Source organism: Gallinula chloropus (genome assembly GCF_964237585.1).
Source record: "Gallinula chloropus genome assembly, chromosome: 10".
In the NCBI taxonomy this organism is placed as follows: Eukaryota; Metazoa; Chordata; class Aves; order Gruiformes; family Rallidae; genus Gallinula; species Gallinula chloropus.
This window is the reverse complement of record NC_140095.1, coordinates 13,532,082-13,596,054: the sequence shown is the minus strand read 5'-3', so window position 1 is coordinate 13,596,054 and position 63,973 is coordinate 13,532,082. Positions and strand designations below refer to the sequence as shown.

At 49.3% G+C, this 63,973-nt stretch overlaps 2 protein-coding genes across 2 annotated transcripts; one reads left to right on the top strand and one right to left on the bottom strand.

Annotated features, from left to right (window-relative positions):
- Positions 1-8,302: 8,302 nt before the first annotated feature.
- Positions 8,303-27,336, top strand: CSF1R (colony stimulating factor 1 receptor; the record flags this gene model as incomplete). The annotated part of the gene is made up of 21 exons (XM_084268631.1): positions 8,303-8,351; positions 13,157-13,402; positions 14,203-14,484; positions 14,858-14,994; positions 15,739-15,898; positions 16,757-16,946; positions 17,735-17,850; positions 18,112-18,232; positions 18,900-19,087; positions 19,673-19,785; positions 21,749-21,875; positions 22,363-22,467; positions 22,786-22,896; positions 23,138-23,300; positions 23,846-23,946; positions 24,085-24,203; positions 24,922-25,044; positions 25,166-25,277; positions 25,616-25,715; positions 26,257-26,362; positions 26,981-27,336. 21 exons carry the CDS (start codon positions 8,303-8,305, stop codon positions 27,110-27,112), a joined length of 2,901 nt encoding a protein of 966 aa, XP_084124757.1. The 3' UTR covers positions 27,113-27,336.
- A 1,753-nt stretch (positions 27,337-29,089) lies between these two features.
- HMGXB3 (HMG-box containing 3) lies at positions 29,090-48,136 on the bottom strand (the record flags this gene model as incomplete). The annotated part of the gene is made up of 18 exons (XM_084268519.1): positions 29,090-31,027; positions 31,574-31,783; positions 32,181-32,297; positions 32,703-32,836; positions 33,697-33,916; positions 34,513-34,697; positions 34,965-35,096; positions 35,693-35,820; positions 37,222-37,523; positions 39,182-39,331; positions 39,795-39,893; positions 40,426-40,523; positions 40,750-40,925; positions 41,284-41,696; positions 43,862-43,993; positions 45,710-45,808; positions 47,451-47,625; positions 47,991-48,136. The coding sequence occupies 18 exons, from the start codon at positions 48,134-48,136 to the stop codon at positions 30,557-30,559; spliced, it is 3,387 nt and encodes a 1,128-aa protein (XP_084124645.1). The 3' UTR covers positions 29,090-30,556.
- Between the last annotated feature and the right edge of the window lie 15,837 nt (positions 48,137-63,973).

Here is a 63,973-nt window from a genome sequence, read left to right as displayed (position 1 = left end):
TCAGGATGAGAGATCTCACTGGTCCCTCCTGAGTCATAGCAAGACTACGGGGAGCAGTAAGGATGCCAGAACACCCACCCAGGGACATCTCAAAGGAGAAAGAGAGGGAGAGAGGCTGGTGAGCTGTTTTGGTCACAGCTGAACTGTATCTCATACCCTGTCGCTTTCTGAGGGCCAGGCATAGCCTGCCAGGGCTGTGGATCAAGTGTCACGGGGAACCAAGCAGAGCAAGAGGAATTGGGGAGGATTCCTCTCCCTTGGAAAGTGTTTTGAAGAATGAAATGATCAGAGACCTTCCTTCTGCTTCTCCCCTCCCTCCCTGCTTCTCACAGGCAGGCCTGGGACTTCTTGTGCTCTCAGCTGGCACTTGAATGAGGAGACTCAAAGCAGGAGGAACATCAGGCTTTTGGAATCAGCCATCAACCCCAGCTCTGCAGAGATGAAACTCTAGATCTGACACCACAGAAACTAGCAGGTCTTTTCTGAAGGGAGAAGGTTCACCTTGCACAGAGCTCTGTTTGCTGCATGCCCCTCACTACCAGTAACCCCTTCGTTGTCCCACTCACGCACATCTCTCTCTGCATCCTACCCAACCTGCACAGGCATGGTTAAAAAGCCAGAAATCCAACCAGCATCTTGCTGGGCTTCTGCCACCTCAGAACCACTGAGAAATTTATTTTTTAAATTCTTTTTTTTTTTTTCAAAATACAAAACTTCTGCCAGAAATCCCCAGCAAAACAGCTTCTGTTTTAAGCTGTCTGTCGTTGCAGTGCTGCCATTTATGCAGCTAAAAGAGAAGAAGGTGTTTTGTGGGCTGATGTCCTTGGTAAAATGTGAACATAAGAAATAGCACTTTTCTTGGCAGCTGGTGGAGTATATTTTCAGCCCATGTGGTCAGATTCCCCACCATCCATAGGAAGGAAACACACTGTGAATGACAAACTGTTTTTCCATGCTCTGTTTCTCCTGCTTGTAATGAAGGAGACATCTTCTGTGGCCACAGTTCATTAAATAATCCTAACCACAGAGTTGTGAGATCCCTGGGGTCAGACCACTCTGGTTTTCTAACATGTAAGGTGCTTGGTAGGATCCACGTCGCTGCAACTTGAGCCCATAGGATGACACATCAGATCATCCTCTGGCCCCTGCCTGCAACAGCTCCATGCTGAATTTGTCCTTCTCTATCAAAGGTGGCCAGAAGTACCCCGTGCTCCAGGTGAGCTCAAATCAAGACCTTGCATAGGGCATTAATAGTTCTGGTCTGTACTGGATTTGACTTGCCTGGTGTAGCTTTGGATAACGTTGGCCTTTTCCTTGCCTGAACAAGCTGGTAGTTTGGAGTCATCCTCTGCCCATTCTGAGCACCTGCATCCTTCTCCTCTTCCAGCATCTCTAACCAAGACACTCCCTGCTCCAGACATTGGGTCATCAGCACATTTTGTTAACAAACTGTTATTTTTGGGCTGGACCAACTAATATAAACATTACATATTTCTAGCACCAAGAGCAACCCTAGAGAGCTACTCCTCCTACCTCCATCCAGCCCAAATGTTTCCCCATGGATTAACTCCTCCTCACCCTCCCTTTGGCCATTTGCTTATCTACTTCACAAATCCTGTACCAAACTCCATCTTGTATGGATTAATTACTGATTAATTTACTAACTTCCCACTATTGAGTCGTTTCCACAGTCCTGAAAAGAGGAGATTCATTTCTTCTCCCAGCTTAGGGAACTCAGGAATCCTGTCCTGGGCATTACCTACACTTGGATGCCAGTTGTGCTTTGTCCTGTTGGTAGGTGTATTGCAATTACTCTTTGCATCCCAAGCCTGTTCTGGCTGCTGGCAGGGTGCTAACCCCCCCCACCTCCATCTTCCTTCTTGAAGTAGGTACACCAGACTCTGCAAAATGGTACTGCTGTCCCCTCCAGAGAGATCTGGCCAAATATTTATGTTCCTGTCCTCACTCAACTGTTCCCATCATGATTTAGCAAGGGCAGGCACACCCTCAGCCAGGGACAGGCGGGCAGCTGGGCAAAGCCACTGTGTTTTGCTAAGCATCCCTGCATCTCTCCTCAAAGGGAGGGGGGGCTAAGCAGGGATGAAGCTTACAGCATCCCCCTAGACAAGCTTTCTTGGCACAGAGAGCCGGATCCAACCCCTGCTCCCTCTCTCTCTCTCTTTCTGTCATCCACATTCTGGTCCTGGTGTGACCTGGTGGGTGATGACCAGCAGAAATGGTTATGTGTTGTGGACCACCAGTCCTGTAGCCATGATTTCTCCATGAGACTCTGAAGAAAAACCAGTCCCTCTGGGTTTCTATTTCAGTATTTCTATTTGGGTGTGTTTTTGTGTTTAGAGGTGGACCCAAACTGAGCCCCACAAAAGGGCCACATACCACAGCTTGGGCCCACCTCTAGTGCAATATCTTTTTATTCATAGACTATATTTTACTCTACAGCTGTTAGGTCATTATCAGCACCAATATATGCATAATCCTACTGCCAGAGTCACTATTTCATACGTTAGTGTATCCCAGAAACTAATGCCACACTCCAGTGTCTCTGTCCACGTTCAAGATGCTTCTCAGACTGATGTGCACACAGGTTTTAATCCTTTTGTCTGTCTCAGTTTGAGCGTGTTACTAGTGAGTGTGTCACGTTTAGTGTGTGTTTGTGTTGTGTTCAGAAATCTAGAGCACAGTGGACTTTACTTGTAGCTAAATTGCCTCTGTTTACCTGCCAAGGGGACTGTGGTGGAGTCCCACGGGGATGGGAGGCTGAAGTGCTGTGCAGATGTGCAGGCAGGAGGAAGTCAACCAGAAGTGAGAAATGGCTCTTCCCCTTCTTCCCAGTCAGGGTTCTGGGCTGGGGGAGAGGCAGCACCACAGATACAGGGTGCTGGGCACTGGGTTAGGCTTTGGGAAGCTGTGTCTGTGTAAAGCTGGGCAGATCTGGAGAAGGGGATTTCACAGATGTCTCCTTCTGGGGGCTTTTTTTTTTTTCCAAAATGAGATGTCAGCTACCACACTAAGGACACAGACCCCAGCCCCAACACACGGGCCTGAGGAAGGGCACTGGCCGTGCTCAGTGCTTAGCTCAGGTCCCAGGATCAAGGTGACCAGGTCACAGTGTGAACCACGGGCTGTCCCACACAGACAGGAGAGGAGCAGCCTGCCAGCCAGCCCCAGGGAGCTCAGCTGCAGTCTGGCTGTGCTCCCACTTGGAGAACATGAAGGTTGCCCTTTGGCAGCCTTTTGGAAGCCTTTTCCCCAGGTGTTTTCAGAGCAGAGAGCAGCCTGGGCAGCTGCAGGTCCTCACTGGGCACCGGGCAGCTCCTGGGACAGGCACAGGTCCTTCCAGCAGGCCTGACTCCATGCTGATGGGCTGGGGCTGACTGTAACTGTGGAGACACCATGTTGTGTGCAGGATGTGCCCAGGGCAGGCCAGGTATTGTTATAAAAGGAGATCTCATCTGCCAGCACATGGGTAGCTGGGCTCCCAGCATAACGCCCATGGTTCACACAGAGCACTGAGGTCTCTGGGACTCGCCGAGATGGATCCAGTTGGCTTTGGCAAAGGCAGGGGAACAGCTCCAGTGTAGCTCCAGGAGCTCCAGATGACTCTTGCTGGGGTGGGATGAAAGCAGGGAAGCCAGCTTGTGCTGGGAGTCCTGCAGTGCCCCATCATTCCTGTCCTTTCATCCTTCATGGATTGCACCAGAACTGCAAAGCGTGCCCCAAGTGTGCCCTGTGCCCTCTCCCTCTCCTGCCATGCTAGCTTGCTGGCATCACCCTGTTACTCTGCAGCATCTCTGAACTGCAGCAGCCCCTGCCTCCATGCTGTCTGTCAGAAACCACCCTGAGGGCAAAGGAAAAAACAGAGCTCAGACTAAGGTACCAAAGAGTTAACATTTTCCTAGGTTTACAGATGTATTTGTAGGATTTCTACTATGTCACATCTATAGCCATGAGATATTATTTTTATGCTGTAAACTTTTACAAATATGTTTTTAAAGAAAGAGTTTAAAAATAAAGGTGTTTTTTTTCTTTTTGCAGAGTTCCATCTCTTCCTTTGTTTGCCTGCTTTTGGGTGCTCCCAGTCAGGTGGGGCTGGGAATAGAGCTTAACCATGGTCGTGGGTGAAGGCTAAGCACCTTAATACGCTGTGCATGACCCCAGTGCTTAGGGAAAGCCAAGCTGGGAGCCAGGCAGAGAGGAGGACAGCAAGGCAACAGCTGAGCCCAGAGACGTGGTAAGGAAGAGGGGCTATGAGCAGGGCAGGATCTGCCCCATCTCTCCAGTAACTGGCCAGCTTGAGGGTTGTCTTGCACTGGGAGGAGGCGAGTAGAGGGGATGACACTGGGAATGGTTCCCACGCGTATCCCCAGTGCCAGAGGTTTGGGCCAGCAGCCCCAAGCAAGGGTTTGATGTGATCCTTGGGGGCATCACTGGGTTTGTGCTCAGATCAGGGTAGGGATGTGGGAGCTGCCAGGCAGGATAGTGCTGGGCTGAGGAAGCTGGGGGGAAACAGATACTTTTCTAGCTTGGGGCAGTGGGAGAAAGTGGGGGTAGCAGTGGGGCAGGGGCCACACTGCAGTGCACGGGGCTCCCCATTTCTGTCTCTCTTCTCAGCTGGGTTCTCCTCCCGTCTCTCTGGGCTGAGGAATTCTCTGATTCACCTTAAAGACACAATCCAAAATACTGGCTCCCCACCACTACCACTCCCTCAGGTCCACATGGCCCCCTGCTTTCCTTTTGCTCCCCTCACCTCCCCCAGTCACCTCCCCAGCCCCATGGGACATAGGAACCCCCTGAGTCCAGCCCAAGGTGTTCTCCTCTCTCTGGCTCCAATGAAACCACTCCTGAAAATGACCTGTGCTGCTGAGCAGAGCTGTTTGCAGCCAGCTCTGAGCTGCTTGGGAAGCCCTGGGATGATGTGAAGAGGGGGGTTTGAACTGAAATTCAAATATATTGGTGTTTGACCCTATTTCCAGCCTGCATGATGCAGCCCTGGTGCAAATCCCCTCCAGCAGAAGCCGTGACTCCCTCAGCTCCTGAAAACCCCTTGTGTACCCCAAGGCCAGAGACACAGGCTGCAGCAGGAGACAGGTCCAAGTCCCAGCAAGGCTCCCCACTCCAGCACAGCCTGTCCTGGCCTTCTGTCTTTGCTCAGTTTGCCAGAGAGGAGGGTTGCAGGCTCCCTGACCAGCTCAGGCTGATTCTCCCCAGATATGCTGTGAGTCACCTGGCACAGCTCAGCCACAACAGTCAGACAGGGAGGGCATTTTTCTGAATCAGCAGGGGGAAAAAATCACCTCCTCTCCAGAGAGGCTGCAGAAAAGGCTTGGGGGGAAGCAGGGAGAGGGGGTTGGTAGACCTCAGCCCTGAATCCAACTGGCTCCCACTCCCCAATCCCTACTCAGCATGTTGGGGTGCACCAAGGAGGGGTGATGGGGCTGGGAATGAGTAGGCAGACATGGGGACTCCCAGCAGGACATTTTGCCACCCTGAAGCAAGTCTGCTCTCCAGTGATGAGATGGGCACCTCATGGAAGAGCTCAGGGAAGCAGAGAAACTCTGACTGTGGAGACAAACACGGCCTGATGCAAACAGGGGTTTTAGCTGTTTGGCTACCAGCAGCTCACCTGGGACATGGGTCTCACGTGTGCCCAGACTGCTGCAGGCAGGACAGGCAGACACAACACCATGGCCAGCTGTACTCAGCACAGGGGTCTTGTAGGGCTGGAACAGCCCATCCCCACTCCCAGCCTGGGAAGAAGCCTGAGCTCCCAATGCTCCCAACCAGGGCACACAGCAGCCTCCACTCTCCCCTCCACAATCAGCCAGCAGCCAGGCAGGCACTAAGCAAGTCTCATGCCATCTCCCAGCACATCCTCCTGGCCATCAGGACCTCCACAGACACCCCTGGTGTTTGAGTTACTCCAAGTAGGGCTGCAGCTCCTCTGAGAGCATCCCTGCCCCTTGCTCAGAGCTGCTTGGGCACTTGAGCCCCAGCAGCACTCCTGTGGCTGAGCTGCTGCTTCTAACCACAGGATTTGGGGTGCAGTCTGCGTGCAGGAAGAGATGACCAAAAGTGAGGGAGGAACCCCAGCAGGCAGCTTGTCCCACTCGCCTGAGCATCCCCAGGTGTGCCCAGTCCAGTTTGGGGATCTGTGTGCACAGGCTGTGATTTGTCATCTAGGGACCCCTGCCATCAGAGATGCTCTGCAGGGGCCACCTCAAAGACAAAGGAGGCTGAGAGATTGTTTCCCATCCCTGAAGGAAGCGTGTCTGGTTTAGTGCTTGTTCACACTGGTGAGTCAGGTTTCTCTGAGCTGGCATCTGTTCCTGGAAAAGAGAAGGAATTAAAAAAAAAAATCACACAAATAAAAAACACAACACCAAACTTAAAAAGAAGAAGGGGGGAAACAAACATCCTTTTAAAAAGCCCCTTTGGCTCGAAAGGGGGAAAGAATAATCAGGCAGACATCTCCTGCTGCCCAGCCACCTGACAGCCCCCCACTGCTGGGCTTGAGTCCCCCAGAGCACAGCACTGCCTCTTCCCCACATCCTGCCAGGAAAAACTGCTGAGAGGAAATCTTCTCCAGCCAAAAGCTGCCTTTCCTTCTCTCCGGGCTCCCTCACGCTCTCCAACTATCCCTCTAGCCAAAACCAAGAGACCTTTCCATGGTCCCATGACTCTTAGTCATCTTCAGCACAGTCAGCCGTGCTCTCATCTCTTGGCCACAAGATGTTGTCTTGCTGGTACCTCTCTAACCTTTGGAGAAGCCCATCCATCTCCAGTCTGCAGAGGTATGAAGGGCACCCCTCTGCCTGGCCCCTTTGCATTGCAGTTACAGCTTAAACAGGCCCTTCTGTGCAGGCATTTTGGAAAAGCTTCTTCTCTGTTTGTGCCAACGTTTCACAGCCTGTGTCCCTGTCACCTCCCCACTGATGGGGCTGCAGCTGAGTGCAGCTAAGGCAGAGCCCCAGGGCTCACCCCAGAGAGGACCTTCCTCCCCTGTGCTTCCCAGCACTGTCAGGTGGTGGCCATAATATCCCACCCTGGAGCTGCAGTGAACTGCCAGGAACTTCTGCTGCAGTGTGAGGTAACCCAGAGATAGAGCAGAGAGCAAGGGGCACCCTGTGTCTGACCTGGCCAGCTAACATTTTGCTGACTTGAGCGTCCCTACAAGAGCTGCTTTGCTTTGAGCTCCTGTTTTAGAGGCAACATGGTCCAGGGCAGGGTTAACTAAGTGCCTCATTACTGCTCCCAGGTGCCTACCAGGTTGTCAATTAGAAAACAGCTTCAAAAAGCCTCCCCAGCAGAGCAGGAAGATTGGGTGAGCGTCTGGGGAGGAGGGTTTATGAGTGAGGTCTGCAGCTGGCTGGTGGTAACAGGGTTGCTGTGAGCCTGAGGCTTGGACATACAGGGAGAGGAGGAGAACTGGAGGTTCCTGTGTGTCCCCCAGCCCTTCTGGAGGCATAGAAGGGTCTGCAGGCTGAACCTCAATGTGTCTCCTTGCTGGGGAGGGCAGTGAAGGTGAGCCTGCAGCTGGTTGCCCTTGATGTTGCCTCTGCACGATGCTGGGGTGGGGTGTGGGGGTGATCTTGTGTGGCTGCAGGACCCATCTCTGCACTGGGAGTCATGCTCTTGGTTAAGCCAATATTATCTGTCATCTTCATGAGCATTTTCCTCACCTGGGAGCTGCTAAGGGTTGAACTGTCTTTGTGGGCCTGCTGTGGAGAAGTCAGGCATATTCCAGTGTTGGCCCTCAGGACCTGAGGCCAGCAAGAGTCTGAGGTAAAATGAAGTCCTCCACCATGGAGGTGGCTCATAGCCTGGCTCTTGGTGTCCCCAGCAAGTATGCAGCACTCCCTGGGGGCTTGGGTGGCAGCAGCCAGGGCAGATTGGGGTTGTGCTGAACTTTGGCAGGGTGCAGTAGCCCCTGTTAGCCCTGGGGAGCGGTCAGGGGCTGAGCCCCTCTCTGAGGAGGGTCTGAGGCAGGGGGAGGAACCTGAGGGTGAGGTGGTGGGGGGGTGTGTGCAGCCCCACCTCTGCGAAGGGGTTTGTCACCGGTGACGTCTCAAAGCATCACTTGTTGGTGTTTTTCTTTTCCCCCTCCCATTTCAAAAACAAACAAAAAAAAGGGAATTTCTTAACTTGTGGTCAACTCAGAAAGGAGAAGCTCCTGCTGAGGGAGTGCTGGGGACCGTGCCCAAGAGGAGAGGTGCCTGCTGCCTGAGAGGATCCTCCAGCCGCGTCCCTGCCTCGCACTGGGGGCACCACGGCCCCTGGGGACATGGGTCCTGCTCTTCTGCTGCTGCTTGCTGCAGCTGGCATCTGGCACGGTAGGTCCCCTGCTCCCTCAAAGCCCTACAGTGTCTCTGTGTCACTCTGGGGTAGGTTTGGGATGCGGTGAAGGTTTCCTGGGGGTCTGGTGTGAGGGCCCCATCTTTCCTCTCATGAGGAGGGGGCAACGCTGAAGTTGGACTAAGGGGTGCTCAGGCCCTGGTGACAGAGGGTGGAAATCGTGTCTACCAAAAGCTTGCTGTTGGCTGGGGTGGTCCCTGCTTCTGGAGGCTGCTTCATGGGGCAGCCGCTGCTGCGGTGGGCAGGGAGAAGGCAAGAGAACATGTCTACTCCATGGTGTGGAAGGGAAGAGACACTGGCTTGGTTTTGAGTGCAGACTTGGCTTTAGCAGCTTCCTGAAGCCCATCCAGGGCTGCCTGTCACTACAGAGGGAAGTCAGTGGTGTGTTGCTAATCTGTGCTGGCTCTGGAGCAGCTGTGCTGGGGGCTTGCTCCCCACCTGCCTGCAGCACTGCCAGGGTAAGGCCAAGGGCTATGGAAAGGTGCACGGAGCATAGGAAGAACCTTGGCAGTGAGGAGAAGGAAAGGGGAATTTCCTGTTGTTTGGGTCTGAGCTGGGGTTGGGAAGGAGGAGAGGCTCAGCACAGAGTGTGTCCTGAAGAAAGCAGTCTTTGGAACAACTCTCTGCCCAAACAGGGCAAGAGCTGGAGGTGCTTGGCCTGTTGGGAGAGTTGGCTGTCCCAGCTGGTTATGCCTGAGGATTGCTGTTTGCTGGCGGTGCTGGGACACACACAAGGGCTGTAGAGGTGTTAGACCTGTGATGGGAACAAAACTTCAGCAGCCAAGGAGGGAAAAGTGAATACACCTGGGGTTTAAGGCTGTGGAGATGGTCAAGAGGTGATAACCCATCACCCTCAAGACAGAGTCCCTCAGCCTGTTCTGAGGCTTGCAGCCAGGCACAAATCAGTGGTGTTAACCTGTCTGGAGTGCTGACAGCCTCTCAGATCTTTTGTGACACTTCATTATCCTTTTGACCTTACTCACCACACAATGAGACTGTGGTGGGAAGGGGGCAATCTAGGAGGGGGAAGTCATCCAGCCTGCAGCAGGGTGGCTGTGAGCCCCTCATGAGGCACTGCTGTGTCCATACTTTCAGCCCAGGAAATCAGCATCCTTCTTGCTGTTGAGCTGCATGGTGTTCCACTTCATTGGGTGTTTGACATCCTGAGCAGGCTTTTTCCAGGCCTGCTGGGCTGAGAACTGGGCTGTGAAGGCTGCAGGGGTTTTAATTCCTTATGCTTTCTAAAGATAATAGAGACTAGGCAGGTGTGATGTAGATCTGTGGGAGAACATAATGATAGATGTCAGGATCTCCTCAAAGGTTCCTTGAGGCAGTAGCAATGGAAGCTACCAGCTGAGACATCTTCATCAGGCACAGCCTGCCATGTCAGGGTGTTAGACACACATTTGTCTGAGTGCTGTCACTGTTGGCCACCTGCAACATGCCAGAGTTGTCCAAAGCAATAGCCTCAAGCTGGAGCCTGAGCCCGACTTCCTCCTGCTTATTGGATTGCAAGTGCATCTTCTGAGTGTATGTAGTATGATGTGGGCTCAAATCCCAGCTCCAGATCAAGCAGGGGAAGGATTTGCAGGCTGATGAGCTTATATCTGTATTTTTGGCCATCTTGAGAGGTTTTCCTGGGGTTTCTTTCGTTTTCTTGTTGTGGATGAATCTAAACCTCTGAGGTAGAAGCCCCAGGCAGAGATGCAACAAGCACCCTTTTGATGTCCCTTGCCCCCAAGACACTGCAGGTGACTCTGGGGAAAGTGTCTTTGGACACCAAACCCTTTCCTCCTGTTGTTGAGGCGGGAGAAAAGGGAGCTTGGGCCTGGTATGGATCCTTCCCAGGGCCAGACCTGAGCCAGGACCAAGTCAAAGTCCAGATGACTGACCTCTGTGGCAAGGCTCATGAGCCCTTCTGATTTACCAGCCTTCACTTCTTCCCCACCGTTTCCAAACCCTCAGCAGAGGAAAAGTAGTGTTTAGGCTGGCATGGGAGAGACAGGGACAGAGCCTGCAGCTGTAACTGGAGGTCATGGTTACACAACCCAAGCGTGGCCAGCAGTTACCGACACCGCTGCGGAAGCTGCTGGGGAGCAGCAGAGACACATCCTTGGGCTTCGTGCAAGATTGCACACTGGTCAGCAGGGAGAAAGCCTCCCCCAGCAGCCCTGCTTCCCCATTCTGGAAAAGGACCCACTGGTCTGACTCAACCCCAGCAAACAGAGGGGACACTTGGGTGGCCTTCACCTGGCACTGTCCTGCATTGAGTATCTCTGCCCTGTCCATGCTCACTCCGCTTGTGTGGAGGTTGTGCCATTGACAGGAGTCTCCAGTGATGGCCTGAAGGCTTCTGGCTTCTTCCCTGGTATGAAGAGCACCTACCCTGAGCATTTTCTGGCTGTAGCTGGAAGTTGATGACCACAAGGATGCAGAGGGATGTGACTCCTGTGTTTCTTGTCCTCCTGCTGTGGCCAAACTAAGGATCAGTTACAACTGGCCCTGTCCCTGAGCCAGTTTGAATGCAGCTCTGGGTCAAAGAGCTTGGCTGCTCCATTAAAGGTGCTGAAGTCCTGGATATTGGGGCACAGATAAAGCAGAGAGCAGCTGAGGGGAAAGCATCTGGTGACAGAGTTAAAGTGACAGTAGCATGTCAAGCCCCACTAGAAAACAGAGCTTAGCAGAAAGGGAGGAACATTGTATCCCAGATATGTGGAAAATGTGGCTTTGTAAAGGATTCTGGGGAATGTTTTTCTCCATTCTGGGAATAAATGAGGCTTTTCCTGTTTCCACAGATAAAAGCATTGCACAAAAAAGAGAAGAAACCCAGCCCAAACAAAACAGGGAGATAAAATGTCAAATATTCCATGCTCCAAAGCTCCTTGTCTTCCCTATCTTCCCACAGGACCAGTGAGTTTGATCCAGGCCTTGTTTGGGTTTCCCCTGGGCATCTGCATCATTGTCATGCACCAGCAATGCTCTCCAGGGCCTTGAGTCTTTGCAGCCCGTTGCACAGAGGGAGGCATCAGCTCCAGACTGATTAAATGATGCTCTCTGAGCTCTGCTGGATGGGCTCTGGTGTTACAGATGGCAGCACAGGACGCTTTGGTACCTTGGGTATAGTCCTCCTCACCAAAGGAGCTGTGGGCAGGGGTGGATGAGGGTGGCTGGCCCTGTTACAGGGAGCGTGTCCAAGGCTGCGCCTGGCAACAGCTGTGCTTTAACCTGGTTTTGGTGTCTGTGACCCTAAGCAGCCTTCTCTTCTCTTCTCTTCTCTTCTCTTCTCTTCTCTTCTCTTCTCTCCTGCCCTCCATGCACCAAAAGCTGTGATATCTGGCCACCACTCCCCTTTTCCCTGAAGGATAAAGTGCAGCTGGACTAATGGCACTGATATAGGGTGCTTTCCCCTCTCCTGCTTCCTGGGTGAGTTAGGGGTTTTACGTTCACCTGGACAACAAATCTTTCAAATAAAGAGCTCCTAGAGCAGTCTGTTGCAGAGTTTGGAGCGTTGCAAGACCAAACCCAGTCCTTGTTTCTGCTGCCACCACCCAAGAGGACCACTGTCTGCAGTGATCTCTCTGAAGAGCAGCAAATTGATGAGTTGGGCAGCTACCTTTCTCCTTAGTGCTGTTTGAACCTGGGTGTGTGCCCCTTTAAGATGTGAGGGTGGGTTAGCAACCAGGAAGGAAAGCAGAAGTGGGAGAATAGCCCTGGATAGGGTCTGGAGGGGGGTGCAAAGCCCCCCGAGCACAGATAGCCATTGGCAATGTGTTTCCTGTCTTCCCCGAAGGCCTGGCGTGGGGGTGGCAGCGCTGCTGCTTCCCCAGCCCTGCGGCACTGATTCATTTCTCACTTCCCCCCACCCTAAATATAGGTGGTGACTCAAAGAACTCGCTGACGCAGCAAAATGGGGGGGGGAAAGAAAAAACCCCAAACCAAACATTTCCCCCTGACACTAAAGGCTGGAGTGGGACCCTGGTTCCCCTTTATTCAGCCAACAGAGAAGCCATCTTCAAAGCAGAGCTGGCACCCGAAGTCCAGCTGGGTTGCAGTGCCTGATGTGCTGGGTGTACAGCTGCAGCTATGGACTTTCATGAGCTGTTTAGCTTTTCTGTGCCTCAGTTTCCCGCCTCTAAATATGGATAATGAAGCTGAAGCATTTCATAGCGTTCTGATGGTATCTGCAAGGATAACACACTGGCTCTATGATAAGGCATAAGTAGGTGTCCTTCAAAATCCACTGCCCAGCAACCAAAAAGCCAGCCTTCCCAAAAGGCATCCTCTCACCTGCTGTTATGCAGATGCTTCTCCAGGTCTGTTCTAGCTCATCATACACATCTCCTGCAACAAAGAGAGCCCTATCCATTGGACTTGGATTAAACTTCACCAAATGGTGTTACAGGCTAACCAAGTTCAGTGTGGCTTTGCCACAAAAGGAGGAATATTGTGAGAAGAGGAAAAACCCAATGGGAATGATTTTCAAGCTAGCATCTGGCCTAATCAGCTCCAGATGACTGGGCTTGTTTCTGTCCCAGTACTCTAAGTGTTCACTTGTGTGTTTTTTCCTCTCTTCCCTGAAATTATTTCCTGGGTGCATCAGGCCATATTGGTCTGGTGGGATGGAGAATGGCTGGAGTGATGCAACACAAAAACCCCCAGTTTGAGTCCTGAGCCCATCCTCCTCCTCATGCTGAAGCTACTCCCTGCTCAGCAGTGTGAACTCCAACAGAGTATCATCAGGGACCGTTTTTGCCTCCTCACTCTTCTTCTTTTTCCTTTGTAGGCTTGGCATCCCCAGTGATCAGCCCTGAGCTCCCTGCTCTGGTCGTCAATGCGGGTAATCCAGTCGCCTTGTACTGCTCAGGAGAGTCTGAAGTTGAATGGAAAGGCCGAAAGGATGCGCTCAGCAACCACACCAGCAGCACACTCAGTATTCCCAAGGCCACTTACAGGGATACAGGCACCTACAAGTGTGCTTATGTCAACAGCAGTGACAAGGGCGTTGCAAGTATCCATCTGTTTGTACGAGGTAACCGTGCTTCCCTCTTCCCATGTGTGCTGGCAGAGAAGCTGCCTTTTGGGGAGCCTGGATGCTGCACAGGTCCTCTCTGTGGCTGTGTGTGTTTTGGAGGAGCGGTGCAGGCTCCTACTGGGGCAGTGGCTTGCCCACAACTATGTTAGCCCACATACAAGGGGGCCTGTGGCTGAAGTAGTGGGGTATAGTACAGAGCATCTCCATCTCAGGCATATCTGAATGGCCTGGACCTCTCCCTCCATCTCCTTTGGCTTCCCTCCCTGAACAAACCTGGGGGTGAAAGTCTGTCTGGTGTTGTAATGAGCAGAGAGATCTGGAAAGCAGCGATTTCCAGATACCAGTATTGCCGGTGCCCCAGATAAGGGAGAGACTCACACTAATCACATCCTCATACCACAACCTGAACCCCAAATATCCCTCTACCCAGACGTTATGCTGTGGCAGCTCCACCCCTTCCCTTGTACCGGAGGAACCGTCCTGCACAGGGGAGCTGATGGTCTCATAAATATAATTAGCAGCCTGGTGAGAAGTTTAATTAGAAGGAAGGATAATTCTCAGTCTCTCTTGCCTGTGCACGTTTGTGAGTTGATCGTTGAGCTCTCCTTAAGTGCCTTAGCTGGACTTGGGCTTCTGTGAGTTTGTGGAGGCTGAGTCAGGCGGGTGTTGAGCGGGGCTGCCCCAGCAGCGAACTCCCGCTGGGCAGCAATGCTGGAGGCTTGCCTTTGCTGGAATGTTTCTCTCAGCTTCAGTGTGTTTTCTGATCTTGTCTCTGGGCTACCTTGTCTCCTCTGCAGATCCCAGTAGTGTGTGGTACCTCCCATATTTCCGTATCTCCGTGACCAGAGGTGGTAATGCTGAGTTCCCCTGTCTCATCACGGCCCCCGAGTACGGATCCAGCGTGACCCTGATAAGGGATGATGCCTCTCATCTCTCACCCATGAACTATTCTTTCAGTCCTGAGAAAGGAATAACACTATACAATGTGCAGAGCAAGCAGAAGGGCTCTTACCGATGCCAAGCGGTGGTAAATGGAAAAGCAGAGAAGTCATCAAGAATGAGGCTGATTGTGGAAGAAGGTAAAAGGACTGGGGTTTCTGCTGTCCTCAGGGAGACAGAAGAGCCCAGCTGGCCACAGTAGATAGTTAAGGAAAAGCTCCTCTCCAGTGGTAGGAAAAACCTTCTGAACCTGCAGTCTTTAAAGGGTATTTACTGAAGGCAGAGTTCCATCAAGGTCTGGCAAATTGGCTCCTTCAGGTGGGTCTCTGTGGGTTCAGCAGTGCTCAAATCTATGCAGGCACTATCACAGAGAACACAAAACAGAAGAAGGCTGGGGGTAGAGAGACTAAGAGGCTGGAAAGGAAAAGGTATCTAGGTTCTGGGGAGTCTCCAAAGAACATGGGGTCATTGGGCCAGCTGACCATGAATTTTTCCCTGCTTGTGTTTGTGCAGCACTGGAGGAGCCTGTAAGAGTGATGATGGACCCTATAGACCATGTGCGAATCGTGGGTGAACCTTTCGAAGTCACCTGCATAGTAACTGCTCCTTCCCACAAGTATGACATCAGATGGGTGACAGCAGCAAAGAATGTAAGTTGTGCAGCTTCAGGAGGGCATAGGGCTTTCCTGGGGGCTGGGAAACAGGCTGGCAAGAACTGCCCAGACCCACGTCAGCTGCAGCAAAGCCTCCAGCTGCCCAGCCAAACGAGCTGTGGAAATGGGAATATAGCCACCCTTTCCTTGGGATGACACAGGGTTAAGAAACACCTGCCCGTTGTCAGGGTCTTGCTGCAGGAGAGAAGGAAAACATGTTGTTTCAGTTGAGTTTGTTGAGCAGGAGCCACAGTAAGGTACTAAGGCAACACTTCTCCACCCTGCCTTCTATAAAAGCAGCACTTTGGGGACATACAGTTTCCCCAAAGAATAGATATGGGTGAAGAAAGGGAATGCATTTTAAACTCTCTGTTGTGCTGACTTTTAACTGCTAGGTGGTTAAGTAAGATCTGCTATAAGTCCTTGCTATGTCTGATGCCTTTGTTGAGGAGTTGAAATAACACACAAGAGATGTTTGGGTCACACAGTGTAAGGCCAGCTTGCAGTCAGAAGGCTGACACTAGCTATAACACTAACTGCTGTGGAATCTCTGCCCTGAGTACTTGGGCTTATTATGCCTCTTGGTCGCTGTAGGGATAGATGGCTTTCAGTGACAGGGGCTCTACAACAAAGTTCAGTAGCTCAGAGCAGGAGGGGGTGGGTATGTTTGTCACAAACATCATCCAGATCCATCCTCTGCCCTTCCAAGAAGGTGCTTGATGTTCCTTCCTCATCTGACAGGTCAGTACACAGAAAAAGCCCAGCTTTGAAAATGAGAGCTACGTCATCAACGACATCCTGTCCGTTCCAGCAGTGACCATGGAAGACAGTGGGAAATACACTTGCATAGCTAACAATTCAGCAGGGCCCAGGAATGCCTCAACAACGCTTCAGGTAGTAGGTGAGTGCTTCCCCAAAGGACCAGGAAGGTGTGGGCTGAACCTCACCTGGCCTTGAGTATTCACAGCTTCTGCCTCCACCTTGTTTTCTCGCTGGAAGCTTCATTCTTGCTCGTGCCTGAAGGTTCACATGGGAACTATGGAGCTGGTAGGAAGGGAACTGGTGTTCCCTTTGTGTTCTTGAGGGCAGGAGGGCATTTTGTTTGTTTCTGGTTGAAAAATCTGAAAGGTCTTCTCAGTTTCTGTGTGTCTATAAGCAGCCTTAAAGCAAACAAAAAAATGGGGCAAAGTTATGCCAGGGAAGAAGACCAGGAAAGGCTGGGTAGAAGGAAGGGAGAGTCACATGAGCCAAGTATGGATCTTTGTCTCTTCCCATCACAGCTCCACATAAGGAGAGTCAGGTCTATCATATGCTTGTTTGTGTCTCAAGATGGAAAATTCATCCTCACAGGCTGGGTTTTGCTGATGACCCAAGGCAGCTGCATACCATGGCTCAGAATGAGGGCTTGGTCGGAGTTGTTTCCAAGCGAGAAGCCAGGAGCTTAGCTAAGAGGCCTGTCCTCTGTGGATGACCAGGAGATGCAGTTTTAGCCTCATCTGTTATTAGGATCCAGCATGTAAAACCTCTTTCCCCATAAGAGTTGACAAAGATTTTCTAGCTCTCCTCAGACAGAGCGTAGCCCAAGCTGCCATGACAATTAGAAGTACTCATTTGGCAACACAATGTGTGTAATGCCTCATTCCCTCCTGCAGCCTGCCAGCTGCCCTTTCCAATAATGTTCCATTTCTGAAGCTGGTATAAGCTTGTTTCAGGTCTCTGGAGGTGCCTGCTGATGGTCATGCTCTCCTCCATCCCACAGAGAGAGGTTATGTGATCCTGACCCCAGTGCAAGCCACCAGCCGGGAGGTTGCTTTGGGAGAGACACTGGAGCTGCAGGTCTACATCAAGGCTTACCCAAAACTTCTCCACTGGGGCTGGGAGCACACGAACCCCTTGAAGAACTCTGGGACTACCACATTAGAGAGCCAAATGATCTCTGGAAACAACTGGTATGTACTCTCTTTTCTACACTGGGCATAGCATGTTTCCAGCGATCCCTTCCTTGTGAGACAGGCAGTGCCCATGCTACTGGCTCACAGAAGAGGCTCTGTTTTTAAAGAGGGGAACTGTTTGCTATCCTGTCTTCTCTTTCCAGTATTAGTAGCAAACCACAATGAGCAGGTCTGATCAGGTCAAAGAGGACACCACCTCTGTCTGACTTGACAGCCTTCTCTTTGAAAACCTTGTGGAAGTCGCTACCACGCCTGTGGTCTGGCTCACAGAGTTCACGCTCTCCTTGCAGGAAGAAATTGCAAGGATGGATGTACAGTGCAGAAATCTGAATTCTCTTGCTGCTCTCAGACCTGCCCCATGCTCTGAGGTCTGGAGAGCGGGTGTACTGAGTATCACTGTGTGCCTCATGTCAAGAGAAGCCAGAACCTTTATGAGGTTGAGAGCTGATGGAGGGCACAGCCCTGCTCTTCCAAAGCCTACAGCCAACTGAGGCCAAGAGGAGACTGAAACAAATAATCATTCCATTTGATGGGGAGTTTTGGCAATTCCCCTTTCATTTTCTTAGAAACCCAAAATAATCCACAAGAGGAACTGTGCCATTCAGCAAGCATGGTTGTTTTCCTGCATCTGGAGCTGAGAAGTAGGCTGGGGGCAGAGGAGAGTGGGCATTAGGGCCCATGACTTGATGGGCTAAGAAATGGCAGGCATAACTAAAAAAAGATGATGTGAGTGAGTTTCCTTGGCATGTTTTCCTTCATGGTGCTTACTCTTTCTGTGTGAACAGGTATAACAACACGCTCTTCCTAAACCGCCTGCAGGAAGGAGAGGGAGGTCTCTACACATTTTATGCCCTCAACAATGAGACCAATGCATCGATAACCTTCAGTATCTCTCTGAAATGTAAGTGCTTGGCAGTGCCTGTTCTTGCTCTGGGGTTGCTGCCCAGCTGGCAGCAAGCAGGAGGAGGTACCAGGGTGCTTTCAGCCCAGTGCCCGTGGGACACACCCCCAGACTGCATCTAGGACTTAGCCTAAACCCATAGGTTTGGCCTATGGGGCTCCTGATGGTTTGCTGCTGCACATGTGGAAAGTAAATCAGAACACAGGGAATGTGCTCCTCCTCTGGTCGTAGCCTTGTCTGTTTATCTGCCTTCCCCAACAGCTCCTCCAAGGGTCTGTAAAATCAAGGTGCCAGCCAACGACTCCAGAATCCTTCAGTGCACAGCCATCGGCTACCCTGCCCCGCGCATCGAGTGGTACCAGTGCCCCGTTCACTCAGACAGGTGAGAAGTGCCTGGCTCTGCACTTGCCTCTGCTACACTGGCACTTGCTGAGCAGCACCACGTGGGCTTAGAGGCAGTAGGGCAGAGACCCTGCTCAGTGACAGCAACAGGGGTGTTGCCATGCTAATAAAAAAGAAAAGAGGCTATCTGGAGTTGTCTGAGGAGAGGGGGCAGGCACTGTTCCTCAAGTCCTGAGCTTGAAGAGTTCAGCCCCCTGTGATTCGTGTTCTCCCAGTGCTTTGCTGAGGAACGTGTGGGTCCCTTGGAGAAGTGCCTGGATGTGTGTTTCTGTAGTGAGAAATCCTGTCTGTTCCTAATTGTCTTTCTGGGAGCTGCACAGGTCTGAGGCTCTGCAGAGCACAGGGTTACTGAGCTACCGTGGGATGGGAGGCAGCTGCCTGGACAGGGGTGGTTGTGTGTCAGTACCAGCCCCACTCAAGGAGTGAACTGCTGCTGCAGCTGTAGCCACGTGAAGGCAGTTAAGGCTCTGTCTATAAAGGGCTTTGATGCCTGGGAAGGTGTCTTTGAGCCGGGCAGTGAGTAGCCTGTTTCACAGAGCTGCAGCCCTGATTCCCAGCGTCTCCTCTCTAGTCTGACACAGCCATTCCCTTACAAGCAGCCGTGCTGCAGAGGAACACTCACACTCCCCTGCTTGGTGTCTCTGCAGATATGAGGACTACAGGCTGCTACTGAACGACTCCAGTCCCCAGGTGGTGAACATCTTGCCTTTCCAAGAGGTGGAGGTGGAGAGTGTTGTCCCATTCCAGGAGCTGGGTGACAATTTCACCTTCTGCTGTGTGGCCATTAACAGAGAAGGGATCGCTTCTGACATGCTTCAATCGCTCACCATCACCAGTAAGTTACAAACTGGTAGCTTGGGGGAGAATCTGGGGACTTTTGGGGCTCATCTTCCTAGACAGAGATCCCTACTGTCTTGCAAGAAAGGGGGAATAGATTCCACAAGCTCTCTATCTTCACAGGAGGTGGGAGGCCTTAGCATCTGCCAGCCCTGGGAGCTGTGTGGGAGATGCTGGCTGGGCATGGCCTGGTGCCAGAGGCTGAGCCATGCCATGAACACCATATAAGAGCAGAGCTCCAGGGTGCAGTGCACCCAGCTGCTGCTCAGCCCACTGGAATCCAGGCACTGCAGCTTTTGATGGGCATGTTCTTGCTGCCTTGGTCCCCAGTTGGTCTGACCTGAACCTGGTGCTCTTTGTGTGGCGACTAGGGTGCAGGGGGAAAACCACTGCAGCCTTGAGCTTGGCATCCAGAACTTCCCTTGTTTCCCAGCTACTCTTTTTGGTGTGTTTGAGGCCAGTGCTGGGTTGTGTTGCATGCAGGGGAAGCCTAAGTGAATAGCTGGGCAAAATGCTCTGAAATGGGACATCAGGGATTGAAACAGGAGTGTGTTGCTCATCACAGGTTTTTTTGCTCCTCTAGGAAATGTCATGGTCCCCCCAAACAAGCTCTTCAGCCCCATCCTGTCCACCTGCATAGGCACATCAGTCCTGCTGCTCCTCCTACTGCTCTTCCTCCTCTACAAGTACAACCAGGTCAGACTCCCTGTTGTGTGGTGAGGGCTGCAGAGCCTGCCCAGCCTCAGAGACCTCACTGCCTCCACTTGCAGCCACATGTGGGGAGCATTCAGCTTGGGGGTACCCCCCTCCACTGCCTCCCAGCTTCCCCCAGGAGTTTCCTGCTGCAGGGCAAGGCTCAAGCACCTACCCCAGTGTGTTAACCCCTTTCCCACCCTGATCCCTCACATCTCCCAGCCCAGAGGTTACCATGGGTACTCCTCCATGCCAAAGGTGCTCACTCCATGCTGGCAGTTGCAGCTGGTTTTGCTCTGGCCACCATGAATCCACAGAGTGAATTGAGGGGGGTGGAAAAGTGGTTTGCAACTTGCATCTACTCTTCATTCTCTTCCCTGCTTTTTATATAAAGCTGTCTTTGTGGGGGAACAGGATGATGGTAGAAGGCGTTTGTCTCCAGGAAGACTTGGTCACTATTTTTATACAAGAACTTGCCCTGTTTTCTCTGCAAGACTCATGTGCAGCATTTGGATTCCTTCTCAGCTGCTTCCATAAATCGTACCAATCAATAGCCACCTCTGCTTCATCAGTGGGTGAAAACTGCTCTCCCTTTGGCATGCTTCCTTTGACAGCCTATCAAGGCTGCAAATTTTGCAGCAGAGTTCTGGTGCTGGTTGTCAGAAGATCCAGCAGAGCCCTCTCCCAAACAAGCACCTACAGCTTTGCAGGCAGAGCTGGCTTGGGCCAGTAATCGAGAGAGAAAGAGAGAGAGAGGGGTGGATGGATGTGTAAGCACAGCTATGAACATATATCTTTCTGGAAGGCCTTGGAAGCCCAAGAGAAGCAGAGTGTGTTTATAATCTTTATCTTATCTCTCTCAGCCATGGCCTTGAGTCATGGCTGCTGCTGCAGCACTGTGAGTGGAAAGCAGTGAGTGCATGGAGTGCTTGCCGCATTCTTTGAGGGATCTCCACCAGCCACTGCTGCTTGGAGCATCCCATCTGGGCCTTTTTGGGCAGCCTGCATTGGGCACAGATGTTCAACTCTCAGGCAAGGGAAAGAGGATCAGTGTGGAGGAGAAAGCAAGCAGATGTTTGGCATCAAAACTACATCAAAACAGACAAAATCTGTTTGCCTCAGGTTCCTTCCCTTGTGCCTGTGCTGCCCTAGCTTTGAGCATCCATGTGCTGCATCCTTCTCTGCAGCTCCCCAGGGGAAGCGATGAGAGGAAGCAGTTCAGCACAGACTGGGGTGTGAGGTGATTCAGCACAGCCATGGGCACTCTGCCCATGTCTCCTTGTGCCTGCCTTGATGGACCCGAGGCCACCTTCGCCAGACTGGCGTGCAGGTCCTTACCTGTTTCCTTGCACAGTACACCCATGCCAAGCTATTTCGCTGCCTTTCTCTGTGTTTGTGTCTCCAGCCTGGCTTCCTAGTTCTCAACAGGAATGAGAACACCCAGCACAAGCTGGCAACTGCCTCCTCTGCCCACGGGCTGCAGCACTGCTTCTCTTCTGCCTTGCCTGGTTACTTCTGCCATGAGACTCGTGGAAAAGAGAAGAAATTCTTACTTCTCTTTCTCCATTTCTTTTTTGTTTTCCTCCTGTAAGAGAAGCAGGGCTGGGCCAGCTCTGCTGTTCTGCTGTGCTCAGCAACCCAGGGTACCCAGGAAGGAGACAGAGGGGACATCTCTCTCCAGCACCATCTGGGCACGGCTCAGCCACTGGTCTGGTGGGATTTGCTGGCTCTGCCTTCCCAAGAGAGGGCGATGGGCTACTTGGAGTGAAAGGGGCAAGAGAACTTCCCTCAGTCGTGTGTGATGACCTGGAGGGGCTTTATAATGGCAAAGGGACCAGGTTCAGAGAACTCTTTGATGGGCTGAACCCCAAATCTTCCTTGCAGGGTGAGAGCTGGAGTGCATGCTGGGCCTGGGGAACCCTCAGGACTTGAGGAACGTTGAATAAATGGAGTCTCTTCCTTACAGAAACCCAAGTACCAGGTGCGGTGGAAGATCATTGAGGCCTGTGAAGGGAATAACTACATCTTTATCGATCCCACTCAGCTGCCATACAATGAAAAATGGGAATTCCCCAGGAATAACCTCCAGTTCGGTAAGAACCCTTCCTTGCTGCTTGCCTGGTGACATGCAGCTTACCACAGAGCCAAAATGCTTCAAGGGACAGAGCCAAAGCTACTGGGTGACATCCAAAGCTGTATGCAGGCATGACAGGAACATCCTTGACTGGGCCATGCTGCCCTCTCCTGCACAGGGTGGCAAACACTAGGGTACAACCTCCCTGCAGCCTCCATGGCTCCAAGGAAGGTCAAGAGGATCACGTTCCTCCTCTTACATCTGAGGGTCATTGCTAAAGCTGGTGAGTCTGTGTTTGGACACGGCCTCTTTCATACCATCTTTGCTCACAGCAGAGTTCCCCTCAGACGTGAAGCAGCTCTTGACTAAGGGATGTGTCATCTTGTCTGGGCTCAGCAGGAGTCCCCACCCACCAGACATCCTCCTCAAGGCAGCGTGCAGGGCAACTGTTGAATCTCTTTCTATAGAGCATTTCCTAAGCCAATTTTTTTTCCCCCTCTCTGCAGGAAAAACTCTTGGAGCAGGAGCCTTTGGCAAAGTGGTAGAAGCCACTGCTTTTGGCCTGGGCAAAGAAGATTCTGTCCTCAAAGTGGCTGTGAAGATGCTAAAGTGTAAGTCCAGAGCAACTTGCAAAGGCTGCAATCTCCCAAGCTCCTTTGGGCAGGATGTAGGGAGTGTTCCCCACATGTCCTGTTGCTCCCAGGCTGCAACATCTATGTTGTCCGATGTTTCTGTGATAAGTACTGGGTGCTGGCATCACCCCACTCTCACTTTTGTGGACATGTGTGGCCAGAGGCACAGATAGGACAGAGTTTCCTCTCTGAGTGTGCCTCCTTCTTTTGCTCCATCTCCTACACCTTTGTCCCGTTCTCCCCCATCATCTCTTCCTCATCCCTCCCTCACACAGCCCTTCTCCTCTTGTCTTGCAGCATCGGCAGACACGGATGAGCAGGAGGCTCTCATGTCTGAGCTGAAGATCATGAGTCACTTGGGACACCACGAGAACATTGTTAACCTGCTGGGAGCGTGTACCCATGGAGGTGGGATCCCCAAGGACCCTTCCCATGGGCTGCTCCCCTGTGCCTGTCACCTGTCTCATCACACAGCTGATGAGCTCACCCACCTCTTTTTGAACCCATAATGTTGCAAGACCCCGTGGGTTGGCCGTTTCCAGCCATGCTCATGTACAGCGGGGGTCCTGCTGCCCCTCATGGGAAGAGCAATCCTCAGGACAGGCCACAGGCTGTCACTCCTAACCACCCCTTTCTGCCCTTCTCCTAGGCCCAATCCTGGTCATCACCGAGTACTGCCGGTACGGGGACCTGCTCAATTTCCTGCGCAAGAAGGCTGAATCCATCATTATCCAGGATTCTGTCCTGGATGTGTCTTTTGACAGCGCTGCTGACTACAAAAACGTTGATGTAGAGAAGAAATACATCCGCAGGTAAAAGCAGAGCTGTGGTGAGGGGCTGAGCAGTGTGGGAAGCTGCTGGGACAAGTGTGCGGGGGACTGTACTGGGGAGAGATTAGGGCCAAAGGTCTGGGGACCTGCAGAATACCAGTATGGAAAAGCCCCTGAGGGTGCATATGTTTATACTTGGCTACAGTATGGGGTTTATCCAAAGTCTTTGAGGGCAGGCATGCATATTCCATGGCACATTCAGGTTTCAATCCAGGCTGCTTTCCCACAATATGGGATCAGAATTTTTTTGCCTTCCTGCACCGTTGGGTTTTGTAGAAGAGGCAGAGCCTTCCCCTCAGCCCAGGGCAGCCCCTTGGCAAAAGGGGAGCTGTACTTGGAGCCCCATACCCCAGGTCCCTTTCCCAAATCCACCTCAGCGTTGGCTTTCCCTTTGCCCTTAAGCCTTGAGCTAAGCCACTTTCTGCTGGCAGGGCTGTGGTTTCTTCCCTGGGTGGATGTGGAGAAGGGCAGGAGGTGCTGCTGGGGGGTTCCTAACAGCCCATCTCCGTCTCTTGCTTCTGATGCAGCGACAGTGGCTTCTCAAGCCACGGTTTGGAAACGTATGTTGAAATGAGGCCTGTGTCGTCATCATCATCTTCAGCATCATCAGATTCTGCACGAGGCAGGGGTGAGTTAAGGGCTAAGTTCTGGGAGGGTTAGGATGTCATTATTCTGGAGTTCCTGACTGGTTTAGCCCCAGGGACCAGCACAGCTTGCCTCATTTGCCAGGTTTTAGAGTTGCTACAATCTTCACTTTGAATTTCAGGGAAAAGCTCAGAGGAAGATGATGAAACCAGGGAGGACCTTCGTCCCCTCAATCTCTCTGACCTGCTACAGTTCTCCAGCCAGGTGGCCCAGGGCATGGCATTCCTCGCGTCAAAGAACGTGAGTGCCAAGAGCACAACCGCTCCCAACTGGCAAATGCCAGCCAGCCATCCTGTCTGATGAGGCTTTGGGATGGTTTTGGACTGGGAGAGCCAAGTTCAGGCAAGCTGCTACTGGAAATGGGCCTCTGCTCCACTTGTTGGGCTCTGGCATGCTGGGCCAGGGTGACTAGTGTTCCCTTGAGAGCCTTTGTTTCCCATGGGCAGGCCTCCATGACGGGGAACCCAAAGCTGTGCATCGTGCCAGCCTCCACACTTTCTCCCCAGCTTTTACAGGAGTTGGGGAACGCTGATGTGAAGTTTTCTTGCCTTGGCAGCTTCCCCAGTGCCAGGGAACTGAAAGTGGCCGTTGAGCTGTTGGCCAGAGCTGGCTCGTTTAGTGTGTCAGAGAGCAACCCTATGACTTTCAGAGATGAGGGCACAGCGACAACAGTCCCTGGCTCTGAGCCTCCTCCCACGAGGAAGATGACAGCCCCATGAGTGATTAAAGGACACGGCCTGAAGTGTCACAGTGCCTTAGCAGTGCAGATGAAGTGCTTGACAGCGAGCCCGTGCTCCTCATCCATCACACAGCCCTGCTTAAGGGGCTCTTCAGGCAGCACGTGTTCCCCTTGCCCCCTCTAAGTGTTGTTTTGGTGTCAGTCCCGGGCTGTAGGGAATTAGCTGGGGCTGCTGGGGGACACTGGCTGTGTCTCAGCTGTGCTCTCTCTTCTCCCCAGTGCATCCACCGTGACTTAGCAGCCAGGAATGTGCTGGTATCAGACGGACGGGTTGCCAAGATCTGTGACTTCGGCCTGGCCCGTGATATCATGAATGACTCCAACTATGTTGTGAAAGGCAACGTGAGTGATTAAAAAGGGGGCAAGAGATGGTACAAGGGAGGGGGTGAGGCTGGAGCATGAAGGACAGTGTGCAGTGCGAGCTGCCAGCTTATCCCAGTCTGAAGACTCTTTGCTCTTCCAGGCCAGACTGCCTGTGAAGTGGATGGCCCCAGAGAGCATCTTCGACTGCATTTACACAGTGCAGAGTGATGTGTGGTCCTATGGCATCCTTCTCTGGGAAATCTTCTCCCTTGGTAAGAAAAAAGCCAGCTTGTGAACCTCTCTTGTTTTCCCTGGTTTACCCCTGCCCTCACATCTCTGCAGTAAAGCTGCCAAGGGGGAGAAGAAAGCTTGACAGAAATGGAAGTTTCTATCAGGGCTATAAAACCTGGTTATGCTTCCAGAGAGACCATTAAAAACAACAGATCCTGGATGACTTGTTCTAACCCAGAACTCCCCCAGAATGAGTAGTGCTGGCTCAGGCAATGCTCCAGGCTGCCTCTTCTCACCCCACAAAGCTGGAGTGCTAAAACCAGTGCTCTGAGAGCTGCCTCTGCTCCCACAGCCACCTCTGCTCCTGTTTTTGTCACAGGCAAAAGTCCCTACCCTGGCATGGTGGTGAACAGCAAGTTCTACAGCATGGTGAAGCAGGGATACCAGATGGCCAGGCCTGACTTCGCCCCCTTGAAAATGTGAGTGGATGAGCTGAGATGGCCCCAAGGGCAGATGGGGTGGGGGACAGGGAGATGGCAGAGGGACCTTGCTCACAGTTCTGCCTGCTGCTCCCCGGGGTGCCTGCCCCAGAGGTTAAGGGTGGATCCTGCCAGGCTGCTTTCGGAGGAGAGCAAGTCCTGGGGCTCTGACCCCAGCCAGGAAGAGAGGAGAGCTCATGTTCTGTGTCTACATTCCTCAACGTGATGGGTGGTTTTTTGTCAGCTCCTTTTGACTCTGGGACTATGAGAAGACAAGCCTGAGTAGGAGGGGAATGAATTTAAGCTTGAAGTACTGCAGGCATAAACCAACTTGATGATTTTGCTGTCCATTTCTGTGCTCATGTGTTCCTGGAGCACTGCACGTGCCCTGACAGTGGGGTTTAGAGACAGGAGGATGAGGGACTGCTCATTACTGTGTGCCTGGAACATGGCACGCTGAGGGGAAGAGCCTGGGGGTGCAGACCCTCAGCAGCTCTACAGCAGCACAGTCCCATGGCCCTGTCCCTCCCTGGCTCTGCAGGTACAACATCATGCAGGCGTGCTGGAGCCTGGAGCCCACGCAGAGACCTACCTTTGACCAGATCGGCTGCTTCATCCAGAAAGAGCTGGAGGTGCACAAGGAGCAGGTGAGGGCCTTGGGGAGGAGGAGATGTACTTTCTCCCTGCAAAAGTAGCTCTTGGACAACTTCCCTGGTGAAGTGTCTTACCTTCAGCTGATGGGAGCAGCTTGGTGTTCTGAGGGCAGCAACATGACTACTCGGGCAGCAGTCCTGCCCCATTCCCCAGACATGGTGGGTGTGCAGGGGGACAGAAGGTGTGCTGCCTCATCACCAGCTGTCATAGAATCACAGACTGGTCTGGGTTAGAAGGGACCCCAAGGATTACAGAGCTCCAACCCCCTGCCACAGGCAGGCCCACCAACCTCAGGCCTGGATCTACACAAGGTTGCCCAGGGCTGCATCCAACCTGGCCTTGAACACCTCCAGGGATGGGGCACCCACCACCTCTCTGGGCAGCCTGTTCCAGCCCCTCACCACACTCTCTGTAAAATCTTCCCTCTAATATCTAATTTAAACCTGTCCTGCAGCTCCATGAAAGCAGAGTCACATCCTGCCAGCTAGTCCCTGCCCCGTGGGCATAGCAAAGGGTGGGACCGAGTTAGCAGCTCATCATTGGCATGGAAAGAGATGGTGTACACCCCCTCAAGGGACTGAAACACACCTGGGGTCGTTTTTGTTTTCAAGGACTACACCAACCTCCCCTCCAATGCTGAGGAAGACAGCGGCTGCGACACCTCCGGCTGCTGTGAGGAGACCTGTGAGCAAGAGGAGAGCGGCCAGCCCCTTCTCAAGAGCAACAACTATCAGTTCTGTTAGCTGGTACCACCGCCCCAGGGTAGATCCCTGTCCTCCTGGCTCTGCAGAGTGCACAGACAGATGCCTTCTGCTTTGGCTCTCCTCTCTGCGCTTTCTCAAGCGTGAGTGTTACCCACTCCCTCGCTGAAAGGGTAGTGCTGGAGTGATTCAAATCCACCCTCACCCTGGGGTCCCCAAGTCCCATCTCAAGCGTAGCATAGAGTTGTTAGGATAGCAGAGAGGTTCCTGGCATCTGCCTCTCCCCTGGAGAGGCTGGGGGGTGTCTGGGTTTGTAGGGTTTTTCCAAAATAAAAGTTGCAGCCAAGTAGGACACTTCCAAAAGTCACTCGTGTGACAGCCCTCGTGTTTTGTGAGTTCTGAAGCTGGGACTGTTCCACAAGCCAGCAGCAGCCCCCTTTCGTGGTGGTCCTGTTCTCTTCCCTCTGCCAGTCTGACCCTGATGTTGCAGAGTGAGTGTTTAGATACAGGTAAAGCCTCTACTCAGCATTAAATGTGCATTAACCTTTACCTTTCCTCATGCAATCTACCGTAGCTGATGCTTCTGCAGGGATTGAGTGAAGTGAGCCAAGGAGCCAAGCCCAGGGCTATGGGAATTGTGCCCCAGTAGAAGGATGAAGGGAGGGCAGCTCTTTCTCAGGTACAATATAGAAGCCACTGGTTGTTCTTCCACATGAGCACCGAACACAACCCCAACCCAGGAAAAGAATGGCAGCTTAAACAGATCTGGAACTGATCAGTGCAAGACCTGTCCTACAAAACTGCTGAATTACTAAACATGTAGCAATCACTGCCTCTTGTACATATCTTCCCCAGTGTATTTGCATAGTACTGCTGAGGCAATTCTTTTTTTTATAAGCTAGGGCCTAATGCCCTTAAACTTATTTCTCATCCAGCTCTAGTCCAGGGTTACTCATGCCACAGCTGCCCAGTCCTGTGTGGCTAGTGGGAGTAGCTAATAAATCTTCATAGCTTCACCTGGCAGCGTGGGTAAAGCATCACTTCACCAGGTACAAGCACTGACAAGGCTCAGGCAGCCCACAGCGAGACCCAAGCGCAGTGTGGCAGGTGGCCCTGGTCATACTGTGAGCAGTGACGTGGTGGGCCACTTCTGATTATACTAAACCCAGTTTTACACTAACACCAAGTGATTCATTTCTCCTTACTAAATAAAAAGCTAATGTACTTCTATCTGTTAGCATTATAAAGGGTTTAACGAGGCTCTTCCAGGGTGTCAGGACTGTTCTCAGCATGGGTGATGATGCACTGACCCATCTTCTCACACCCTGCAACTCTGTTCCAGTTCCTCAGACACACTTCTCATTACCAGTTCTCAAACCATTCCATCTTGTATAATGAAGGAAAAAAGTCTTATTAAAAGCAATTATTTTAGAGCACTCTGAGTGGCCTGTCTGTAATTGGGAAGAATAAAGTCCCCATGCCTGGAAATAACGGGGGAGTAATTTCATCAATGACAGCAGCACTCACTGTTTGAGATGGGACCGTGGTGGCAGCTGCTGTCAGGCCTTAGTGAGTAGACTCCAGCTTCTTCCAGCAAAACCTCCTGGAGCAATGGCTTGTCTGGAGCTCCTGCTGCAGCTCAGGCCCTGGACCACAGCCTAATGAGCAGTTCCTGGTGTCTGCTGCAAGCTCTTGTCTACATGAGTCACCCCTGGTGCTGCCCTGCCCAGGGAGCTGCAGAACAAGAGCAGGCAGACCAGGGGAGGCCACCAACTCTTTCTTGCCACATGTAAGAACTCCACCTTGGCTGTATCTAGCAAGAGAGTTTTGTTCAATGCTCTAGTGAGGTAGCCCAAGCAACTTCTTGGGCTGTTCCTCTCTTGCAGGCCTTTCCCCAACACCACAGCAGTGCAGAGTGGGATCACAACGTGCATCCACAGGGGGTTTGTGCCCGTTCCCACTGCAGGTCTCTAGGTCTTCTGCCCACAAAAGAAAACCCAAGTCACTTAGCCAGTTTCACCCCCAAAATTGGAGATAATTTAATAAATTTTATGACTGACTGAAAAAAGTCACTAATGTCTCTTATAATAAGTTAATGTTCTGAACAGAAAAACCCCAAGCCATAATTACTGTGTTTGCTCAGACTCAATACATTTACTTTAACAGTATGGTACTCAGTAGGTTCCCCTTCACAGAAGGGAGTTTTCAACCACACCACAAGCCTCTGAATCGTCCCCACCGCTCACTCAGACAAAACAAACTCACTGGGTGGCAACTCAGCAGTCCAGCATCCCCCTCCTCTCCTCTGCAGGTCACAACAAACATCATCCATCCACCTGCACTGTCATGGCCATAGCAGCAAAAGGGAGCTGGCAGCAAACACACACAGAGCACAACCACAACCCAGGGTGCTCTTGCCAGACATGCTGTAGGTCTCAGCCTGACTCCTCTCAAGGAGCTGATAAAGCACCCTGAGCAGCATGATGGGCAAAGGAAACACCTGACAGAGGGCTGAGGTTGCACATGTGGATGCAGATCTCTCAGTGCCTACCCCCAGGGAGGAATCAAACCCTGCTCGCTCTGGTGATGGTGCATTCATTGTCTCTCCTCAATCCCAGGGTCTTTGTGATTCTCTTCTAAACAGTGTCCAAGAAGACAGCACCGGAATTTTGAGTGTCCTTCACTCCCTTTCTGCAGCTACCACCCTCCACAGTGCTCACACTGCCCCCTGTCCCCTGGGGCTCACCCGGTCACTTCTTACCTTAACACCCAGAATGCTTTTCCCTCACTGTATGTTTCAGTTTCTGAATTATTAGTGCTTATGTGAAGGGACAATTCTAGAAACTCTGTGCAGCCAAAGCACCCACAATCCCAGAGCCAGAAGCTCAGCCTCCAGAGGCTCCCCAGACGCAGCACAGTAAAGCTGCATGGCTCCTCCTCAACTGAAGACTCCCTGCATAGCCAATGCACACAAAAGCTCTACAAGATTTCCAAGCAGGAGTCAGTGTCTTAAACTAATCTGCTCAGAACATTTTGGGGGAAGCCACCTTAGCTGTCTGCCTTTCCTGCCCGCTCCCACAGCCCCAGCCCTGCCACCAATATGCACAAAGCAGTCAACAAGCAAGATTCAGAGTTAACACATCTGTGCACACTCCCTGCTCCCAGGCAAGCGTCTCCCTTCTCCCCTCGCCAGCCGCAGGGTGGGCAGCGCTTCACACCGCTCAGCGGCAGGTCCATCGCACACCTCGGGAGGCAGTTGTGGCCTTCAGCAAGGGGGGTGACAGAGCCACGCTCACAGCAGCTGTGGTGGCACTCTGGAAGCACACAGCTCTTTGGTCATTAACAGCAGTCAGAGCCACCAGAATCACACCTCCAATCTGTAAAAATAAAACCCTCAAGCCAGACAGCTGCCCAAACCTTACAGAAGCTGGACCAGCCCACCCATCCACGAGACCAGAGAGAGAAACCAAGGAGCCGTTTTGTTACTCAGCAGCCTCTCTCATCCTCCTGCTTCCCCTCTTCATCCTCTTCTGTTTCTGTTTTAATCTGGGCCACGCCGAGCCGGTAGAGAGCATCGCGAATGACCACCTCCCCAGGCTGGCAGCTCTGCACGATCTCCTGGATCTGCCTGTTCACGATTTCCCTGCTGGTGAGGAAGTCCATGAGGCGGTTGTAGAGGTAATAGTGTGTGGCATTCTCGAAGGTGATGGGCCTCTGGCGGACGCTGCTGGTTCTGCTGTCGCTGATGGCAGCGATGATGGCGCTGTAGGGCTCCAGCTCTCGGCACAGGGAGATGCAGTGGTGCCGAGCGGTTGGATCTTGCTGGGTGTTCTGCTCCGAACCCATGTGAACAATTCGGCGTGCAGAGGACTTGGTGATGGGGTGCTGAACGGAGTGCTCAGCCACAGTCATGTCTACACTGTAGTGCTGGTCAAGCAGCTCAGGGCAGGACACATACTGGGAGAGAGAGAGACACACCAGGTAGAACAAGAAGCAACTTGCACACAACCAAGAACAAGATGCAACTACCACTGCTGAAAAGGACAGAGGGAGAGCTACCTGATTCAGGTTTCCCCAAATGCCACAGAGGTGGTTCTGTCAGTCTCTTCCCCCTCACATGCCCTCAGAGCTAATCCCAAGGGAGCAGCAATCCCCCTTCCCCTCCCATTTCCCAAGCATTATCAGTAGTTTGAGAGAGTGAGTCATGTCAACACAAGCTACACGCTCCACAGTTCATGAGTGGAACTGTTACTGTGCTCTTCCAGCACAGCTCTTTTTATTAAGGAGCATCAACCTAACACAATGCAACACTCAACACTTCCTGCTACGCTCAGAAGCGATGCACTGGCAAAGCTGTGGGTGGGGGATGATTATCAGGACGTTACCTTGAGGCACAATGCTGGTTACGTCCATTTTTTTAATTATTGCTTTTGTTAATCTTAAATCTTACTTGAAGCTTTGCCATATTGGACTGACAATAGCACAAAAGTGAACTTAACTAACCGTTGGAGGATCCATGGGGTCAGAGAAGCAGCCCTGGTTTTTCCCCCACATCTGGGAAGTCAGCCCAGGACAGCAGATGTCTGCACACAGTGCCACTGAAGAGGCTGTGTCAACAACGTACACTGGAGGCCAGTGACGTGAGGAAACCAACAAGTCCACATGATCCCGGGCATTTTCTCTTCTTACTATGTACTTAGAGCCACACACAACCTGGAAAGAAAAGGTTCATCACCAAACAGCATGATAAAACCAAAAACTTATGGAAAAAAACAATAAAAAAAATAATTCAGCTTCAATTATTCCAGGCAACAGAGTAACCAGACAGTTACTTCTGCTAAAGATACTCTGCTTCCTCCTCATACACATTCACTTTATCCTCTTCAGGAAGAGGTGACAACTCCATCAGCAACATCAAAACCAGGCTTCAGATCACTAGTTGATCCTGAAGTCTCCTGCAGGACTACACGTACTCCAAGCCCCCAGAGCAGAGTGTTTCATGCCCAAGGCTCAGAGATGCCCACTCTGTTGCTTTTATTTAATGAGGAGGGTCCACACAGGTTAAGTGAGACAAAGCAAGAAAAAGCCTTGTGAATCCAGCCTTCCTTACCTGATGTGGACACACTTTGTAGATTTTCCCTCCTGTGTGATGAGCAGAGGACTGTGTGATGCTTGTCCCGTTCTGTACAAACTCATAGAGGGCCAGAAGGGAGTAGCAGAGCTGGTCCTAGAAAAGACATGCCCCAGAGACAGTCTGTATGCAGCTCAAATGAACAGATTCCCCCAAAGAGGGAGAAGGCTGGAGACAAGGTCTCCCAAATCCTAATTTGCACTTCATCCAGTAACTCCTTAATCCCACACTCAGCACCGTGAGGCTGACAAGCAATTAATCGATGCTGAGCCTGTGACAAGGTAATTACAGCCTTCCTTTCTTCTAGCCCACAAAGGTTCAATTTATTTCTCCCTGTGTAAGTTACCCTGCAATCTGCAGGCGCTCACTTCTAACCCTCCCCTGCCCTCAGTGAGGTTGGATGAGAAGTTAATTATCTAGGATGGCAAGTGTGAACGAGGGAAAGACAGTGAAGAACAGCTCCACTCCTGCAGGCTTCTGTGTGGGCAAACAAGCCATTACCTTCGTATCTGAAGCCTCCCAGGGGATGCCACACTGTGTCAGAAAGCTGTGCAGCTCTTCCTCAGTGTAAGAGCTTATCAGCTCAAGCCTGAAGTTTTCTTCCTGAAGGAGCCTCACCAAGGCACTCCCATTACCTGCAAAGGCAGGGAACAAGTCTCAGCACTCATTCTCAGCAAGGAAAGTCACCAAAATAGCTTCTTCTGAAGACTAAAGAGGCAAAGGCTGCGTGACAACTGCCAGTGAGAGAGCACTGTGCATAGTCCTGTTCCCGAAGCGCGTCACAGCCCACGCTTCTCTCAAACTACTCACTAGTGAGGTCACAGGCCGAGCCCAGCAGAGCCGCAGACTCCGTGGGCACTTGCCCATCCTGTCATCTGTAACCTGTAGATGATTGGCTGCACTGATGTGAGGGTACGTGCGTGCCAGGAGTGCAGAGAAACACGACTCCAGCCTCTGGAGCTCCACTTCCACAAAAGCCCAAGTAGCCCTTCTGCAGCTCAACACAACCAGCTGCAGCCTTGTCTGCAAAGGCAACCCATATACCCTGCAAAGCCAGTTTTCCTTCTTATACCCAATACCCAAACCATTAAGGGAACTGGGTACTAACTAAATTTAGCTCTCGTATATCTGAGCTTATGCAGCCCGTGGTTTCTTGTTATGTGCAGTCAATGCCCTGGATATACCGAGTGTTGACAACACTGAGCGGGACTAACACATCCATCTCCCAACCTGAGATTGTGATGCTGAGATACCAGGCCCTCCCTGCAGCTTTCACAGTCCAAGTATCAATTCAACACAAAGCAAATACTGACATTCAAGTTGCAACTTTGTCCTGAGAACAGCTGAACTCAGCCCAGCATTCTTGCCTTCTCTCAGCAGGTGTAATGCTTAAATTGTCATGCAATCATCAACTCCCAACATTAAACATCACCAGAAGACCGAAGTCACTGTCACAACAAAGCAATCCCTCAAAAACCACAACCTCAGCAGTTACCTGGCACTGGCTGTGCCTCCAGGTTCTTGTCCTTCTCTGTGTTGATCACCATCGCTCCTCTCATCAGCGGAGGGAAGAAAGGGGCAACAATAGAGGCGTCAAACTTTGTGATGGGGATGCTAGAAGGAAAAGCCACCTGCTCAATCACCTCTGTCTCCATCGTGGACCAGAAGTCTTCTACATTCACTTCACTTGATGACAAGAACTCTGGCCAAGTGAACTAGAAAAAGCAAGAAATACCCCAGTCAAATACCAATAACCACAGCTCATCATGCAGTTCTGTGCCAGCCTGAGTCCAAGCATGGGGATTGCCCAGGAGCGTGCTCATCCCCAAATACAAGAGGATTTCAGACCTGTAGAATTCCCCACAATCACCTTCTGTTGGATGAGAGTCAAACCCATTTATTTGGCATAAAAGACATGCCACATACTACTAGTGGGGTTTTTTTCCTCCCCATTAGAGAAGCCAGCACCTGAGGGAAACTGCTGATGGGGGAAGGGGAGGAAACCACCTTCGTGTCAAAGGAAGAAGGCCAAGTTCAGTAACTTCCATCCAAGATGCCTACTGCCAAAGGTTGCTGGACAAAAGCTGTGGTCCAGGGACAGAAGATCTTGTTTTCCCCAAACCATACATCAACACCTCTAAGAGGAAGTGCAGGCATCACCACTCCAGCCACATCCTCTTGCCAGGCATCAGCAGAAAACTGCTCACAAAGGTCTCGTGTAATTACTGTGCATTACAAAGACCAGAGTCAGCAAAAGTCATTATAGTCTGCTTTGAACACAAACAGGATATGAAGTTTGTGAAAAGCCTACCTCTATATTTTTCAGTGCCAGGACATTTTCCACATTCCTCTGGGCTATCTCCACCTTGGGGGTTATGCCACAGATCCCACAGATCATGTCGTTGTAATCCCGGACCGTTAGGCATTCAAATGCCCAGTAGCCATTGCACAGCAGTTCCTGGAGCTGAACCTGCTCATCGGGGCTCAGGCTTTTTTCTGAAACAAGAACATGCCACTGTTATAGCTTTCACTTCCTAAAGTCAGTGGAGAGGTGGCAGAACTCTCCTATGCAGAATGAAAACAAACCAGTCCTCCAGAGAACTGCTGCAAAGAACTGGTCATAGAGGCACTGCTGGATTTAGGAAGTGATTTAACAGAAACATACCATACCAGAAGAGGCGAGTTTTGCTTTTTTGTACCCAAACAATCACCAGCAGGTCACAGTTTCGTGTGTTATGATAAAAAACAGGAAAGAAAACCCACCAGTTTGCTCCTGAACAGAGTCGAGAATGTTGCTAACAGCCACTCTGGGATCCTCTCCAAGTTTAATGTGGTTTCGGATTGCAAACAGAAGATCCAAGCTCACCAGCAACTTGTTGCCCACATTGAAAAGGCCTGTGGTTAAAACAAGATGGTTATTGTCTCTAGGGTTCCAGATCTTCCTTACAAGGAAATATCTCCTCTACTGATAGGTAAAATATGAGCATGGTTTGGAGGATAATGGAAACAGGTGGATAGTGCTTCTGGGATTGCTCCCCTGCACGTTAGCAAGATTAGTTTCTTTCATAGATGTGCCTTTAAATTTAGAAAGCTACAAGGAACAGCAACCAATCCATCTCCCCAGCTCCATGCTGCCTTGCAGGAGGCCCACAGTGACTGCCACTCGAGTCTTGCCTGTCACAGGTTACGACCTCAGGGGGTGCCTGCCAAATTCAACACTTACCACTTACAGAGAGGAGAACCAACACCAGTGAAACAAGGCAGAGCTTTCCTCATGAAAGCATTCACGTGTGTTTGTCTCACTAATACAGATTTACTTGCAAAAGGAACATAAGAATAGCACAAGTAAAAACCAATTCAAGTTTAATACACTGGGGCAGGGAACAGGCTTTTCTGTGTACATCCAGCGAGTGCCCTGACACAGCCCCAAGGCTTACGAAGGGTTTAGAGAGTAGCCATGCTGTAAGCTGATGTGTTTACATTCTTCCTACCTGTGTAAATATCAGTGAAGCTGTGAAGGGCCAGACACTGCAGGTTCAAGCACACTTTGACCTGAGCTGTTACCACCTGCAGTCTATTAGCTGTCAGCAGCCAGCACTCTTGAGGACCAGCGAGGGAACTGCAACAGACAATAAATGATGACTTAGTGAGTCAAATCAACAGGTTTTTCAGTCCAGTCCTGCAGTAACTTACAATGTTCTAGCTGAGATCAGTTTATTAGAATGTCAGCCTAAGCCAGTTCACATCATGTCACACCAGAAAAAGTTACATTTTAAAACAGATTCCCCCAGCAGAGCCAAGTCACTGCTCGCATTCCTGAAACAGCACTACAGCACCTCTCCAGCTCCACACATCAGGCATGTAGAACTGGAGAGTTGGAAAAAAATCTACATTGCCAGCTGTGAGAGAGGTGTCAGCTCTGCTGCTGCAGGGCAACAAGTGGTGACTAGTAACACTTTGTACGTGACAGCCTGTCCCTGCACACACAGATTCAGAACAGCCTGCTCCTCCAGAGCACAGCTGCTGAGGAGGAAGTTCAGACAGGAAAATGCCAGTTGTGCCCCTGTGGCAGAAATACAGCTGTCCACCTGAGAAAATAAGAATCAAAGTCAAAGCTAGCTCCCTCCCACTGGTGGGGGTTTAATTAGAGAGGCCCATGCTTGCACCACTGCCTTCAGCACAGCACTGAAGCAAAGATTTACAACGTGCAGTATCTCAAGGTGAGGGACAGGACAGAAGATAACACTGTTATGCAAAAATTCCTGAGTATAAAATGTATCTCTGCTGGAAAAGTCCACGTTAGTACTAGCCTGAGCAAAGCAAACATCCTTAATTGGTATCCAGAAATTTTTTTTGGTTGATGAAAGAAATGCAACAGTAAACTACGTGACATTTTGCTGTGGGAAACATTTCAGCTCAGGGTTTTGGCAAAGAGAGGATGTCTGCAGACTCAGGGAGGAGATATCCTACTGGCTTTTACACAAATCTAGTTAAGGTAATCTAGCCTATAGACTGGTAATTTCTGAACGTCCTTCAGGTTTCAATTTGTTTATTTGCCCAAAACAGGATTCACTTGAGCCCACATTAAGCCATGACAAGAATGAAAACATTATAAGCAAAAAGCTCCACACAGGAAATAGTCACATTAGGGAGAGAAAAGGAAAATCACATAATGCACATCTATAATCCACAATTTTGCCTCTGTCAGCCTCAAAACATCAGACTGGAAAACAAAGGAGGGCTGTCCAACGAAAAGATCCTGTTTCAAGAAAAATAATACACTTAGATGTCACTCTTTGACCAAGATCTCCTGATGCACAGAAACGGTCACCGTGACAGACTACGCTGCATAGGAGAAACAGAAACAGCTAAACCCTCTCCATACACATGTAGCTTACTCAGCATCACTCAAACCAACTTCAGCACCAGGGGCCTAAAGCAAATGTGATTTCAGGCACGTTGGTAACACAGAATATCAGCACGAGTTTGAAAGAGTCACAAGTCTAAAACAGAATCTTACTTCTGTCCCCCTTTGAACAATGGGCTGTTACAGAGGAGGCACTGCGCAGATGGAGACTCATAGTAGTTTGACCAGGAGGTCTGCTCTATGGTGACTGTCTCCTCACTCACGTTGGACAGGATGAGCCGCGAGCTGTTGAGCTCGTGGATGAGCGTGAAGACCTCGGCCAGTTCCGACTCGTTCTCTGGGATCTGCAGCACCTTGCGCAGCAGCTGCAGGGTGGATTGGCGCTGGATCTCTTTCTGGGACGGGCTTAGGGGCTCGCTGGTGTTCAGCACGTCAGGCTGACCTGGACTGACCTCCTAGAATGCAAGGCAAACACATATTCAGCTAAGGATGAAATATTAAGAAGCCCAAAGAAGTCATAAAACCCGGCAGAAACACAGTAACCTTTGTACCCAGTAGACAACCTCTACTCCACCACTCAATCACTGACCCAGAGAGTAGCTTCAAGCTACTTCACCAAAAACACTTTATTAAGCCTTTCAGGACCTCCTGTAATATCACTAGACCACCACAGATTTTGCCACTAAACTGAAGCATACTGCAGAGCTGGAGGATCAAGAGGGTGAAAACAACCACTGACAGGTTTATAAACACTTCAGTAATGCTGGGAATCACCACTGCCTCTCTCCACATGTTACCAAGCACTTTCTCCTGTATAACACGTTCAGCCACAGCAGTCCACACACCTCTCCAGAAGTTAGAGAAGACAAGTGCTGAATGAGCACTAGGGGCTGCAGTGTAGGAATACTCTAATCAATTACAACTGATGAACTACAGTCCTTAGACACCCCCACCACACATATGCTATCAAGATAAAATGCACAGAGGAATCAAACTCTAGAAGAGCAAGAACACAGAAGCTAATCTGTTTAATCACTTAAACTCTTCTGCCAACGTTTCAACCTGGTTTTCCATCTAGTCTAGCAATGAAATAAATGATCAGCCCAAAGCCCAGAGAAAACAAAGAATTGTGTGGCAGGAATGTTATTTAGAACCAGAAAAAAAAAAAGGAAAAATAAGTAAATGAGGAAGAGACAAGCTGCACGCCTCTCAAAAGGCAAGCTGAGCTAAGCTCAGTGCTGTTCCTTACACAGCTGCTTATGTGTGAGTTTCACATAGGCCACTTCAGTTTGTTTGTTAGTTTGAAAAAGCACTACACAAAGTCTGCTTTGAAGAACATGAAAAAACAAGTGGAAGAGTCCTTTTACCACACAGGCTAAAACACAGTCTATATGCTGAGTGGACGTTTTAGCTAAGAACAGAACAGCTTCTTTTTTTAAAAAAAAAAAAAAAATTGAAGAAAATAATTCTGCATGAAAAAAGCTAACCTTAGAAACTTCTAATGCAAAAACCCCCCAAACCCAAACCAAACTCACCCCAGAATTCATTATTTATACCCATGTAGAACAGCAGACAACTGCAAAACTTCTTTCTACAGCAGAAAAAATACCCTACATCTAGAAATAAATTCAGGCTGGAAGTAAAGCTGCACTACAAAACCCTAAAAATAGGAAGCTCTAGTAGAAGATGTACTAACTCAGTCGACATTAGCCACAAACTGGTCACAAAGCAGAGCATATCTGGGAGTTTCTTGGTGAAGTCTGAAGTTCAACAAAGCTGACACAACAAATGTGGCTTCAGGGGTGATTTCCCCAGCATGCACAAACACACCATAAGCTTTTTAAGCTACAGAGACATCCAGTGGTAGCACTGAGTGCATCCAGTCTCATTCTCAGCCTGCCTGAAGCACCACTGTTGCAGGAGTTGGGCAGTACAAGCGTCATCACAAGTACCGTCAACAGGATGTTATTCTGTTAGAAAAGCTTATCAGAAGGAGGAAAAAAATAAAGAGAAAACAGAAAAGAACACATTCCCATGGGCATTTGCAAACTGAAGTACTCCCCTGCCCACCCCACGAGAGCCATTCCATAAGACAAACCCTTCTGAACCTTACCAGGGGTTTAGCTGTTTTCTCAGCTCTGTCTTTGGCGAGATTGTACCCGCAGCTGGGACAGACCCGGGGTTTGTGCCTGTTGGTATACACGTAGCTACAAGAGGGGTTCTTGCATTTCCCTCTGCCACGTGATGTTGCCAGTCCCAAATCCTGAATGACACAAAAGAAAGCTGTTTGCTGACCTTGACTTTTAGATGCCTAAGAGATTCTAGAACAGTCTGCTTGAGCATCACATGCTTTTCCCCCACTTTATAACAGCTGGTTTCAAGGTCAAACAGCAGGCAGAGTATTTTAACTGGTGCTCAAACTTATTTTGGAGCCAGTTCCAGGCACCACAAACACTCACACATTAAAATCATTCAGAAACCACTGATCCTCCTTGCTGAACTCGAGGAGGGGATGGGGATTACGCTCAGGCATGAAAAAAAATCCAGTTCTTGACAAGGCCCCAAACATGACTGCAAGAGGGTACAGTCACCCTGGATTACATCAACAGATGACAAAGTAGATTGTCTCACATTAAATAAGAGACATTTCTGCAAGTCAGTAAAACCAAAGCCATGGTCTCATCCCAGAGATGATGCCCAAATCAGACCATGTGAAAAATACTCACCAAAGTTACGGTGCAGCTGTACTTGTAGGAGGGGAATATGTCTGGTTTGACCTCCACAACTTTAACCTGAGATGCCCGGCTGGTCAAAGCACTTTGGAGCTGGAGATTGAAAGCAGGAAAAAGAACACCCATGAGACACCTACTACTGAATACATACATCCTATAAGCAATACCTATTAGCCTTTTTTCCCCCCGAGAAATCAATTACTGTTTATCTAATATCGAAGGACTACCAACACACTGTTTTGCATACTAAGGCATTAGAATTCAAACAGAAGCATTTCAGCATCTTGGTGTACTCAATGTATTTCACAGGTGAAAGCCTCTGCACTCAGTGCCACATGTCAGGTTGTCAGAACACTAGCAGATCCCCAAAACATCTTCAGAAAGCAGCTGTGGGGGTTCTCAAAGCAGCCAACAGAAGGATTGTTCAACAGCATCTATCAGCGCAGTTCCTACACTAGCATTTGTGCTGCTTCCAAACACCTCACAAAAACTGTCAGTCCCAGTTCTTGTCATCATAAGTCTGCTACAATGTTCTATTTCTCAAAACTCAGGTCATGTCCCTCACCTGGGGGAAAAAAAAATCCAATGGAAAACAATAGACATCTGAAGAACAACCCATAGGTACCTTTCGCTCCTCAGCACTTGGTGGCTGCAGAATCGACTGACCCAGTTGTTTCAGTGTACTGGGCTTCAAGCCTGATGTTCTCACAGGGGAATGCTTGTCTTGAAAGAGAAAAGGATGCAGCAGGTTAGATAGGAGAAAACAGGTCCTGTTTCATTCTGACATCTCTTGTAAACGCTACCAGAGTCATGTGAAGTTTCTTCTCTGAACTCAAAATGACCCAAGCAGGTGTTTCCCTTCAGAAACATCTTATTATTCAACAGAGACAACTTCAACGTGGTGAGGAGAGAACCACTCCCAAAGCATACCAGAGAACACTGCTTTTACCAGTATTCACAAAGGCCTGTCTGTTGCTAGGCTGCTCAGTGCTGGCTTCCCTCCCCACGCTGGCGGGTGCAGGCAGAATGGCTCGCATGGGTCTTGCTGCAGCCAGCAAGGAGGGCTTGGGTCTTGGTTTACTCTTTCCTTCTTGTACTTTGTGTGTAGCAGCTGGAGCATCAATTCTGAAAGACAAGAGCTACAGTTGGAAAAGAAATCCTCCCTTGACCTCAGTTTTCTTCTCTTCCTTGAACTGTGCTTTATCAGCACAGTGATCACAGCTACTGCAGTAGAAAGGGAAACGGTGCTAAGGATATCTTGGCTCTGTGATTGCAATTTAATTGTCACTTAGAAAAAAAAACCCAAAAACTAGCGCTGATGGACAAAAATCTGAAAGGAACAATCTTGAACTGGCAGAAAACAGACAGCAAACAGAACAGGTCTTACAGGAAGCACTGCCAACAGCCTTCAATTTCTTGGATTAGTCCCACCAGCACGCAACAGGCATCATATGCTCCCCTAACATATGGAAAAATGACTCACCCCATTGGTTTTTTTGCAGATGCATTTGGACTTGGCACCTCAGAAGACGGTGGCATCCCCAGCCCTACGTTATCTTTTTCTGCCGGCTTCAAAGAAGAGTCTCCTTGCCGTTGGCTCTCTTGACCCAGCATCACCCCAACAGCACTCCCTCTGTCTTCAGCAGGCACATTGTTTGCAAGAATGTGAGCCTCAGAGATGATCACTTCCTCCCACTCAGTCTCCTGCATTTGCCCTCCAACAGGCACAGCGTTCAGCAGCTGGCTGACAGCTTCAGAGCTCTCCAAGGCTGACCTGGAGGTGCTCTCGCTGACAGCTGCTGGTTCGGTGCACACTGACTGCTGACCTCTTTTAGCTGCTGGAGTTTTAAGAGAGGTGCCTGAATTTGGCTCAGATTTGCTTTTTGGTTGCTTTTCCTGGAGACAAAGAGACAGCCTCATTTCAGAACTTTAGGCTTTCACAGATAAGTAAGTTCCCTTCATACATGCCACATTTGCCATGATCTATTTAATGCTGCATCATAACAACCACATCCCGAGTGCTGAAGCAGTGAACTGTACAAGAGCAGAAAGACATCATCTCCTACGGCAGCAAAGTCCCTGTTCACATTTTATTTAGCCTCCTGGCCCTTCAGGTATTATTTTTAGACACTGTTTACTTTGAAGAATCAAGTCTTTCTTCAACTCTCTCAAATACCACCATTAGCATCAACATGACAAACTCACCCACCACCCTCTGTAACAAGGACCCACCTCCCACACTCCCCTCTCACAGCTCCAGCTCTCTGACGCTGTCAGTTCTTCCACACTACTGAGGAACCAAAGGGATACTGAACTTGTCTCATTTGGATACCCACGTTCAGAAAAGCACGTGCTTGAGAGAGTCAGGAAAGAGAGAATTATCCAGGAAGCTTTTTTGACTTTAAAATAAAAGTTACCTGCAAGACTCAGGCTACAGAAGCCATGTACTGGGGTCCACAAAGATATGACTGAACACTGAATTGGTAATATGCAAAGAGATATGGAATCAAGAGTTTCTGGCATGATAAACACAGTAATTCTAGGCTCTCTAGAGTTCTACTCAGGACCATCTAGGTTTTTAAAATCAGGCATCTTCTAACCTAGTCCATTTTCTACCTAAGGAACAGGAAGTATGTATATAGTTTCAGTTCTACTGATGTTATTAGTGGTTAAAAAAAATGCTGCTGCCTGTTCTTCCCAAGGCATGACACCATAAAAACTAGTGAACTGTTTATGTAAATGTGTTAGCAGAAAAGCAAAATAATACTGAAAGCCAGAAAGAAAATTCCCTCTAAAACCTTTTAATTCTGACCAACATAGGATTTAACAGGAGTAGGCATGTCATATTCAGGCAGAAACATGTTGTCTCAACCACTCAGCTGCTTCAGCAGGTTTACAGAACAAAAGCTAAGAAGCCATCATCACTATTTAGATCCTACCACAGAAAAGCCCAGCCACCAGCTCAAACACTACAGAGTTTGGAATCTGCCCAAAAGAAGTTCTTGCCTTTAAACTCTCAGTGGCTCTAGACACAAAACAAAGCAGGTTCAGAATAAATCCATATAAAGTCACTGAATGTCAATGCAAATGATCACACTGAGAATATCCTCTAACTTGAGCCAAAGGAGCCTCGTTTCAGACAGAAATTTAATGAACATGCATCTGTTCAGAGCTACTAATTACCATGCTGTTGCCAAGGTTTAACAAGCAAGTGGGTTTTGTTCTATGCAGCTAGTAAAGATGCCAATAACTTAAGCAGAGTATCACATGGAAAAACTCTCCCACTCCAACAAACCTCACAACTTCACTAACATCTGGGAACCTCCCTCCAACCAAAGGTTGGAACATCATGAATGGTCAGACTCATGACCACAAGTCAAAGATAACCAACTGCACCTCAGCGTCCACTAGGTCAACTCTATCAGCTGGCTCCCAAAAGATCACATACCAACTACAGTTGAGAATTGTGCCATTTCTCTGTTGAAAAAATGATGTTGAAAGACCACAGAAAACCTCATTTGTAAAGCTTCATACAGATAAACCAGGGAGGGGGTTGAGTCACCTTCCCTGGATGTGTTTAAAAAAGGGCAGATCAGGTACTCAGGGATATGGTTTAGCATAGGACAAGAATGGTTGGACTTGATGATCTCAAAGGTCTTTTCCAACCATGTGATTCTGTGAAACGACCACAAAACAAACGATTTAACCCAATACCTGATGCTATAACCCAGCTCCCAATCCCTGCCTATAATGCAGGAAGAGGGCCAGAAGAATGAGTGCCCCTGCAATGACAGTGTTCCCAAACACAGCCCCATCTCTTCCCACACCATTACAAGCAGCATCTTTACCCAAGGCATGGTGATTCTGGGTCTGTTTCACCTTGGCTAAGTGTCCTCTGCAACAGTGACCTGCTCCAGCACAAGCACTGGACCAGAAGTGAAGGGATCAATTCTGGCATATCTGACCTCCTGTGCTAGATCTACATGTCCAGAAACATCACAGGCATTCACAAAATCAGTGCTCTCAGTGTGAAAAAATCAAGGAAAGAAAGGCAAATTTACCTTTGGGACCCATTTCCCTCCCAAGAAGTTCCCACACGTTGGGCATTTGGGTGGCTTATGCCTGGTGACATAAGTGAAGGAGCAGCCAGGATTGGTGCAGTTTCCATGGCCCCTGCGGGTATAGGTGGTTGTCTGAAACGAGAGTTGGCAAGAGTTTCTCTGCAGGGCTGAGAACACACAAAGCTGAGCTCATCATAAGCACTTCCCAAACATTATCCAGCAAATCCCCAGCCCTTTGCTATTATTCCTGTTACTGATGAACCACCACACAGTTGGATCAGAGTGAGTCAGCAGCGTAACTACTCTGAGCCGAAATGCTCATTCTATACAAATGCCTTTACTATTACCAGAATTTAGGTCAAATTGCAGAGTAGAGATTAACAACACATATAACCTGCTGGAGAAGCTCATCTTGCATTTACAATGGTGTAACAGTTCTCTTATGAATATGAAAAAGTCATTACAAGATGGTATGAAACAGATTCAAAGAGCAGTTCACAGCGAGGTAAGATGTGAGAACAGGGCAACAAGACTTGAAGACGAGCACTCAGGATACAGAGGCAGTTTTCAGCAGTAATTTGTTGTTGTATTCAGTGGTCAAATGCTCCCTGGTGCTTCACTGTAACTTGCTATAAAACTACTGTAACACCAGCAGCACCACCAGGCGCTATTTATAAAGACAACTAAAGCAGCACCTGGCATCTCTGCCAGGACAACTGCATCAACACACTGAGTTTTGGTCAGCACAGCGCTTGTCGACATTCTGTACTCAAGACTCCTGAGGGAGCTGCTGTGCTGTAAGTCCCCAACTATGGGTTTTTTTCTAAAAATGCAAGTGTTGCTATCAATGAGACAATTTAAGCTAGGTGCTTCTCCTCAGGAACAAAAACCTGAGGTATTTCCATTCTCCCTGAGACATCTGGAAGCGTCTCACGCCAGCACCACTAAAACTACCTGCAGTGTTCCACCAGCTGGAAGCACAGAGGACCTGGAAAACAGGATTTGATGCAAGCTTACACAACAAAAGGAGCTGCAGTGCTGACTGTATGATGAAATCCTACAATGACTACAGAAATGCAGTGGCTGGAGTGGGTAGATTAGAGAAATAAATACTGGTCTTCCTCATGCAGTGGGCTAGACAACTCTTTACAAGGATTCTCAAAACCTTAGGTCACTGCTCCTCTGCTGTCAGATGGCCGAAGTGACAGCCAGCCACAAGACTGGGGAGCTCACACATTCCTGTCACAAGAGCAGATCCTCACCCTTAACAGCAGGGACACTGGCATTTCATGAAGACAAATATACATCAAAGTAGAGGACTTTGGCAGATCACTGGCACAGGTTTCCCAGAGAGGTGGTGGAGGCCCCATCCTCAGAGACATTCAAGGTCAGGCTTGATGGGGCTCTGAGCGAACTGATGCAGTGAAGATGTCCCTGCTCACTGCAGGGGGTTGGACTAGGTGACCTTTCAAGGTCGCTTACAACCTAACACATTCTACCATTCTATGATTCTAGGATGTAGAAACAGCTACAAACAGCAGCACAGAAACTGCTGTTGGCCAGATGTGTTGTGATAACATTATCTACTACATCTGTTTCCAAGATGTCCTTGACGAAGAAAGGGGCAGAAACAGACCCATGTAAGACACCTGAAGAAGTCAAAGACCCCCATCAGCATACACAAGGCATAAAACCAGGGACAAGAAATCTATCAACTGTCATGATGACTCCAGATTAGATTATCTTTAAGAACTGGACCATGATCCCTTCTTACTCTATCATCTTTAAGACAAATCTCTAGTAATATGCCCATACCTTAAAATATCACAAATGCTCTCAATTTCTTACCAGTTTAATTGATGTTGGGTTCTCCACAACAGAATGAGCTGGCAAAGGTAACATAATGAACTGTGTAGCAGGTGTGGAGGAGCTACTCTCTTCAGTATCCTAAAATGAAGCCAAAGGGAAAATACTTGCAGAAAACAAGAGACATGGTGACCCGTGTCCCACCCTCCCAAGAACACTACCACTGAACATGTCTTGAGGACTGGTGAGATCAGAAAGCAGGAGAGAAGAGCAATCATTCCAAAAACAAGTCTTACCACATCTACTCTGTCAGTTACCAAACCCTTCACAGCTCGAAATGGGAAACAGCAGATCCCATTCTTCACAGAATAAGGTTTTTTATAACCAATTCCTAACACTCAAACTTAAAAGCTCCCTTCCACCTCTCTGCAACCAAGAAAACAGCTATAAGGTGCATAGATACATTTATTCTCCCCAAAGTCTTGTAGTCCAACTGTGGAACTCAGCCCATGCATTGTTCTAAGAAATAAGTTACAAAACCTCAAGCAATTAAGAGCTGAGTGATACCAGCACACGGCAGAGTCAATCTGCAAGCTGAGACACTGTCATCACTGAGCCACAAAAGTCACTGTTTCCCTCACCGCTGAGCGTAAGCACGGTGTGCAATACAGACTGTCATGCAGCCATCAAGGACCTTAAGTGAAACGTGTGAAACAGCACTGGGACATCTCAGGTGGGACGCTGACAGGAGTGTCACTAGAGTAACTCACCCTCCCCGTCACCACGGTCACCACAGACACACCATCTGCAACCTGAGGACGGGCCACGGCGATGCTGCCGTTGGCGATGTCTGCGGAGCTGCTCACCAAAGTCTCTTCAATAACCACCCGCGCGGTCTGATACGGTTGCCCTTCTACTTCCAAAGAAGCCTCATCCAAGAGGATATCCCCAGCCACCTTCTCTGTCACAGGCCCAACGTAGTGCGAGAGGACCTCCGATGCAACCACTTCCTCCACAGCATCAGGCTGCCCGAAGGCAGCCGTCTCTTCTGCCAGCCCTTCGATGGCGATGCACTGCTCAGAAACGCCAGCGTGGCCCGAGTCCACTGCAAGGATGTTCTGCACAGCGTCACGGGAGACATTTGTGACATTCGTGGGAGCTGTTAGCCCTTCGGGTGCTGCCTGTCCCTGTGTCACACACAGTTCCAGCGACTGCCTGCCCCTGTCCTCCTGAAGAGTGGTTTTGGGAATAATTATATAATCCGAGCGAGGAAGAATCTTACGGAAACCTGGAATGTCTGGAACTACTGCAGCTCGAGTGGAGACCTTGGAGTTCTGTTGGCAAAGATAAAACGAAGTATGGAATAAACAAATGTGAGAAGAGGAAAAGATTCAGCTCTCAATCCTGTTATTTTAGTGCCTAAAGTTCAAATGGTTTCCTGAAGTAGCTCGCGGGGAATTTCTCCACATGCCAGAGCCTGCTGAATCCCTCTCAGCCCTGGTTTTGTCATCCACTACCATCAATCACACTGAGGAAGCCATACAAAAATAGCTACCATCCCTGTCAGCGGGTACTAGACTTATCTGTCTTGAATTTCAAAATATTATCCCTTGACTGAAGAGAAGGCAGAGGCAGCAGCCTCACACATCGCTCCTCTACAGGCTACCCTAAGCAGAGATATGAACTGGAACCTGTAGTTAAGTGATTCCCACACACAACGTGCTTTGTGAGCAGTTAAGTGCCTCTTTTCACCTGTTAGAGAACCACTGGAAAGAAGACTTACCGGGTCCAGTCCCTCTTTTTCTAGCTTGGCTTTCTCCAAGTAATAGCTTTTTTCAGCCACACTGAGCAACCTCCAGCTCTCACTGATCTTTTTGTTGATTTCAGATTGAGGGAGGTGGGGGAGCTCTTGCTGTACTTTCAAGTAAATATCGTAATAGTAGAGGAGGTAAGCAGATCTGAAACACAACCAGAGACTGAAATGTTAACACCATTCTACATATATCCCTTCTGAACATGGAACCCACAAGGTTTACATTTGTCTCAAGGTCAAATTACAAACCCGTGATATTCTACTCTATTTGTAAACTGATTTTTTTTAAACAAATGAAAGCCAAGATTCTGAGGAGAACTTCTGCAGTAAAAAGGTTTGCCTGAGACAAATTATTCTGGGGGACACAAACTTTATATTGAGCAATAGTAGCATCCATAAAGGATGTCAGAGAGGGTCCAAAGCATCAGGCTAAATTTTTTCTATATGAAGTTTTTTTGAAATGTTTCAAGTTCACCCTTATCAGAAACAGGGAAAACCACCCCAACTTACCTAGGCTTTTTGGCTTTTTCTCCGTGATCACCAGTGCTTTTATATTTCTTTTTCTTCTTCGATGGCACTGGTGATGCATAAGTGTAAGTGCTCTCTATTTCCTCCATTACCACAGTTACTTCAGTGCCATCATATGGAGCCTCCATTGCTAAAACACATGCTTTGTGTTACACACTTGCAAAGCTATACAACGTTTCTCCCAGCAAAGACCACTCTTAATCACCTTTGTAAACTGACACCACCACTGATAGGTAAGTTTGACCTGTTAATTAACAAGGTAACCAGGCGTTGATTATTCATCTATTTTTAGAAGCTAATCCCTTTACTGCCATCAGCTCGGGATCATCAGACATTGCACTTAAAAGCTGCAGTACCCCACGAGCCTCTCAGATAAGTCTGTCAATCCAGAACCAGCCTCACACCCTGCACGGAGGTGTCTGGCTACAAGCTACCACAGCACACACAGGAAAAGGGAGGCCAGAGGCTGAATAAGCACAGAAGCCCCATAAACCTCTTACCCACCAGATCATCTCTGGGGCTCCTCAATTAACACCGATAACGGCTCCGGCCTCCACGGCACTGGGAGGCTGAGAAGCCGGGAGGAGCCCCAGGAGATAAGGGGCAGCCCTGCCCGGGCTCTGCGCAGCCCCGTGCCCCGCACCTCGGCCCCACGCAGCCGCTAATCCCGGGCAAGCCAAGGCCCGCTAACCCGAGGACCCGTCCCCTCCACTGCGCTTCGGCCCTGGCGCACCCTCCCCGCTCCCCAACCCCCGGGAAGGCCCCGGCGCCTCGGCCACTCACTGGGCAGCACCAGAGACGAGCGGTCGGGCAGGCAGCGAGCTGCGGTCACGTCCCAGCCGGGGCGCAGCGGCGCGGAGCAGGCAGCGGTAGAGCCACGGGCCAGCCGCATAGAGAAGAGCGGGCGGACGGGCTAAGCGGGGCCGGGCGCCCCGGCATGCTGGGCCGGCTGCCAGGCCGGGCCCGGGCCGCGGGTCGGAGCGGGACAGCCACAGACCCTTCGCCTCGGCGGCCGCCCGCCACTACCGGAACTGCTCGCGGCAACGGCATCCGGGTCGCGGCGTGACGGGTGGGGAGGGCGGGGCCGCGCGGGACACGGCGAGGGGGGGGGCAGTGATCCCGCCTGCGCGTGGCGGCCCCTCGCGTTGTGGCGGGAAGGAGCGCGCGGAACGGGCCCGGGGGGGAGGCGGCGGCGGCGGCGCGCGCGGGCCCCGTTCCCGCCCGGTCTCCTCAGGCGGGAGCGCGGCGCAGCCAGAGCGCGGTTAGCAACGGGCTCGGGGCGCTGGGCCTTCTCCCTGCGGCCTCTCAGCCCGATTCTCCGCAGCCCTTCTCCCTGCGGGTCTCCTCGGAGCAGCAGGGACAGGCCTAGCCCTTTCCCCTCCTTACACAGAGAGGCGCCAGGGCGAAGCTGCTCTCTGGTTCCCTAACATAAGCCCACCGATGCTGCCGGTCCCGCTTTCCCACTGCTGGTGATGGGGGGGGGGGGGGGGGGGGCGAAGCGGCAGCCTAGAACTAAGACCCAGCTGAAAACCTGAGCCAGGTCGGTGCCACCTGTGAAAGGGTGGTCGCTCCACAGCCAGCTGGTCCAAGGGCACCTCGCTGTGAGAGCTGCCAGAGATATTCCTGTCAGGAAATGTCCTGGGTGCAACAGCAACTGATGAGTTTTCATGGGCTCTGCGGGTGCCAGACATTCTTTATCAACATTTCTCCCAGAGCTTTGAAGAATAAAAGTTTCAGTACACAACATACAGATTGTTCCGTTGGTTTTCATTCACACTAAAAATCAGCATTTTGCTCCCCAGGGAATAAGCGGCCCCAGAGGGCCCCTCACCCTCTTTGAAATGTTTGGAAAGGGGGCTATCGTGCAGCTATTGCTTTAACACGTTTTTCCTATTACATATTTTGGCTTTTAATTTTTTTTTTTCCTATTTGCGTCTATTTCTGTGTTTTACATCATGACTTCTAACTTTAGAGAAATGTAAACCACATCCATCTCGTGTCTCCTCAGATCTCGGAGGAGCAGAATGAGGGCTCCTCTTCTCTCGTAAGTCATTTATGAAGCCAGTGATGTGACAGCCAGCATTAAATCTGCAACCAGTTAGTTATTCTCCTGAAGTCCCACAGCCGTTTATGTGCTCTGCTAGTGTTTATGTGCAATAATTGGTGACAAACTGGTCTGTGTCAAACACTGCCCTGCTTCACCCAACGCTGGTGCTTCGACGAAGCACCATCAGATCAATATACAACCACTACAGGTTTGTTGGAATTATTACCTAGCTAAATTATTACCACCTAGCCAAATTATCATTACCTAGCAAAATCTTTGGGGAAAGAGAGAGAAAAAATAAATGTCTGATTGGCTTTTAAAAGAGACCTGGAACAAAAAGAAAGTAACTTGACGGAAAGCAGCTGTGTTCATCATTCATGGAGGAGTTTCTCATGGCATTAGAAATTCAAACTCTTGACTCTTCCATGAACATTCTGACTCTTCCATGGACATACGGCTTCATCTCAGAAAAGTGATTTTAACAGCATGTAAGTTATTTTACCTATGCTCTAATAGTATTTTATGTAGCAGTACCTAATGTAATCTACAGAGGAGTACCTGCTGTGTCAGGAGGGGAAAGGCACTCTCCCCCAAGACACTTTATGCATCATTACCCCAAGAAATGAAAGGTAAGGATGGAGATTACACAGGGATCTCCCTCCTCTGTTCCCTGATAAAAGTACAAGGCCCCCTTTGAAAGAGTTCAAAGACACCCTGAACTACAGCAGGTTCCAGCGTTTGCTTTTGACAACTTCACTGCTTAAATAGATGAGAAATCATAGCAGATTATTATTAGCTTCATCCATCTCCATCTGCAAAGCTTTCCATGGCTCGGTCCCTTCTCCTATTCAGCCAACATAACGTTCTCATGCAAGTAATGCGAGGCTGAGGCGCCTTTTCTGACTGCAATTTGACACTATGTCAGCCCTTACACAGCCCCACTTTCCAAGTGATACCAGCCCCTGAAAGAAAAGCTCTCTGAGAGCGGGACAGTGTGGCAGCGAGGAGGAAAACACTGCCAAGAACTTTGGGGGGTCCATTTCACAGTGGAGGTGTGGAACTTCAAACCCCAATGGGACCTCATCAATGTGCACAGGGAGGCATGGAGTGGATTCCGGAGCAGTCAGGGATATTAGCTATAATCACCAGGGACACTTTTAATTAGTCCTTTTAAGTCATTTTAAACCTCCTGGAGATTTGCTAGGGCACTGGCTTCCTCTGAGAGCAAACACCCGCTGGAGTAGTTCCTCTGTGGCTCTTCACACAGCTGCTATAGCTCCCATCTCACTCCGCCATTCGTGGTCTTTCTGCTGATAAAAACTGCAACAGCATGATCGAGCAGCACTCAGAGGTTTGGAGACAAAGAAGGAGCATCTGTCTGTCTGTAGAACCCTGTAGAAGGGTAAAGGAGCCCCTTTTCCCTCAGAAATATTGCAGTAAAGAGGTTACTATTTTTAAAATGGCACCAGTGGAAAAGCAAAAAGGGATTTGTTATATTTCTGATGAATTCCAGTATGTTTAGAAGCTGTTTGCAAGAACAAACATCAGGGATCTCAGAAATGTTAACATTGTCAATGTGTCTAATTATACACACAGGTTTCTGGGGAGGAGGGGGGTTACAAAACAATAAAGCTTTGGCTCTGAAACGTGCCTGTCTTCACTGAACAGGTAACTTGACACAAAATTATCAGCCAAGAAAATGGACCAAAAGTGGTATATTTGGTAGCAAAAGAGATCCTGTTTTATCCAAAACCAAGCAGCCGTTAAATGGAGAGTTACTGCACCAACCTCTCATTTAATCTTCCAGAATCATAAAAATTTTAGATTCTCTGTGAGGCTGCTATAGCCACACATAGTTACTTGGGGTTTCTGTGTTTATAAAACAGAACTGGCCTCTCTTCTTTGAAACTGCTTTGGTTTCTGAGTCGCCATCCAACTGATCTATTCAACAGCAGCCAAACTAGCCCGTATTTTACAGTAAGTGAAATACATTTCTTTCAGAAAGGTTACATAAAACATTTTCAAGACATATATTCCATTTTTCCTAAACAATAAAATAGGAGCAATGAGTCATATTGCTTCTCTATTCTAGCTATTTCAGTAAAATTGCTAAAAAGGCTTGGAGGTGACCTTCATATTTTAAACTAAAATTTGATCTCCACACGGTTTTCTACTAAATGAGGTATAAAGATTTGATATGTTAGGTGATGAAAATAATGAAAGCCATGAGAAGCAGCACAGTTAAAAAGACTGTCTAGAGAGTTTATGAAGGAGAAGGGAAACCTAGTGATACGCTTGTGTAAAATAATGAACAGTGCAGAAAAGTCTAGGCAAGCATTCCCAGCCCTTCTTTATTACAGATAAAGGAACAGGGACAGCTTTTGAAATTGAAAATTCTAATTTCATTCAGATTTGGGAAGTTAATTTGAAGCATAACTATTCAAAGCTCACGGGAAGAAACACCTCCGGCTTTCCTGGCAGCACCAGTACATCAGCACGTACCCCAAACTCACTAAAACTTCATATGGATAATGCACCCATCTGGAAAACTGCATCAGGATAAACAAATAGGAGCTAAATGATTCCTGGTTTAAAGAATGAACTGAACAGTGTCTAAAGGACTAGGAAACATTAGCTTGTATCTCTGTAAGAGGTTATTAGGGTTGAGTACAGTCCTGGTGGCTCTTAAAGGCAGTGTCTTGACTAGGTCTGACACTGTATAGGGTCCTGAATATATTTTATTTAAATAAACATTTCTGCCCTACTCATTTCTTCCCCGAGGAGCATCGGGAATAATGTGTCGTTGTCTCAGCTTTAGCTGGAGTTCTCCCCAAAGAGCCAGCAAAATGGCCTTGCCTCAAGAAACAGCTTGAGTTCTCCCAGTATCCGTAAACTGGGATCGCAGTTTGTTTGTGAAAGGCCTGAGTGGAGCCCTGAGATGCCACATGCTCTGTCATGACAGCGCCCAGGCCCTGACACAGCCACAGAAGAATCATCCACACAGAAACCAGACATCCCCAAGGGCACGGTGGCTCCATGGTCCCTTCCAGAGCAGGCCGTGCTGCCAGCCAGCACAGGGGCAGGCCGTGCCAGCACTGGGGCAGGCCAAACCGCTCTGGCAAGAGCAGCGCCTGCCTGCGAGGAGGGAATGATTATCTTCGTGCTAGTAAACGAAAGAACAAGACAGAGCCAGCACAGGGCTGCACACTGGGCCTGACAGCTCAGCCCCAGAAGGCATCTGAGCTCGGTCCTTCCTGCCGTTTGCAGCTGCGGAAGTGTTATTATTTCCCAGTGTTCGTGCTGTGCTGCTCGCTCTGGCAGGACGTGTTGCTTTATTCCATTACAGTTTTGTTAAGTAGCAAGTAGCATTTTTCCGAAAGCAATCGAGACAACCGCCTCCTTCCTTTAATGAACATGTTGATGATTTTGAGCTCATGTCGGGTTTTTTTCCCCAAAGCAGCGTGTTTGCTCTGATCCTTCCACAGCTTGTAAAGTACAGGCGTGTTCCAGTGAATGGTAAACACATTAATTAGCAAGGAGCTGCCCCTCACGAAGCCATCACCTTATGAAATTAGTGTCCTTTGTGCTGACCCTGTTAAGTATGACATGCTTGACTTGGCCTGTGTAGTTTGTGAAGGAAAAACTACTCAAAGACTTGGCATTTCAGGTTGCAGCTCTAATATGACACTTCAGCAACAACAGTAGTGAAACCAGCTTGATAGCTGTAATTAGGGTTGTGGTGTGAAGCAGGTAAACACTGTTTCTCACTCCTCATTTTAATGATGAAAAAAATAAAGTGAAAAGAGATGAAAAAGAATACCTGGAGATTTACTCACTCATAAACCCAGTGAAGTCACTCACTGGTTGACAGAGGTCCTTGATTTTAACCACACGTGAGTCAGTTTTGGGGGAATAGTGAAAATAGTAAAGACTTTTCTCCACCTGTATCCTACAGCTTTCCACACACCTGCATCCCTGAGAGATCAGAACAGTCCTACCTGACTTTTGGGATGCCCTATAATATTCTCAACCTAAGACTGGTGAGCTGGATCCAGATAAACATTTGTGACAGCACCTTTCAGCATGGCTGCAGCAGCCACAGCTGTCACCAAAGCAGCAGGACTCCGGGTGGCCCCACACTGTAACTGAGTTCTTTCTCAAAAACACAGCCAGAGAGGAAAGGGAATCTTTGAGTCAAGGTCTTGGCGCATATTCTCTGGCTGAGACTCGAAAGCCTTTGTCTCCAATGCAGACAAAAGACCCACATGTCCTGCATATGGCCGTAAATTATGTAAAAGGGGTAAATGAGGCTTTGGTAGCTGCTGTGGAGCTGCAAGGTGCTCTGTGGGAGCTGGGTAAGGCTGAGCCTCAGCATGTCACAGCAGTGCTGGTCCTCATCCCTGTCAGATTAGGGTGAAGGGTTGACAGAAGTTATGGGCACACTTTTCACTGCAGTGTGGACACACAGTGAAAGGCAGTGCGGTGCCAGGAGCGAAAGCAAGAGCCAACAGCTTCTCTCCTGGCACAGCTCGGCTGGTTGGCTGCAATAAAGGGTACAGCTTGACTTGGTAGGAGACAGCAGAGTCTTCTCAGAACAGAGCTGGGATTGCAAAATGGCTCCCTCAGGAATAAAGTTCACTAATTTCTGGTCCCAAAGCAGTTAGGCTCTTTATTATATATATTTTAAAAAGATAGCCACCAGAACAAGTCACTCCTTGCACTCATGTCTTCCCCTGGAGATACAGTGGGAGAATAAACACAGGAGAGATGTGAATCACTTAGTGCTGCATTGGAAAGATGTCAGATGCTGATACAGCTAGTCTGGGATGTACGGAGTACATGTGAATCCTCCTGCTCCGGAGCAGCTCGTTCTCCTGCTCTGCAGTGAATATGGAAACAAGGAAGCTCTGTTTTGCTCTCTGATATCAAACCTGAGGTACGTCTGTGATGCTGATAGTGTTTTCCTCTGCTGGACCTTCAGTAGTGTGACTAGGAAAGAAATCCTCCGGCTTTGCCTTTCAGAGGAAACTGGTGGCTTACACCAGCCTGGTGCTCAGTGACTGAAGTGCCAGGGCCCAGCAAGGAGGCACTTTCCTTGAATATAAAAAGCAGCTCCAGCTGTTAAATACAAAAGGTGCAGCCCTAGTCTCTGTGATGTAATCTGATTTCAAACAGAGCAACTGAGTGGAGATTGGAGTACCCCGAGGTTGGTGGTGTTGCAGTGACATTCAGAACAGCCGCATCTCCCGGTGTTTGAGCAGTACTGCTAATCTTGTCTCCACTCTTTCTGCTGAAGCGGAGAACATCAAAGCTTTAACATGAGCACCTCCTACCTGGGATCTGCTTACTGTCTGCCTGCTCTCCCCTCCCCGTTCCCGTGTCCATGGTGAGCTGAAACCCTCGCCTTATCACATTCACCAGTTGTCTGTTGGTTACAAGAATTAAAGGAACTTTGAGCTGTGGCTCGGTTTGCACGACAGAGCATTTCTAAATGCCTGCAAGTCTCTGGCAAGCAGCACTCTGTCTCTTTTCAGAGAATACCTCAGAGTCACTTGGCATATTCGTCACTGTGGATCCCTGAGCAGCCCCTCAGCAGCACAGCTCACATGGAGGTACATGGCCAAGCTGCCTCCAGCCCTCTAAGCTCCAGTGTCTCACAGAGGTTTTGTGGACTGGAAAGTAGGATGATACTCAGGAATGAAGTCACATCCCCATGCTTCCTTTTAACAAGTGCGGGCTTGTTTATACAATCCTCTCTGGTAATATACCGCAGGAAAGTCCCAGCCAAAATAATTTGTCCTCTGTAGGGGCTGCACCTGTTTGTTAATGCCAGAAGGCATCTATCTCATATTTATTAGCACAACCACATGGGAATGGAAGGAATGAGCTCTTCTATGTAGCATTGTGCTAGCCACGGAACTCAAGAAGTTCTGGCTACTACAAAAAGGGCTGCAAACATCCAAGAGACCTTTTATTAATACATCAAGTACTGATGCCTACAGTATCAAAAGAGATGGATAAAAAGATTGCATATCCTTGCAACTCTGGATTGAAAACATCAAATCTGCACTGAGTTACAACTACTTCAACAAGGATATACGTTTGGGAACCTCATCACCAGCCATCTGGATGTGTAACTAAGAATTTTTGCCCCATTTGAGGAAGGTGATCCCTCATTTGCTTGTAAGACAATGCAGGGTACCAGAAATATCAAAATACGCGGGGGCATGACCAGACCTGATGAGAAGGCTGTAACAAAGGGGAAATCTATGGTGAGAAACAAAAAGTAGCTTCTTAGGGTAGTATCCATTCATCTGTGGATCAGCCCTGTGAGGAACCAAGGGAGGCCCATGACTTGAAACAGAACATGAGGAAACAAAGCGGTAACGAATGCACTGGAGGGAACAAGGACATCCTGCCTGAGCTCTTCCATTTGATACAGCTTCTGCCATCACCCTTAGCGCTTGTTAATGAGAAGTCTCGGCCAGAGCTCAGGCTTGTGAATTGTCTTCTTAATACTGGAGAAGTAGGTTAAAAATTCCAGGGAGGGACAGCAGGTCCTCTGAGTAAAAAGAGTAGAAGGGGCTGTTAACGCTCACATAGCAACTGACATCTTTTGGGGTGCCCCGTGGTGAAGGGTAGCTTCAACATGCAATTCCCTAGAAAGCCAATTATCCACATGCCCCATGGCTCCAAAATTCATCAAGCCCTGATGGGGTAGATAGCCCCATTTAACTTTTAAACCACTTGATGCATTTCAACAAGATTTGACAGAGGGGTCAAGGTCTCCACAGTGTTGTATTTGAAAAGCTTTGTGCAAGAGCACAGCAGGCAGAGAGTGCCACTTGTGTGAGCTGATGGATTATCAGACACTGGAGACAGGTAGCAGGCACAAGCCCGTCAGGAAACCCGGCTTTCCTTCTGCTGTGGCTCGCTGAACCACTTGCAGATATGTTTGTTACGAGTTTGCTACTCACACTTCCACAGCAGCAGTTCCAACACTTCCCAGCATAGACTCCAACCTCTGGGGAGCATAAGCCACTTTGAGATCCCAGAAGAAAAGGATCACAAGGATGGGAGGGATATTTTATTTAATAAATAAATGGCTCCACTAATAACTGATGCAACACGGACAACAGAGTAGTGAAGACATGACCTGATCACAAAGCCATGACAGCAGGTTGCTTCCCAGCTCCCTAATCTGGCTGTGATGGATGTTCTGCCTCAGGAGGTCATCTCCACACTGCTCCTAAATCTAATATTTTGTCTTGCTGATTCGAGGGGTGTGCACACAATGCTGTAAATTGGCTTTGTAGCCAGGGTGCCCCATCCTTCTCTGTTCTTCCAAAGTGGTTTCAGCAGAGGCAGCCCCTTCTTCCAGTTGCACGTCTTGGCAATCATCAGGGAGGGAAGCACAAGACAGCACAAGACAACAATAAGAATTGGATAAAAATTGTTTTGGTTTTTCTTTTAAATTATCTTCCTTGGAACAGAAAACAACTGTGTTGGTATTTGTTTTGAATAGTTCTTGTCCAAACAACTCAGAAATGCTTATGAGCAGTGGAGCAAAGCCTGGAGACGTCCTTCAGTCAATACACTCCACATTGAGCAGCACACGCTGCTGAAGAATTCCAGGCACTGTCACCAGTAACAGCCCTCCCACCCCAGGATTCACAAATCATTACTTGTTGTGAGTCTGTAATAAATATTTACCCCCGAGAATTCAGAAGTTGCTTTTCTCTGAGTGTTTAACAGCACTTCCAAGGGAGGTCTGCCTCCTTCATACCCAACTGATGGAAACACAATCATTGGAGATGTGTTCAATTATAATGCTTTTCACTGCAGTAGCACCATCCAGCTGGCATACACGACGTGTTTCACAAGGCATGCTGCACTTGCCCTGTTTCACACAAGAGGAAAGCAAGGCTCAGTAGTTTCAGATCAGCTTGTCTAAGGTTTAACAAAGGTGGAAGATAAAACTAGCTGGAAAGATGTTTACTTTCTCCCCACAATGCAAGTGATGTTCTTTGAGGTGAAGTGGAAGAAGTAGCAGTTAAAGGTCCCCTGCACAGGGGATAGCGGGACAGTGAGAAGTCAGTGTTGGTGGTCTGCTGGCAGAGCTGTTTGCACAGACACCGTAATGGGGATGGGGACTGCAAGCACTTCCAGCAGTGCCACTGATCCAAGAGCAGGGATCCAACCACAGCGTGAAGGTTCCCTGGGCCTGTTTGTAGCTGGAGAAGGATAAGGAGGTGATTGCTGTGATCACAGCAGGGACAAGGAGTGCAGAAAGCTGCCAGGCAGCACGAGGAATAATCCTGAGGTTGACTCAGAGGGACACACTTGCAAGGCAGCAGGTTTTGTGGGAAAAGCAAGTCAGGACATGGTGTCTGTGGCATCTATCACTTGTGTCCCTGCGTCCTAGGGAACAGGGCCACATGCACAGTCATGCGATGGATGGACCCAGGGCTGCACACACAAGCCAAACTTTTGCACCCAGAAAGTGCAAAACTCCCTGTTACTGATGCAGCTTGTAGGGAAACTTCTGCCTCACTGTTGTTTTCACCTGCGAGGGCTCGAATAACACTGCAACATGCTGCTGCCTTTACCCATGTAGAAGCAGCCGTTGATGAGTCAGAACATGGAAATAGCTCTGCTGACAGCGAAACAAAGACCCTGGTCTCCTGCCATAGTGTAGAGGCAGTCACCGTGTTTGGGAAAGAGCAGCACCCCATTATGCATTCCAGTATCCAGGGGGATTGCTCAGGGAACCTAATGTGTCTGCAGAACCTTCCTACCTCCTTCAGTCCTGTTGTTTACCCACAAAACTGCTGGCTGTTGAACACAGAAAGTCCAGAGGAGAGCAGCAAGAACAGAGGTACAGCAAATGAGCCCGGTGAGGAAGGACAGAAAAAAATGACTCAATTTAGTCTGGAGGGGGTGGAAGAGATGCACGATAAAACCCTTTAAATATGTAAAGGTGCTGTATAGAATGTAATAAACTATTATCTGTGTCTGCCAGGAGACAAGAAGTAATAGATTGTAGCGAGGGAGATTTATTGGTTAGACACTGGGAAGGGCTCAGAATAGACTGTGCAGGGAGTGGATGAAATCTCCATCACAGGAGCCTGTGAACAGGAGCCTGAGACACCCTGCGATCAGGAGTGGTTTAGCCAGAGGAGTTCCAGCTCCTGATCTTTTCTTACACTATTCTTATAGCATATATATGATTAAAATATCCTAGAACATCTTGCTGCTGTCCGGGAAGTACTTTAATAGCTGCATTTCAGAGAGAGGAGTTCTTGCCAGGCTGTTCTAGCTGCTTGGGTTGCAGTGAGATTAGCTCCTGTCCTTTTAATAACATAATTACCAAAAACGTGATTCCAAACAAACTATTGGGTATTAACGACCCAGCTCTCAGTGGTTTCACATGAAGCTGATTGGAATTTCACACACAAAACTGCAGTGCCAGGCAGCCCAATGAGCCCAACGCTTCAGCAAGATGTCTTTGCCACCGTAGCAATCTCGTGTTATTGCACTCCTTGAAGCAACAGGCGATTCCAATCAGTCCTTGCCATGCTCGTTTTGCTATCTGAGCTTCGCTTAATTGGGTACTGCAGGGTTGTCTCGGAGGGTTGAGGTCTGCACTTTGAAACCACCAGATTCCGGTAGCTAACCAAGGAAAGAGAAATGGGATTTCATGTAGCAAAGTTGTCAGTAACAAAACAGGACCAAAAATGCTGAACCACTGCATAAATGCATTAGCTGGAGTCCACTTAGCCAGCCAGCTGCTGAGTTCTACCTTGGGTTTTAGCTCCCAGCAACTGCAGCCCTGAATTGTTGTTTTAATATTTGTGTTTGAGTCCCTGCCTGAAGTCAGCTGCCACTGCAGAAAGCAAGTGAAATTTTACTCTGGTCTCAGTGCCCAGGTTTCCTATCACTGTGTCTACACTCACCAAGCCCTCAGGTTTGACTGCCCCCTCCCTGGTTTTCACATGCAGATCTCTTGCTGATTCCTCCTTTGAAGGTTTTTTGGGTTTGGTGCTCAAATCTTGGCTGACAGGAGTGCAACCGTGCTGAGCGCTGATTGCAGCTGGCAGGTGGATTAGAGCACATTGAGGTGGCTGTGAAATGCCTCTGCAAGAGAGAATCGGCAGAACGACAGATTATTTCAACATGAAGAGCCCAGAAAACTGATGCAGACAGTCACACTGAGGAGACAAGCTGGGGAGCATGCAGACATAAAGCACTACGAGCCCCAGGAGATCTTCCCAGCTCAAAGTTTGGGGGGATCTGCTGCCAGCTCCCTTCCTCCTCACCTAAGCTGGCTGATTTCTCTGAGGTGCAGGATGTTCTCAAGTTCCTGTAGAATATGTGGGAGTGACAGTTGCCAAGTAACAAAAACCCATCACTCTTTTCCTGAAATGCACAATTCCTCATTTTTCTGTTTCATAGAAGGGACAGATGAGGCTGTGATTTAGGACACCAATCTGGGATCAGGATCACTTGGACTTCTGTCTCACCCCTGGATAAAGCTATCGGATACGCAGCTCAAGGTGAGGTAGGGATCTGGCTGCCCTTGTTCCTCTCAGCTTCAGAAACAACACCGGGGGTGCATTTCATGATTCACTGAACTGACTCGGTGACCAGTCTAATGAGGTTTCATTAAGAATCCAGCCATGCTGCAGCCAGGGACTGGCAGCCTGACATTTATCAAGAGGTGTCCTTCCCCCACGTGTACTTCCAAGTCCTCATATGGCTGCTCTCAAGCTAGGTTGGAACAAAGCTTCTTCATGGGAATTATGAGCAAAATTCAGCCCTTTGTGATATTTCTAGAACTAGAGGAGGTCCACAGAAGAGCAAATAAAATGATCAGGGATGAAGAAGATGCCTTGGGGAAGCATGTGGCTTGAGCTGAGAGCAGAAAGCTGGAGAAGGATGATAGCATCAAAATGTACAAAATGAAGAAGGCACTGGGTGGGCGCTGGTTCATCTGCTCCCACAGCAGTGGAACCAGAGAGCATTTGCAGAAACTAGTAGGGGACTGATTTTAACAGATAAAAGAAAGTACTTTTTTACACTGTGGGGAGTGGGAAATTCTGGAACTGGCTGTCACAGAAGGCTGCAGAAGTAGACAGAATTATCCAGAAAGGGAGAAATTCCCAACCAAGAGGTCTAGAAATGGATAATAAATGGTCCCTTCAGGGATCTCACCTCTAATGTCTCTAACACAGCAGCTGTGGCTGCTGCTAGGTTATGAGAGGAATGGACCACAAACGTGGCCAAGCAAGCAACCTTTTCCTAAACAGCATCTTTTACTGCCTCGAGCTAAGACAGGATTCTGCACTGATGGATCCAGGTTTGCTGTTACTTCTTACTCATCTCTGTTTTGATAGAGGCTCTGTTCTTCCCGCACTGTGGCAGAGTTCACTCTGCTTTTGATGTTATTCATCTTGATCCCAACAGAGCCAACAATCTCCCCCATGTTTCACAGACAACCATATTTACCTCATAATTTCATCCAGGGGCATATCCTCTCCTTAATACCTTGAAATCTCATTCTGTGACCTGTTTTCTTTCTTCCTTCCACACCGCAGCGAGGAGAAGCACCTTGTAGCTGAGCTGCCCGTGCATCCTGGAGACAAATGGTGTCTGAAAGTTCGTGACACATTAGCAGAGTGACACAGTGACAACTCCATGCTTATGCACCTCAATAAGCTAGTTATAAACAAAAGGGTTTCTCCTCTAATGTTCACAGTCTTTGCTACCACACTGGAGAGGGCTGAACTAATGAAGATCTCCTCCTGTGAGCTCCATGAGGCCTCCGCACTATTTCTTCCGTACTCATTACACTGAGCAGAACATAGACCAGAAAAAGCATTTTTTTGCTGGCTATAAATCATGAGTGACACTCAGGTATTGCTATTAGCAGCAGAAAAATGCTCTCCTCCCACAACCTCGTTCAGCCCCATATTCATACAACACTTGGGCGAAGGGTGCTGGGGTGTCTGGATAGAAAATTAAATAGAGGTTGTGTTGTCTGAAGATAAATTGGTACCTCCCTTGGTGTGTGTGAATGACTTTGTCTTTTTCTGATTTGTCTTTTAACTTACAAAACACTGAGACTAGAGATAACGATGAGCTTTAAAAACCTAGCCTTCTTCCCCTCCCAGGCCCTCCTAAACAAATCCCTGCTCTGAAATGAGCTCAAAGAGAAGATAAATGTTCTGGCAGTAATATGCAATATTATTTTTGGCACTTGAAGAATCTCAAGCTAGATAAGAGAGAACTGAAAGGAAGACAAAGCTCTGCTTTTTCAAATGCAAGGGGGCCAAATTCTGCTCACCCATACGAACCCAGAATCCTTTCTTTTTTTTTTTTTTCTGGATTATTGCAGTAATTCCTGATTTTCACCAAGTTCCCTGATCCTGGGGCCTTATTTAAAGCACAGCACGTTCAGAGACCCTGGTGAAATCACACAAGAGCAGAGCAGAAAGACAAAGGCGTGCAAAGGAAGCGCCAACCCCACTGCTCCTGCCCAAACAAAGGCTAATTTGGCTTCAGACCATGTTAGCTATAACAGTGGTGAGATTACACCTGATATCAAGGGAAACACTGAGCTGCCCGTGACCTTCTTCAGCAGAACATCACTCCGGCTCCTCTCGTATTAGCATATGTTGGAGGAACTGCCTCTTTCCTGGTCTAGCATGTATTTCCCTGCAGAGCCTTTATGAAAAGCTCAGGGCAGTGTTCCTGCCGATACATTTGTGGGCACGTTGAATAAAACATGTGCGTGTGCTTCGCTTGGGCTGCCCTGGGTAATGGAAGAGAGCACATGTCACCGCAGGGCAGGGAGCCACGAGGGGATGGACCCGGCCTTTGTAGGAGCAGGATGAAGCTCAGCCATACTCAGGAGTGTGTCATATCTTTAATCTAACAGAGCCCTGAGCGAAGGACCCGACTCACCCCACGTTGATCTCGATGCTGGCTGTATATATTGCCTCAAGACAAGGAAAAGTAAAAAGCCCGAGCCTTCACTTAGCTTGTTACAGATGTATATGCTTTGGACTCCAATCAGGAAGGGATTTTTAGAGCAAAATAAGTGTTTTAGAGGCAGAATGTCTAGAGACAGAGAGCCTCCTGTATGCAGAGCACAGTCTTTGCCATTTCAGTGGGCTCTGTCAAAGTTGGAAGCTTGGTAAGAGACTCTGGGACTCAAGAGCTCTTAGAGCAGCCTATAATGGGGCACAACAGTTATTGAAGCTGCTGGTTTTAGATGATGCTGTCACACGTCAGCTGTTCTTGCATTTGTCTGGCATGTGAGTAATGGTTTGCATGGGATGGTTAGAGGCATCCCCACCTGTGGTGTCTGTTCAAAGTTAATCATCTGTTAGGGGTCACTTGGCAATTAAGAGCTGTTCAGTGGTACTTTTTATAATACAAGATTTGTATGATGTGACCAGAAAGAGTGTCCTAGCATGAGAAATAGGGTGTTTCTCATCGAGTTCAGAACCTCCCTCCTAAAAGCTGTGAAATATCCTCAGGCCAGTTGACTGAAGCAGCACTTTGAGAAGGATGTCAGCAAGAATCAGGAAGAGCCCTGCAGGAAATCGGTTTGGTCACCAGAAACACCACTGTCCTCCAGACAAGCTTTGATGAACCCTTGTTCATTTTCATTTTTGTCACTGTGTTTCTAACTCTGTATTGGAACCCTTTATCCCTGTCAGCTGCTGTGCCACTGACACGAGCCATTCCTCCCCATGGCAGTAACACCAGGACCAGCTCTGCAGAGAGGAGCCCAGCTTGGCAGATGTTCACTGATGCACCTTTGGCAAGGAGCTGGCAGTGGGAAGATGCCTTCGACTCCAAGAATATCTGTAACTACGAAAGGATCTGCCCTTGACACCAATAGAGCAGG